This window comes from Hetaerina americana, unplaced genomic scaffold (genome assembly GCF_022747635.1).
Source record: "Hetaerina americana unplaced genomic scaffold, ioHetAmer1.1.p SCAF_9, whole genome shotgun sequence".
Classification (NCBI taxonomy): domain Eukaryota; kingdom Metazoa; phylum Arthropoda; class Insecta; order Odonata; family Calopterygidae; genus Hetaerina; species Hetaerina americana.
In genome coordinates this window covers 2,812,612-2,884,700 of record NW_027287538.1, presented here as the reverse complement: position 1 = coordinate 2,884,700, position 72,089 = coordinate 2,812,612, and the positions used below count along the sequence as shown (strand labels likewise).

Below are 72,089 nucleotides of genomic sequence, written 5' to 3'. Positions count from 1 at the left end.
GGTCAGTGTCCAAGTACTGTACGTTTAAAGTCTAGTAGTAATTTTGGAGGATCTATTTTTGTCCCACAATTGTTTATTCTCAGGGGATGATGTGTTCACGCCTGCCCTCTTCACCCTAGAGTGTAGCATTCTCTGCTTTCGAAGGGCTTTTCTAACGTCTTTATTTTACCACCTGTGGTCGCGATTTGCTTTAACGTATTTTATAGGGATGAAATCTATGATGCCTTTTTACATAATATTGACTAATTCTGTCTAAGTTTCTTCAACGGTGGCATGACTTAGGCGGGTTTTGAACTCGGGTAGTGAAGAGTTTAATTGATTGGCAAAAGTTTCAAAGTCTGGTTTATGGTAACTATAAATTTTTCTTTTTGGTTTAACAATCGTTTTTATTTTTATGTCCAAGTGGATATTAACTGCTTTATGGCCACTAAAGCCCTCGTCAGTTGATACACTAATAATACGTTGAGGCGTATTTGTAAGAAATAGGTCCAATATCTTCTTTCACGGGTGGGCAAGCGTACTGCTTGATGGAGGGAGTTTCTTTGAACCAATTTTATTAAGGAATTGCAAGATTCACGGTCGCGGGTCCCAGATTTAACGCTATTGCTGTCCCAATCGATACCAAGGAGGTTAAAGTCGCCACCAATTATGTTGATGCTGTCATTCTTTTTACGTGTAAAATTGTAAATTTGATCGCTGAGGGTATGAAGTGTTTTCAAATCTGAGTCTTGAAGTCTATAGAAAGAGCCTAAATTTATGTTGGGTTGATTGGTTCGTAGTAGGGTGCACTAAAGACTTTCTATGTTATTATTTTCAAATAAAACTTGCCTGCTTTCAAAATGACTTTTAACCGCCACGAAAACCCTTCCTCCGGGTATCTCTATCATGTCGGTAAACTTTGAAATCTATTGGGAAAATTCCTTGGTCCTTTATGTCATTACACAGCCAACTCTCTATGCTTAATACTATATCATCGGAATGAGTTTGGATTATGTGTTCGAGATCCGCTGATTTGTTTTTTAGGCTTCTGCAATTTATAACAAGTATAGTTAAATTATTTTCATTTTGAATAACGTCCTTATTTGTGACTGACTGTAATTTAGGACGCCTTTGTGGGGAAGTGCGTGTCACATGTCTTTCTAAATCAATACCAGTGTTGTCGGTGATTTTTATATTTTTATTAATCATATCATACGCACTAGCCCCAGATGTTACCGACCCACTAAATGACCTGCCCTCTATCCTAAAAAAGGCCTACAGTGGTCGAGTATCCTATCCGCTACCTTACTCGCCGCTTCCGCCGTGTAATGGACCCCAGATCGGTTAAGGGGAGTCCTACATGATCGGAGGGTTGGCCTCAGATCGACGAAGGAGGCTCCTATGTCCTAGCAGAATCTCCCAAGTCTTTGGTTTATGCCTGCACTACTTGTGATTGGTGGGCCCCTGCGGCAGAGGGAACTCTCGGAAGCCCTCATTGAGTGTGAGTGCTTGAGACTGGCAAAGGTCAATGCTGTATAGTATATCCAAACTAGAGATTACGTGATTTATTTGCATTTATTTCATTTCATTACGTGTGACCGGCGGGCAGCTGACGCAGAGATAATTCTCTCGTTAGCCCCTGACTGCTGAGTGTTTGTCAATGCTCTCTAGTAAACCTTAGCCAGACATACTTTGGTTCTTTCCGTTTGCATTATCTATTATTACAATTGTTTTTAGTATTTTTATTATATTTATTTTATTACGAGGGTCATCCGGAAAGTAGTACCCGTTCGTGCCGCATGAAGTGCTGACGACGCGAGTAGCCGCTGGACGAGGTCAGATAGCTTCAGTGGCTTGTCTGCCTTCTCTGAGCCAAGTTGCGTGACGCTAGCATTGCCTGTGTTGTTTCTGTGATTGTTTACAATGTTTAAAAAAATTGAGAACGCCGCCAGTTGTGAAGTGAGGGCAGTGATTAAATTCCTCAATGCAAGAAACGTTCGCCCATGTGATATTCATCGCCAATTAAAGGAGGTGTATGGAGACAATGTAATGGACGAGTCGTCTGTTCGGCGGTGGTGTCGCAACTTCAACATGGGGAGGGGGAACACACACGACGATGAGCGTTCGGAGAGACCGTCTGTCATTACAGACCAACTGGTGAGCTCAGTTGACGAATTCGTGAGGAACGATCGGCGCGTCACAATTGATGACATCTGTGAGCATTTTCCCAATGTTTCTCAAACAATTGTTCATGAAATTGTTAAACACCATCTGCATTATGCAAAAATTTGTGCAAGATGGGTCCCTCGCGTATCTCAATGAGCTGGCGGCGAAGGACTATGCAGCAGGAATACAGAAACTTGTCACACGTTATGACAAATGCCTTAATTTGCTTGGAGATTATGTTGAGAAGTAGTTTAAAGTATCCTCTTTCAAATAAAATTTTTTATGTTTGTTAATATTTACTTTTGTGTCTTTATTTCACGAACGGGTACTACTTTCCGGATGACCCTCGTATTATTTTTAATTTCAGTTATTTTTTATAATTTTTATTGATTTACTGCATATATCTTCTCTAATTTCCCTCACCCATCCGTTGCCCATCTATAAGAGTACGGCTGGGGTTGACCTTTCCCATTATATTCATACGGCCGTAGCTACCGTTCGCTTTATACACTTCAACCTGCTCTTCGAACTCTCTGCACATAATTCTCTTTCGAAAATAATTATCTACCTCAGTACTTGTCTCCATTTACAGTATGCACATTGACAACACCAGGGGGAGTAATATCTACTTAATACCTTAACTTACTGCAAATATTTTCATGTAACAGCCTGTAGACTCTGGAAAACTATACCTAAGGGCAATAAGAATTGCCAGTCACTCACTAAATTTAAAAAATACACTAAAATGTGGAGAAGTGTTCCCGCATGGCGGGCATAAATCTACTCCTATGCAGACATACTTACTCGTATATCATCTCAATTCCTCTTTCCCTGCACACCATTTCTGACCATCAACCCCACCTTGCTTCAAAACTCCATATCTTATTTTACTTTATCATGTATGTCTGTATGTTCATATGCCTTTATTGTACTGTACTATATTGTATTGCATATGTATTACAATATGGTATTGTACTGTACCGCAAACTGTTATACATGTATTCATTAGTTTCACCATTTTGCAGGGTCTGCACAGGTTTCTCACACTTCCGCCCTCTTCTTCTTCTTCGTGGTGCGTGCTGCCCTGCGTGGGTTTTCACTTGGGTCTTCATGCCTGAACTCCCTTTAAGGTTTGCCCAACACAATCACATATTGTGCTTATTTCTTCTTCTATTATTATTCATGTATATGTACATTCTTTTCTTTTGTATCGCTTTATATTTCGTGTTATTATTACTATTGTTGTTATGTACTTGACGAAGGGTTAAATGGAAGAAGGGTCCTTATGTTCTCAATTCCGCCCGAATAAAGGCACTAATCCATCTATCTAGTTACGGACATGTTCAGTAGGGTGAGATTCTAATCGAAATACCCAATTAAATGCTGAAACTAAGCATTTTTTCAGCGGGTGTTTGTTATGGGAGCATTTTAAGAAAACCTAAGTTCCGGGACCCCGGTGATTGACACTATTTTTGGAACTAGAGGTCAAATGAAAACCAACGGATTGCAATATTTCACAAACAATTTTGCCCTATGGATTCATCGTATTTTTTTACAATCAAATCTTGATATTTTACAACGATCGATTAATGCACAATGATAGCCCTCTGTTTTCTTTAAATTTTGCAGAAACTACTGTTTTGGATTACTGGACCTTGAATCACAAAACCGTAAAGTAATAAATTAGTCTGAGAAATTAGAATTTTGAAATGAAAACTCTCTTTAATGTCCTGTCTTCTTTATCAGCCTAAGTCGTGGCGTACACCAAACGAAAAAAAGCAGAGCAGACAGGCATGCGCTCCGCCCCTTGGTCAGCTAAGGAAACTCGGTCTCGTAAGTATAATTGTCATTCGGTCGTCATGCCTGAGGAAATTCGATGCTTTCTTGTGCTGGGCATCCACAGTGAACAAGATTACAAATGACGTCACGCTGCACAAGATTCCGTCAGGTTAGTGAGTTACTTCTTATGAACAAACAAACCCAGGAGATTGAATTTAAACCGCTGTGTGCAACGGAAAATGTCTGTGATTTCTAATGCGCTAAAACTGCTGTTAAAACTTGTTTGAAATCATTATTTGCCTGTAATTCCTTAATATTGATCATCCTTCATGCTCTCCGAATTTTTCCGCCTGTTAGAGCGAATTTTGGTAGCTTCGACTTTTTTCTTAGAAGAACACATGCAGAATCTGGCACCTGAGGAATGTCATCGGAGGGTCGTTAAAAATTTGAAATAAAATGAATTTAACGATATCCATATTAAATGAGTTTGTCATATTCTACAGACTTCATTCGGTGGAATATTACAAATTTAGACTTAAAGTCTGTGGAAAATTACAAACTCATTTAATATGGACATCAAACAATCCGACGAAGTGAAGTCTGAAAGTGTAAAGAATTTTAAAGATGTTCGCCAGTTTAAGACTCAATCACTTAATTGAAAGGTTTTCGTGGTTGGCCGGAAAAAAGGGTTGAAGCAAGCATTGGTTAGAATGTAGTTTCTATTCAAAAAACTATCCGCGCCTTTCTAAAGTTCTCCCTTTTCCTTCCATGAATAAAATGTTTAATTAATGCTCATTAATTATAATAAAACAAATTAAGATCTTGTTCATGGAATCATTTGAGGCATGATATTAGTCGTTAATGATAGACATTTATCTGCTATATGTACAAAAATATTGCAATCGCAATTACGATTATGTAAGCCCAAATAGTATCTGACATCGATTACGCACTTCAAATAACAGTGACGAAAAATACTTATCCATACCATCGTAATAATAAATAACCATGGTATAGTATATATAGTATACACTGGTTTTATTTTTTTCGCGACATTTTTACGGCGATTACGACGGACTCAATAAGTGAGCTCAATGAGACTTGATTTGGAGAACAGTAGTAGCAGTGGTAGTGATTGGGGGAAGGAGACGACCGACAGTTGAGGTCATTTGCGCCATTTGAGATGGATGGGAAAGGAAGAAGGAAGGGTGGAGAGAGAAACCCGGCGTCGGCATTAGCCTACTCTCTAACAAAAAGCACCAAGTTAACGCCCCATCCGACGGACGGCGTACTCACTCGCGCACCCCTAAAGTAGGGATCGGGGATACAACTGAAAAACATCTGCCGTCTCCTGGATTCAAACCTGGCTCCTCTGCGTGTGAAGCCACCGCACCATCTCGGTCCATTCATTGGTCCATCCTTTTGGTCTAAATTTTTCTTGACTCTAAGTTTGTTGCTCTTCCCATTAACCTTGAAGGTTTTTTGAGTCTTTTTTATTGTTCACCTTGATTTCATTTTGTCAAATATTACCTTGCATACATAAACTGTACTATTCATTTTTATATTTTATCACTTTATCTTGGGGTAAATGGGCTTGTTTACGTACGAATGGCATCAGCCTACTCTAAACGAAAAGAGCGGCATTAGCTTGTACAAGGCCTGTTCAAAGAAAGATTAGACCGTTTGAATGAATACTTGATCTTATTACCTTTGATCATGCATATTTAATTCAAAATAGAGCCCTTGGCTGCCACAATATAATGCTCCCAATTTATTTTACGGCTTTCAAATGCCGTCAGGAAGGCATCTTTCGGGATATGCAGTACGATTTTGTTGGATGTCTTCAATGGTTTCAAATCGACGTCCTTCCAAGGCGGATTTCAACTCAGGAATTAGGAAAAAGTCCGCTGCAGCTCATCATCGGAGAATAGAAAGTAAATTATAAAGGGATACGGGCGAAATGCAGCTTGCATTCAGAGAGGGTAGAAACAAAGGAGCACGATATATCATTGGGTGTTATTAATGAGGGGCAAGAAAATATAAGAGAAAAGCGTGTATGTTGGGTTAAGCCATCTGAGACAGTCAGCAGGAGTGTTCTGTCGAGGAGAAAATACTGGAAGACTGTAGGGATATAAAAATGATAAAAGAATTGTTCACAAAACAGAAAGCGGTAGCGGGATTAGGAATTTGATGAGACGGATGATATTGAGGAAGGGGCAGCAGCAGACGAGGAAACCGTCACCGACTCTCTTCATTCCCACTCGTCTTCATTCGCTCGTATGCTAAAGAACTTACTGGAAGCCTCGAGAAAAGAAAGAAGTGAGAGGAGAAAGAATGAAGGCAAACAATCCGGCAGTTCGGGCGAAGAGGACATAGAACAGGGCATGATTGAGAGTATTTGAAGTATTGGGAATGAGTACAAGAGGAAAGACAGAATCGTTGAAATTAGAAATGAAGCAGTCATAGCAGAATGGAAACTGCTGAGCAAGCAAAATCATGTCAGTATTTGGAGAGGTAACGAGGAATGGAAGCTGCGCCTGGGCGACAAGAAATAGGGTTGGGAAGCTTTTGAAAAAGTGAAGGGATCACGCCAATAGAACTGAGAAAATAGTTAAATTATTTAAATTGAAAAATGTTAATTTAGTGTAAAGTGATAGAATAATAATTTGATGCTTAAAAATTATTTGTCAAATGATTTGTTTGGCAATGTGTTGATTTACAGCAGCGAAACGCACGGATAAAAAGAGAGATGGAAAGTAATTGAAACATTTTAAAAATATGGTTGCGGAATGTTAAAGGTAAAGTGGACTAACAAACTGAGAAATGAGGAAGTATGGTAAGATTAGGAGAGAGAACATTGCAGAGAGAAATCAAAAGGAGAATACCATCTCGGTTACGCTAAATTAATTGCTGAGAAGAACCACCGATATTGAAGGAAATAGCGCATGGGGAAGAAGAAGGATTGGAATGATTGATCGGATGAGAAACGGCACAATTTAGAGTCAAAGGGCAAAAGATTGTCAAGACCCGATTGCGATGCGACGGAATCTTTCGGGAGGCATTCAATGCGGGCGCGTCAGTTGTAGAAGTACTATAGTACCCTCCTGTCTATTTCCCCTGAACTACTGAACAGGATGAAAGTAATTACTGCAATTAAATTTGAGGAATATAAACGTACACATTGAAAACAAAATACATTTCAATCATAAAGCCACATATTTGACGGATGATAAAGTAAAACAGGACGTGAAAAAAGCATGGATGATTAATATGGAGGAGCGATGTTTCCACATGAACAACATCCGGGATCCGAAGCCGGAATCTTTCCCTTGCCGGACAGAAACAAATTGAAATTAAATCGAAAAACACAAGGCTCCCTTAAGTCGCTTTGCTGCTCGGACACGCTTTAAGGATGGATATTCGACGGAAGAAAATTAAAGGAGAAAGGTGGGATGAAATCATTTGCTCCCACGATCGGACAAACAAAACACCCTCTACACCAAGTGAAAGATGGCCACTCGCACTAACCATTCAAATGTTACAGGGTGATTTAAAATAATTTTGGTTTCCCCCTTTCCCCATATCAACAATATAAGTCAGTCGTTCCACAATTCCTTAGAAATGAGTAGAGACGGCTTTCTTAATATCGGAAAAGGTTTGCTTTTTGCCAAGCCTAATCTCGCATCAGACTGCTGAAGTTTCTTCGGCAAAATCCATTACGTGGTTTCATTTCCATCGTCGATTGAAGCAACAAATTTTTGTTCATTGACAAGAATGAGTTTCTAGCGGTGATTAAATTCTGCCATTTCAAAGGCCAGACACCAAAAGAGATGAGAGCCGGGTAGCATGAAGTTCAAGGCACATCTGCTCCTCTGTTTGGGACCCTTTACGATTGGGTAGATGAGTTTAAACGTAGCCGTGCATCCACCAATGATGAACATCGTTCGGAACGTCCATTGGAAGCGCCTTCCTCTGAAATGATTGACGACGTCAACGCTGTGGTTTTGAGTGATCGCCGAATCGAAATTCGCGAAATAGTCGAGGCCGCAGGCATATCCCAAGGTACAGTGTTTTCAATGTTGCAGGACAAATTGGGCGTGGAATAAACCTCGGCAAGATGAGTGCCGCTCCCAGTGAAGAATAAACGCCATCGTGTGATCGGAGGCTGGTTTGGCGCCACTCCATCGAAATCCTGATTACGTTGTGCATCGATTCATAACTGTGGGCGTAAATGGGTACATTACAGGGACAAAGAAACAGCGGGTTTCTAAAGGCGATCCGTCTCCGAAGCAGGCGAAGACGGTGAAATCGGCCGACAAGATAATGGCCACGGTTTCTAGGGATTCAAGGGGAATCATCTTCGTCGATTACTAGCGATAAGGCAAACGATAGCAATGGAGAGTATTATGCGTCGTTGTCGCACCGGTTGAGCGAAGAAATCAAGACAAGACGTCCTCATTTGGCATAGGAAAAATCCTCTCCCATCAAGAAAATTCACGGGTTCACACCTGCAGAGTTTCGATGGCGAAAATTTAGGAATTAAAGTTCCATTTATCACAACATCCACTGTAGTATTCACCAGATTTGGCACTCGGTGCCTTTTTTAAACTTCCTTACATGAAAAAATGACTCCAAGGAAAACGGCTTACGTCGGATAACGAGGTCGTCTTCGCCTCCGCAGATTTAGTCTATTTCGAAAAAACCCGAAATCCTGTTTTGATGGATTAAAAAAAAGACGGATCAACGCTGGGAAGTGTATCAACAGAAAGGAGTACCAATTGTAGGATAAAAAATTACTCAAAACAATTGGTCTCCCTATTTTTTCCCCCAAGGACTTTTTGAATGTATCACGCCATACATCGATTTCTAATGACGGGGATCCCGGGTTCTTATGTTTTATATATATATATATATATATATATATATATTTCATTTCGCAGTTGAAATTTACAAAGAGAAAATGGGATCAAAGCCTTATATATATATATATATATATATATATATATATATATATATATATATATATATATATATATATATATATATATATATATAAGGCTTTGATCCCATTTTCTCTTTGTAAATTTCAACTGCGAAATGAAATTCCTTTGAAACTGAATGCTGCCAACAACTGTACGTATCACCTCTTTATATCCGAAAGCCAAGAAGTTGATCTGCTAGCTACAACGGGAATTCCGGGTTGTTGTTGCTTTTCATATAGTTCATATGATCTTATCTTGACATCTTTCAAAAGCGCGGAATTAAAACCATTAAAACTTGTTATGAATATCCGAGAAACCTGCCTCTGATTATTCCTCAGGAAAGCATATATTACGATGGCAGGCTGAAAACTAATGTCCACATGCTGGTAGACCACAAAAAAATGACCTTCAGAAGCACTCCTGGTGGCATGTGGAAGTAACATTCCCCATCCACTCGCATGCGCAGGTTTGAGGTGGTTACATTCATCCAGTGTATTTTGAGAAGCAGACTTATGGACACGCGTTCTAGTGCTACAGGTATGTCAACGCGAGTTTAACAGCGTGACTTGAAAAGTGACTCCTACTTAGACCTATCAACGGCATCGACAACGGCCGATTTACACTGGACCTATCAACGGCATCGTCACCATGTTTATGGTGACGATGCCGTTGATAGGTCCAGTGTAAATCGATGGGTAGCAAAAGTTCGTGGTTGCGAGCCTTGAAAAGTCATATAATTGTTGATGATACACGCAGCGGACGTCCGATCACTGCCACAGAAGATAAACATCGCAAATTCGTCCAAGATTTGATCCAAAATGACTGGCGAAATACTCAAAAGCTTGTCGCAAATTATATTGGTCGAGTTCGTCATGTTAAAGGCAGCAGCCTGGCGCCAACAGCCTCGCAACATGACAGCGCTCGTCCACACGCCTCGCGCGCCACTGGAGAGGCTCTGCGGAACCTGAAATTCGAACCGATTCCACACCCTCCTTATTCCCTCGATCTTGCGACTAGCGATTTATATTTTTGAGAGACACCTCGACGGTGTTCATTACACCTCGGGCGATGAGGTGATGGCAGCTGTCAAGTCCTGGATTCGAGAAAAGTCGGAAGTTTTTCATTGATGGAATGAAAAACCTTGTTACACGTTGGGAATAATGTGTTAGCCTAACGGTGACTATGTATAAAAATAAATATATGGTTTTGAAACTTAAGAATTTTACTTTAATGTACTCTTTGCCCGATCATGCCATGTTTTTGTTATTGTTCTACAAGCATGAGTGCATTACCTTTCAGCCTACCCTCGAATATGGTTAGCCTAATGTGTGGCACAAGTTAAACTGATTTGTCCAGTATTGTGCCAGTGGAAATCTTTACAAGTCGACTACAACAGAAGATGGTTTAAAACAGGAGAAACGATCAATTTCAAAGGAAGATGGAAATAAACATTAACACCGAGGCTGCCATTGCGATGGGAAATCCTCGAATATCATTAGGAACACTATCAAGAATTTAAATTGAATGCCACCCACGCTTGGCAACAGAAAAACCGCAAACGAGGCGCGTTCGTGCGCGGTGGAGGCCGCTCCTATTGACGATGCCGTGATACTATATCCAGTCCGGAGGATTGAGACCTAAATGCAATTCAAAAGTAGTGCGAGATATGCGAGGTAAAATTAAATTTGAATAAATGTTTCCATTTAAATTTTTGGAGGAAAGGTATTTCACCCGAAAACACTTACAGTGTACAGGGAACCAAAAAAACACGCGAAGAATCGGTAGAATACTTGGGTGTAACGATAACTAAGGATGTTCTGTCGTGAGGAAAAACATTCGTGTAATTCGCGGAATAGCCAATAAGAACTTGGGAATTCCAATGAAAGGGTCATGGAACTTGGTAATTTCGCGTTAGTCAGGCCCCACCTCGAGTATGCTGCAAGGGTATGGGATTCTCGTTAAATAGCCTTAATTTTGGAACTAGAGCGAGTGCAACGAAGAGCAGCTAGGTTTGCAAAAATTTGTTATGAACAAGGTAGAAGTGTCACGACACTATATGTTATGAATAACTGATTGAAGCACTTTTCCACTGGGTAATTTTTTTTATGACCGGGTTTCGATGCATGACGTCATCATCAGGTCGGACCGGACCTGATGATGTAATACATCGAAACCCGGTCGTAAAATAAAAAAATGTTATCAAGTGGACAAGTGCTTCAATAAGTTATTCATTGTTCGACTTCCACCACATCACGCCTGAAGCTACTCAATTTATACTATACGTTACATTTTTCTATGTCCCGCATGTTATTCTTTTTATTTAATAGGTCCATCTTTTTAATAGTTCCACAGCATAATTTGAATATTGCTGCAGGCAAGTACTTTCTTTCGAGTGATAAAAATTTATCTAGTGCATGATCGAACTAATATTTGTGTATAGATGGCGTGATTTGGTCTTCGCGTGTGGCTTTATTCTATTTAGCGTGAGGTGACAGCGGCGGGTTGAGGGGTACATGTACGTACGTAGATATTCCAACGGCCGATGCTCGCGAGCAGAAGTTAAAACGGAAAGTTAACATGTCATACGGCAACGTGATACGGAAATAAATAGGATTAACATACGCAGATAAGGAAAAGACAACACTTCCAACTACTAACAAAACAAACTGACATTTGATAAGCCCCTCTTCACCTCCACACGTGTAATTTTCCTCCATTCCATCACATCCCATTCCTCGCTAGCCAAACTTTCTCCCCTCTATTACAGTCCAACAACCCATTGCCTATCAAAATAATCTGCATCCATCTTTTCCGTCACCTATATTCATTCAAATAGTCCCGTGGACCAGAAAAATAAAAACCGTTAAGTATCGTAATGTGATAGACATTAAAAGCAAAGAAAAACTGAGAAACATTTTAATCGGATAGCCTCGAACTTCCAATTAAACCAGCCGATACTATCAAATCCGATTCGACGTTGCATTAATAGGGGTCTCTCATAGGTGGTAAATTAGAAGGTTAACGTTTGAAGGCCTTCATTGTTTGCACTATCGGTGCAATCCATTGCGTGTGGGTTGGTGGATAGTGCATCTTTTGAATACCTACCAATTTTCAGCGGACTCCAAAACCGGGTCGATGACAAGGACTCACTGTACGAGTTACACATGCTGAACAATGAAGAACAGGATACAATATTTGCAAATATGATAACTGTGAATCAAACGTCATCGAACACGTTCAAATTTCTAAAAAAATCAAGTTTTTGATCCCCAAGGAAAGTTTAATGCGTACGATGGCTTTGGCTGATGCTATGGAGATGGTTAAACAATGAATTCTGAGAACTCGCAATACTTGAATGAATTACCGATCTGTTCCAAAATTAAGTCCTATCATACGCATTTCATATGAAAGACATGCTTTTGATATTCTTGGATGCAAAAAAGCGGAACTAATTTTAACCCAATCCAATTTGAAATAAAGCAAATATTTTGCATATTTGTATTTTCTAAGCCTTCCATAACCACAAAATGTCATTTTCCTTGATTATGTAGTTAACTTGCTCCCGGACCTCACCTGTATTATCAGCCTTTTCTCACTCATTACTTACATCGTGTTTCTTGCAGTGGCACCGGGCAATGATAGGTTTAGAGAACATGGTTTTGGAAGTGTAAAGAAAAAATCTTGGTCCACGGCTTGTCCATCGTCAATGCCATTCCCCATTACCGTCAGAGGACCTAGATGCACTCTTGGCCCTTTACGAATTACTGAAAATGATATGGCTTGGTGGATTTTAGTGGGAATCAATTGTTTTGTTCAAAATTCCTTTTCAAATTATTAAATTTTTCCACAAAAGTAAAGCATAAGACTAAAATCTGAGAAATTCACTACTAGCCCTAATATACAATATAATATGTCAAAGGCGATACTAAATTCAAATGCACTAACATTTATAAAATGATTGGTTTGAATGCATCTACCGTCAGACCACTCGCGTCTGAATTCATTCGCAGTCTCCCGCTCATAGGAGGAACCACCGAACGGAGAAGCACAAGATTATCAGGTGCAAGAACTTGGGAGAAAAAAACAGCCTAAGCATGGAATTCAGAATGAACAAATCCAGTAAGAAAATGAATACCCATTAGGGGTTCACAACCCACGTACCTCCGCAGTACACATGGTTTATATAAAGTGTCATCGGTGGCAATTTTCTCCTGGCGTGCATTGCCTCAAGCGCTGAAGTCTAGTCTGTTACTCTGTGTGCGCATAATTGGCATTGATAAGAGAGAAAGTGGTCACACCAATATCACTGAAAACTCGGCAATGCGTAAGATCCGCGCCAAAATCGTCCGGAGGGTCTTGACGGACGACCATTAGCAGAGTCGATTGTCTACTTGCGAATACCTTCCGCAACGCGTTAAAGACGATGCAGATTTTTTGGATAGTCCCGACTTGGCACCAGCAGACTATTTCCTAAAACAGTGAAATCCTCCCTTCCTCAACGGACACCACCACCATGGGACCGTAAGTGCCGTCATCAAATAAGCTTGCACGCGTACCCTTAAGGAGCTTCCAAGTCGAGAACAAGCAGCTCTAGCAAACGTCGAGCTTTAATGTACGAACTTCGAAGAATTTAGAGGCGTATCAGCAATATTTGAAATCATCTTTCCGAAAATTTTCCCGATACTTTTTATACAAACCATGTAACTGCCGAGGACAGACCATTTACTGTTAAGTACGATGCGTTAAGCAACAAACCACTTTCATTGAAGCACTTAAAATAGTGGCTTGAGACTACGTTGTTTACCTAGTGCGGGACCCTCGCCTAATCTCACAACAAATCGAAAATTCATCCTCGAGGAAATGACAGACCTTTTATAAGAGGCACCCCCACGCAACCTGTCGGGTCCACCTGCTCGGAGTGCTGAAAATTTTTACATTTTCTCAAATTCATCGATTTAGACAGCTATTGTTCCAGGTTTAACGAGTAACTAATCACAGGGCTGCGTGATTGCACCAGCTATATATGCCTCGCATTAACTGCAATGATTGCTCATCCGAAAAGAAATTCCCAAGTCTTCCCTCCCACTCAAGTCGAAATTTCCACCGGAACATATGTGGAAGCCACCAAATAGTTTTTTCGACGGGCACCTCCGGGAAACACGCTAAATATCGGACAACCAGTGAAAATCTCATACCTATTGGCGATGATTACGAAACGAACATTTCAACGCCAATCGTACTAACGCATTACAGTGACGACTGGTAGATTGCCAAATGACACACACATTTATTTCTTGAGTTTTTTATTGGGGGCCCTGAAGGGGGACAGTACATTTTTTTCAATTATCATGCAAATTATGGAATTCAGCAGTCACTAAAATCAGTACAGTAGTACAAAAACGTATAACCCAGCAAACTGATCTCAAAAAAGTTGTTTTGCAAAAGTTTTACAATTGGCACACGATATCTCTTAATCAGCCCAGCATACGCCGACACAACAGCAGGGCCTTTTGATATTTTACACATGCATAACTGACTCAAAAACGTCATTTCATCCTACCCCAAACCCATCAAATATATTGCTTTTATTGAAAAAATCCGGCAGACAGGTTCACATTCATAGATTCTTGTATCAACCGTCACAAATATTTCGAAAACTTGTTTAAATTTCGCATGGATACAATAATATCTCGCCTCAAAACACACCGTTAAACAAATCCTTCGCGGCGGCGGCCTTTCAATTTCTAGCGCCGATGAAAGGGAGAGGCTGCTTCAAACACCCTCTCCATTAATGCCAATAATAACTGACAGACGTGTAGAAAGATGGAAACGACGAAATTAGTTTTCTTCGAAGATATATACGATGGATGGGCAAGGTTTTCAAATACCAAGAGTCACAAAAAGGCATCGCCTCTGGCACCGACAACGAAGGCGGAATTTTTGTAAGCGATCGACACTTCCCAAGGAAATAGCAACAGCAAAATCTTCAATCGAACAAATATTACTCTCCAAACATATATATTATACATTAGGAACGCACATACAAACCACAGATATATGTTTTTATGTATCTTCATATATTTACTTCGCCACGTGACTAAAATAATATAAAAAAAATCAAAAATAAAGATAATTCGAAATTTGGAAACTGCATTTTTTAGTAGATTTATATTCCCCCACATCTCACACGGGAGCCTGATATATGGAATTTGAGGCTGTGCGGATGCCAAAACCCAAAAAACGTACACCACAAACTTTATACAAAAAATTTTACTACATTTTTTTGTTTTAAATTTCGTGGTTTGCAAGCAAATTTTGTATTCCTCTTTTTTTCAATATATATATATATATATATAAGGCTCACGCAAATGAGTCGCGATTTATCATAATTAAACAGAAATTTGCCAGAATCCACCAGCGGTTAACATAGCACTTTTTTTTATGAGCAGTGTTGGAAAACTTTTCCTCTCCATAATAATAATAATAATATATCTTAAATGGCATTACTTTTTCACTCTGTATTTAGAAGGATTCCTGCAAAATCTTTACATTTACATATAAAAAAACGACACCATTCATCACAGTGCATGCTAAAGGAAAGGGGACAAGGGGCATAGAGGAGCAATAGGAGCCTTTTTGCAATGTCATGGGGTCGGGGAGAGAGATGTCGGGAGCGAGAGAGATAGACACAGACAAAGGAGAAATGGCAGCCAAAAGTATCTTGGATTGTAGGAACACAAGCATCAATTCCCTCCTTTAAATCCAAAAACGAGCCATCCCCTCAAAAAACTCTCAAATAACTATACATCACAACAATTCAAGTAAACAGGATTAAATTAGCTACGGATCCATCACATTCCTACAACCCTAGGGAAAGAATAATTACCACTGCCACATTTTTCCAGATATTCATGGGAATTCTGTCTCAAAAAATATACAAATGACCCCAGGAAGAGCACACTGGAGGAAATGCATTAAAACAAGGTGGTTTTGGGAGGGTCAAAGGTCGACAGATCTTACGAAATGAGATGGTCAGCTAAGAAAATTGAATCGACCCATACAGACACAAATGCATGGCCGTCCGGTTGACAAAAAATCCCAACCCCGGCAAAGGGAGGCGCCTTCATCTTCCGTCGACGCTGACCTTCTGCTAGGTGCTCTGGAAGTTCTGCAAAAGCATTATCTCATGGTCCAAAGATCTTGAATTTATTCTCTGCACAATTTGAAGTTTAGAACATAAAACCATGAATGTTTCTCTTTACTTAATAAACAATACATTCAATTCAGCCACCAAGAGCCACTGTGAGAGCCATCAAAACTCAAAAAAACTGTCTCTTAACAATTTCCAGGCATTTCGGCACTCATTTCCACCATCCACTGGTCGTTAGAAATTAACAGCAAACAAGGATATTTCCAGCAGACTCCATCTCACTAAATGGGCACTCTCTCCACCACAAACGCACACGGATGGTCTTTAAGCACGACAAGGCAGAAGGACTAGAAAAACTTTTCATTCTGAAGGATCACAGGACAGGCGGAGCGGCACAATATCACTCTCTTCATCAACAGAGGCCACACTCCCTCGATGGATCGTCATTTCTCCAAATCCACTTTGCTGAGACCCAGCTGCATTCCTTCTCCATCAATGACCTCCCGCAACACACACGCACCTCTACGGCCCCTAAATATATCCTCTACCTGCCGTTACTTGCAGACGGCTCCCATCAAGCCCAGCATCATCTTCACCGCCACGGCCAGAGCACTTTGGAGGAAGAAAGAGGGGGTGGAAAGCATTAAACGAGGGGGGAGGAGGGGGAGGAAGGGGAGGAGATAATGGAGCAGGCATTTTTTTGTTTTCAAAAAGGATTTCACATGGGAACAAAAAAAAATAGATTTCACTGGACGAGTTTTACTCCTCTAACTGAACAATTAGCCGGAACCATAACGCACACACATTTAACTGTTCGCTGTATTGGAAAAAAAATCTCTCTCCCATTTTTTCTGCTTTTTTGAAGTTTTACTCCGAAGTTCTGATGCTTTTTTCATTCCACTCATAACCTGGATTCTGCTTGTGTTACCAGGTAAACAGCCCTAAATCACTACCTGGAACAAAAAACACCACCGTGAGCCAAAACACAGAAGAAGACAAAAAAAGGCATTGAAGAGAATGAACAATGTGACCTCATCGATTTACCAGCAATTATTAATTCGCTAAGATTTCTTGAGAACCCAAAGCAAATGACACTATCTCTCTCAGTGGGCAGCCCCACGTGTTACATGCGATAATCCCACAATCTGCAAACGATTTGCACCTTCACTTTTGGTTTGCACTCAAAAACATTCAGCTGCACGTGTATATACCTTAGAGATGAACAATACTGGATACTTACAACACTCTCTTTTTCATTACTCTAAAAGGAAGCTTAGGGACTGCACGAGGAACACCAAAACTGATGCCCAAGCACAAAGTAGGACACACTTGCCTACTATTAAGTGGGTTTTTCACAAATAAAAGTTTATGTCAGACATATTTCTACACAGCAGCTAGGAATACTTTCCAAATTAAATAACCGTTGTAGTCAACACTACTCCAACTATGCCACATAAATGTTAAGGGCCCACCACTCTCAAGGCAACGCCTTGCATTGCACTGGCTGGACAAGTTTCCCAGAGAATAACCAGGCCATCGGAATGGGAATAAATAGGCTTCATACTTCTACATTCCACTTGTGTGCATTTACCCCACCTGGGGCTTAGATTCCTTGAACCATCTTCAGGAGTACCAAGTGACTCAAGGAGGCGAAACTTGGTCTTATTGAAGAATTTAGTGGAAATTAAAGAGTTTTCTTTTAATTTCCTTTTCAAATTATTAAATGTTTCCACAAAAGTAAACCCTATGAATGAAAATCTGAGACATTCACTACTTGCCATTTAAGCCCATCTACACAACGTAATACATCTGGGGTAATACAAAAACATCAAATCCAACGCACAACGTTTAAGATGCATCCATGGCTTAACTACTCATTTAATCACCATTATTTAAATAATCTCTACTACTGCAGTCCAAAGAAAGGTGTCCAACTAATCAAGAGCAAGAAAAACTTCAAAAAGAAAGGAACTGTTCAACTTCAACACTGTGAGTTAACATCAGAATGAATACTTCATTCATATGCTCGGGACCAACTGCTTTAATTAAAGTGTTTAAGATGTTTTCATTTTCAGGAAACCCCATTGAGAAAATGCATCACAGTCAAACAAAATAACCCCTCAATTGGAATGAGCCAGGACTCTCCACCAGCATTGGCAATATTGCAATCATTATGCCAAAATAAAACACCTTACTAGGGCCTTAAATGCATTGAGGGGGGGGGGAGGGGCAATGAGTCATCACCCTCACTGAACTTACCTCTAAAACCCACAAGAAACTAAGTACTCCCCTAGCTTTTCCACTACAGATGCAGCCTGCTGTGGCTGGATGGGGTCCTCATAGAGAGAAACCACAACAGCTGGAAAAGATTCAAAAGAGCATTAATCACACACACTATTCCTAAATCCCTCACATCGGCAAAACTACTACAAATATGACTATCTTTTAAAAATATCAAATGGACTACACACATACCACCAAATATCACAATTAAAGTAATTAACTATATTAATGCCATAAAAAACTCTTGGAATACTAGAGAATATACACTTAGAAAAGTTTTTTAAAGGGAAAATTTCGTCGAGAACACATTGTAAGTTTAAGATAAAATGTATTTAGTGAAATGCCAGCCATTTCTCTCAAAGGAAAAACGCTGCATTCTCAGGCGTCACTCAGAACAGACACTGAAATAATTAATAATGGCTGACAGTACTTAAAATTATTTATGCAGATTTGGAATTCAGCCAAACAAAACTTTTAAAATAGCTTCACAATCTATTCAGAAATCACAACATATGGTGATTTCACCTCAGTCACGCTCAAGCAAGTCAACACACAAGTGCACTTTAACCAAGCATCTGTGTAATGGTAAACTGACATACATACTGACTTGATACAGCACAACATTAATTACTTAAAGTTCACTTAGATCTAATACTTGCATTGAAAGATATCAAATTTCAAACACTTCATTTTAATGTTTAATGCATTCCAATCGGGCACTTAGTAAGAAAAAAAACGACCACGTACGTCGCAACTCAGCTACCTCATTCCACCACAGTGAAACTCACCTTGTTGTGTTTTCATGCAATGGACTCCAACCTTCCCAAGCTTGGCTCGCACCACTCGATCCGTGCCAGAGAGGTAAATGTATCTAGTGCCCGACAACGTCACGCCAGAGGATGTCAGAAGATCCTGCTTCTCAAAGCCTTGAACTAGCTTCGTCAACTCTTCCTTTCCCAACTGCAAAGCCAAACGTGAGCCACAGTTTAATCCCCCACCCCAACAGACGAATAGAAACAGTGATCAATCATTCAGAATCAATGCTGCCATTCTACGTACATGGCGCTCTGCATGGCATTCAATCCAAGTACCTCTGAACTAAGTACTTTTACATCATTGCCATACAAACAGTGAACTTCAGATTACTTACATCACCAATCGGCATACTTACCATCAAGAATGTCATTTCTACTTGATTAATAGGCAATAGCGTGTACACAACTTAAAGTTTCAAGCCATGGTAATTAAAGGTTTAATTTTCTCCTGCAAGTCAATTCCCCAAGTACCTCTCACTGACTAGTCGTGCAGCTCAAGAACAAAATCCCATTTCAGGTCACCAACAATATTAAGTTGCGTCTACTACATTAACCACTGCCACCAACAAAATTATAATCGAAATACGGCAAGGATCACTCTAAGCGGAAACATGCTCGGATGCAAGCAAAACAACTAACGTTTCTCTCCGAAACTTGGATGGTCATCATGAGATATAACGAGATGAAAGTTTAATGTGAATAGGCATCCACCGTCATTGAATCAAAAGCCTTTTGGTCCAAGAGATGGCCAGATGAGTTTGACGTGGAAAAGCAACAATTAAACAAGAGAAATCCATCTGGAGTTTCTTAAGGCTACTGAGCAAACAATTATTTCCATTACAAAATCATAACATCTAAGTTCACCAGCGCATTAACTTACCAATGTATTTGCAATTTTTCCATATGTGTATATGCTACATTTAACACTAATTCCAGATGCTGATCAAATTAATTTGTGAGCCCTGTGGCCAACCTCATTCACTTGCTACTTGTGTGTGGATATAATGCAAAAAGTCATAATTAATCAGCGAAAAACAACATGCAAAAGTTTCACTCAAAGAGAAATATTGGGCAAAATAAATTGTGGCAAAATTTACTTAAAACACTTAAAACCTTTGTTCGTTGATTCTCTTCTCTCTTGGAACAAGCCACGGTAGTGCTAATCTACATCCTAATCAAGCAAGTTCCATTCAAGAGGGACAGGATAATTGGCTAAGTTGGTTACATCCATATTTTACTGCGAAAAGGCTTGGCCGCTCAAGGTGAGGAACGCTTGTTTTTGCACGCATGTCATCCTAGCACCACAGAGCACTCCCACCAGTGGAAGACATTCTTCTATGGCCTTGAACTTGACCCCACTTTGCAATGGACAACCAATTTACTCTACTGATCAAATATTTCCAAATAAATTATTAACTTGATACAATTTAGTTGCGAGGGGTGCTTTTACACAAAAAGCACATTAAACATTCACCAGAGACAAAAACTTTCTAAATTGCTAGCTGAATACACATTTCATTTGCCTCAATCATATCAGAGGTTATGATTGCATGTGACAGTTTTAAGTTTCCATTTAAGTAACCATAGTCATTAATCATATTAACTATCTGAAGACATCACAGCCAAAAAGAGAAATGACAAATCACAAAATGCAATGAAGCACCACATGAGACCAAGTCAAGTGTACAATTGGAGATGCGAGAAAAATATTTAAAAATGATTGAAATGCAATGGCATACTAACTAGTTTCTAGAACACCCACTAATTTCATGCAAAGTAAAAATAATCCTCGCACAAAGTCCCCAAACATGAAAATCCCAATTCCAGAAGCATGCAAAGCTTCAAGGAGCTTTGCATGCCTTTAGGTTACGTTTTTGCTTATTTGCGAGTGGTGGATGGAGAATTTTGGCTGTGAGAATATAAATAACTTTCCCCTAGGTGAACACGCCTTTCCCCACGCCAATGGGAATTCCTCTGGCAAATAATGCTCAACTGAAATGATGCACCACAATGATATTTTTGCAATAAAATATATTAAGCATTGCCAACTTCAACTTCGCAATCATCTACTCTGGAAGTTTAAGTATTTTAACTCAGCTGAGGTCATTCATGTACAATCCATTTATTACTAAAAATATATTCTAACAATAAGATGTCCCACCACAACTATTCAACTTATAATTTCTTCTACACATCCTGCTAAATAACCTCTCGGGCCAATGAACATTTCTTATACACTTTAATATTTTTTTAATTTAAACAGACATGCTAAAGGAAGGAAAAATTAACGTTGATGAATTAGTTGGTAATGAATGAGGTACCACAGGATAGCATATCCATCCATTCCCCCGGCGCAATCACCTCATTGCAATTTGGGCAAAATTTCAAGCACAAGCAAGGAGCGGAAATCATAGAAATGAATCGGAGTGATAATCCCTTCCAACAGTCCCCATAGTGAAATATAAAACAAATTTAAGATCAATGCAAACGTCGAATACATGCATCTAAATGGAAAATGACGTGAGGCATCGCTGATTCACCTATTTTCCTGCTAACGGCGAGTTCCGAAAAGCCGCGAAATCGGGATTGCATTGCGAAGCGGACCGTTGCGAGCTTACACGAGAACACGTGAGCTCATGATATTTAAAAAAAAAACGACCTTCAGATAGAAAAAAGGGGAAAAGTAACAATAGGTGGCGGTGGGAAAGGTTAAAACATGGGAAATTGGACGAAGAACGCACACGTTTAACTTCAGGAGACATGCTCCGGCAAAATGAAAAGGAGCGCTAGGGCCGGGGGAGGACACGAAGATGTGGCGGGAAGAGGTTGGTTACACTTGAACAACGGCATTACGTCACACAGCCGCTAACAGACACCACGTGCAGTGTGGTTCCCTTCGCCGGGCGACATCCCTCTCGCTGCCCCGCCCAAACCCCCTCCTCCGCCCCGGCCGGCGCATGGAATGGCCAGAGCAGCATCGCTTCCTAATAAGAACACGGATCCAGAGAGCATGGGGTAAGAAAACCGGGAGTCACTGGTTCGGGATAATATGCAAGGAGGGGGGACTGAGTGAAGCGGCTACACGGCCATTTGGGAGGAACTTCTCACAAACAATTCTTAAAATCAATATTTATCCCTTTCTCGAGTTATGCGTAATTTTGGCGACTCACAATTTTCGATTTCCGTGCCCCTTGGGCTCCGACCCGCCAATCAAAAACGATGGAATTATCATTCGGAAACATTTTTGCCAGGAATTAATGGAAGACGAAAGCGTATTCAACAATTCGTTTTGAATCAAACACTATTCGGCTAGCAGGCACGAAAACGTTGGAGACAAAGTAGCAACTGGCCCCGAAACTGATTTGACCAAGTTTGGCGGACGATAACTGTCATTTACAAATACTATGTCGGGCAAATTTCGTGGGAGAATGTTACCATTAAATGTTTGTGACAATCTCATAATATGAAGGCTCACTCGCTGACCATTAAGATCTCTATTCACTGCAGTCATCGTTCATCAGTCAATGATCATACGAGTGTATATATAGTTCAATCCTCACTTAGCAATAGTAAATCGCAACACTGCTCAATGCGGATAACTGCTTTGAGACTGAATATAAAGGGACCCGCTCACCTCGTCGAGTCAACGATGGAAATGCTTTCAATGGCTGTAGCTGGTAGCCATTTATACGAGCTCGTAGCTCTAAAGTGAGAGAAAAATAACTACCAGCTGGTATTTTCTAAACTCGAATCAAGAGATTAGATAATGGTACAAAGATACAGTAGGCGTAATTACTAAGGGAGGCGACCAACACCAAATGGAGTTAATTAGCGCGTGCAAGAAACGGATATCCTATGGATCAACCTTCCTCGATAATTGGAAGAACTGCGGGAAATGCCACGACGGTTACTTAACGGAATCAACCGCCACGGGTACAGACATTCAGGAACTTCTGTCAAAATCAGTGAATAAAGGCACTCGGCCGGACACCGTTGGATGGGGGTCGTTCCTGAACTTTTTCGGAAAACTTTTCAACCAACCATCACAGTTTTGAGGCGACCTTCACCGAGTTGCTATCCCTCGAACAATGCTAATTTGCAAAGTATTTCTATTGCGTACGAGAACAAAGTTATGCCATAATACACCATTCATCTGCATAAGGAAATTGACCAAAATCCATGAGAGCCAATCATGGAATTAAGAATTACTATAGTGCACGGGGAAGTCGACATGGCCGATGGATAACATTTAAAACCAATCACGTCACAAATAATAGTTATATCCTAAGTTTAAAAATGTATAAATTAAGCCGTATTGCAATCACTAACAAATCATACCAAACTAGAGAACGAATTTCAACGTTCGCAGAATGATACTGGTAAAATTATTACAAGTTTTCTTATTCCAGGTGTTACATTATAAAAATTGATTAAATGAATGCTATTTTGTGTGCCTTAAGTAATGGCAAAGGATCAAACACGTTCCATACACGGGACCTTCATCATCAGACACGAATACCCCCCATGAATTGCCCTACGAAGCCTACAAGCGGCTGATAACCAAGAGCGATGATTAAACAGTAACTAGATGGCAAAACTTAACACGCTTCCTAATACATAGTCATCACAGTCTAAAATACCTACTTTGTCATCTTTGTCAGCGGCATTTATTAATGTCAACTTAGTAAAAGATGTAACTAAGGAAAACTTGAAAATATATACTAAATACTTCTGGAAAACTAAATGAACTGAGCAAGGTTGTTACTTCGGAGGCTGAGTGATGGTACCAAATTTATGGTGCGCGAATCGCCTAGGTATCAAATAAATGACATGCAAGGTAGCACTTCAACTTCAGATGCCAAACACGTGGACAAGCTAACAATAAATTAGGATTCATTAGAAGAGTACTCTGTAAATGTGAAAGATAAATGCCATCTTTCGCTGTTTAGGCCTCATTTATAATATCCTGCTAGTATAAATGGGATCCTCACGAAGTTGGATTGATTGCCGAAATGATTCGCCATCAGCGTAGAGGAGATATACTTTATGTTATTAGATTTATGATGTCAAATTCTCCACGAACGATAGGGGATCACAATAACCCTGTTCGACCGCAGTAGGGTTTTTCTCCGGTTAAATTATTCTGGTGTGTATTCGCCCCCTGCCACACACCCTAGCGGCGGTTTACAGGACATATAAACAAATAACTGATTTGCTAAATGACTTCAAAGATTCCCACAAATTTTAATACCGCTCCTGTAGAATATATCCTCCATGTCAACCCTAGTCGTGACCCCCTCGACCACCTATGATACAAATGGTACAGAGGCGGCAACTAACACAACAAACGTTGCAAAACTTCAACTTTACACATCCTCACATGCCCAGGTACATTAAAATTCACATATACTAAGGATATTGGTTCTCAAGCAAATCTGTAAGCATGCAATTTAATTACGCAATGAAATTTATAACCTCTCCTATTAATTCATACGATATTTCCCGGGTAAAACATTAACAAATGGAACAACGGAACTGGGCAATCGCGATTGTTTAAGGCTTGAACCTAGGCAGTGAATATTTATTGCGCTTTACATGCCATTAAATCGACCCGACCAGTTACGGAAACTTCAGTAAGGAACCATGCTGATTAGAAAGTTATTAAAGATCACGCCATTTTATTCAAGCTGATTAAATCCCTAACCTTATGAATCATCGTGAAATGAAAATTACATTGCACCTGGATAAAAGGTTGGAATGAGGATGATGGGTTTGGCTCAGTGGACATAATCGAAAAGGCGAGAGGAAAAAAGAACATTTTGACGTGGAGACCAATTGATTCTATTGAGTGACTGGCATTTCATACACGGCAATGCCATTTAACATTCGACATTGACTTTCAGTGCATCATTCTGAAGAATCTACTGCTTAACTGAGATCCGAAGGATGGTGCCTATAAGCCGGTTGACTGAAAGATATCCCATTTAATGCCATATCCACAGGTAGAACAGCATACAGCGCAGTCCCTTCGGCAGGCCGAAGTGACCTCCGAGAACGCCAATCTAGGCCAAGTCACCGACCGGCGGAAAACCACTCCTCACTCGACAGCGACCTCTTTCGGGGTGCACGCCCCGCCGCTGGCTAGTGAACAAAAATCGCCTGCCAGGGCAACATCCTGACACTTCACACTGATGAACTTCTGCCTTCGCACAAGACGAAGAATCCCCCTTCTCATGTTGAAGGGGGCCCGACTAACTAAACACCCAGGAAAATGACAGGACGGTTGAAACCGAGACGTACTTAAAATGGTGGTCATTAAATAATATTCATGGGAAACGCAACGAAAGCTATAAGGAGTTATGTCCCTGGCCCTATGATCTTGATTGAGTATCCGCTCGAATTTTTCACACATCCCCCGAAATGGAGGCCGCCGAAGACGATCATGCCTCCCGGCTCACACTCCACAAAAACTCTAACAAAAAACCAACTGGAAAAAAAGATTTACACCTCAGGCAGCTGTAATACCTTTACATATCATATGATAAGGGCTGAAAATGGCGGTGAATTAAGAAGACGCAAAATTATAATAACGTCAAATTACACCATAATATTAACCACATATGTGATTAACATGTCCTGTGCATAAACTAAATAAACCCAGAACAATACCAGCTAAGATTCATTTGAGACTCCTCAGCCGCTGCATTATTTGAAAAAATCTTGAATGGCCTCGACATGTGCCAACTGAATTTTGTAACCCAAACGAAAGTTAGCGGGGTGGATAGTAGGTAGTACAATTGGATAACGACAGTGAAATAAATTGCAATCTTGCCTCTGTCATAAACAACAAGAAAAATCAACGCTATTCAGTAAGTATATTCCGGAATATTTTTCCACAGAAATCAAACTTAATTTAAGTCCCATAATTGTACTTCAAGATGCACTACCCGTCCGACATATGGAAAACGCTGATCCATCCTTAAAATTATCCAGAAATGCTAAAATAAATTCTGCATTTAAGACAACTATAATCAGGGGTATGCAATAACATTTTAATGTGCCCAAAGCCAAGACGAACACGATTCAAGGGGCTTTCTCTGCGATATTCAATGCTAAAAATTAATACGAAGGGATATCTTCTTTAAGTACGACCACACGAATCACATTTCTATAATACAACAATTAAACATAAAATAACATTTATCAAATTGGTAGCAGACTCTTTCCGGTAAGTAAACCACAAAAAATTTGAAAATAATTCGCCTAATAATGCTGCAATAGTTTCCAAAATTTATCATGAATGACGCGTGCATGTAACACAAGAAGAGTACAAAACCGGCTCGTCTTGTGAATACCACCTTATAATTTTAATGCCACTGGTACGAACTTCATACATCTAAGATTAAGAAAGCGTTAAATCGTGAAACGACGAGAAAATAACGCAATACCCGTACATTTACATTAAGACATATAGGAAACTCGCCAAAATGAAGCTAACTCAGTGCAATAATTTACTGGTCTCGTGCATCCCCAGTTTCCCCGCGGAATATTCTGAACTCGGGATTACAACCTCAATAAAAAACAGCCTTTTTGAAAACTGCAATTGATATCAAACAACGAGGTCACTAAGAGACACTTGTCCAGTGCAGATTTTCAACCAACATTTCCTGCCAACGAAGTGATTCATCGGAGACCACGTCGTTTCAACGACGCCATTTTGCTACCCACAACCGGGTAGAACAATCGCGACCGTTATTATAACTCGGTGAAAAATAGCCCAGGTATAAGAAAATTAGGCAAGAATGACCCTTAACTAGCATTGTATTTCGTGGAAAACCTTAACAATATTCTGGAAATAGCACTACGAAATATGAGATCAGCCCAGTTACAGACCTGCCCACACCCTTTTCCTTATCTTGAACGGATATGAGCACACGAAAAATTTCATTAACCTGCTTCATGACCGTACGTTGCCTAGTGCACAAGATAACGATATTCCCACATTCACCGACCAGAAAACACAAAAGTGCAATTTTAGGATAATAAGAAACACATATAACTGGAAATGTCAGATTCCAAGTGTCAATCCACATCAATAGTCCGTGAGCTGCAAGCATGGTGGTCACTAACACTTCTCGATGTTTGTACTTACTTCAAATCCTTCCGATTTCGCCCAAACATTTCCATCTAATCCAACAATTGCGGCTTTAGTCACACATTTAGAGGCCAGCAATTGCTTATCGACGTAATCCTGCCAACTCATGGTGTTCCTCAAACAGTGAAGCCTTCCGACACACAAAGCAAGTGACACCTACTTCAGCCGGCTACTACTGATGGCCGAAAGAACTAGTGCGCCCTCCGCCGGTGAAAATTCCAAACGGAATATTCCTACGCCGGAGTATTGCTCTGTCATGAAAACGTTCTTCGAATAATACTCCAGTCATTGTTACGGAATTAATTATCTCAAACTCAAATACCAGATACAGAATTATTTATATATAAATATAGTAATTTATAGATAAAACTTGACTTCTACAGTTATTATTCGAACCGCGAGTTTCAAACGAAATTGACCGCCGTCGATGAGTAACACTTCGGCTATTTCAAGTTTTCATTCGCCAATTATCAAGCTTTCTCAATTTTCTCATTTTTAATTTAGTAAATCCTTTCCCGCGGGAATGGTACATTCCAGTTTGGAAATGCAAGTTAATTCATCACAAATTTTCACTTTCAGGAGCTTAGAGAAGGAAAGGAATGCTAAAAAAATGACCTTTCACATAATAGGTCATGCCATTTACTGGTGGAAATAAAATTACATAGGTTCCATCGATTTTGAAACAATATTCAATTTCAATACAAATTCTGAAGGAAAGATAACAGTTTAAGAGGTTTCCAAAATCAATAAATGTAAATTTGTCTTTATTCCAACATCTTCCTCACGGTGTCCAGGCGATCTCCCTGAAAATACAGAACACACATTTACTAACGGTTGGACATACCTCCTCCTCAGCAGCAAATAATATATTTCAATAAAGGTGGTTCTTCAATAACCAAAAACAATTTTTCCATATAGTTTAACACTTTATTTCAGGTCGTCAGAAGGGCCAATTTGTAAGGGATATACAAAATTCATGGGGTAAAATAAAACGCCTGCGGCATCGTTTCTGATTGAAATAGCCCCTCCACAATCCAACACTACTTTTGCATGCACGACGAAACATTCGAATAATCAAGGGGCTACCATATGGTTCACAGCATGAAAAGTAAAAGGGCCAATATATAACAGTGGTTTCCCACCTAGACAATAATTCTAATTTCCAATAGCAGTTGTATTTGAGTGATTTTCTATCTACATAAAGGCAACAAATTATGGACATTGCGGAAGTCGACTGTGGGCAAAAGGTACTCGAGCCTGAAGCAGCAGCCGAAGATTCCAGCTTTTTGCAGTCCAGACAAGAGAAATATGAATGAAAGACAAGTCCACCTTGAGTAGGCAAACTAAGAAAAGCCACAAGAATTGAAAAATCATTAAATTACATCCCCCGTCAACGTTTTATCATACACCTATTAAGCTATAACATAATTTTATGATACACAAAAATAATCAAATTATTGAAAACCTCTCCAAAAACATAACCCTTTACAGACAATACAACTACACACAATTCTCATTTGAATAATAATTATAATAATTAGTTAAAGACTTATTTACTTTGATACACTAAATGACCAACATCAAAAAGACTGTAATGGGTCCTTTTGAAAATAGCTTAGTCAAGGGAAATAAGCCCACATGTACCAGTCACACGTGACAATATGTAATAATAAAAGGGATCGGGGACAATGAGGGAATGGGATCGGGTTAATATAAAGAAAGGAAGAGAGTGACAACCAGCACTGTCTCTGCGTTAACCCCGGGCACACAGGGGCATCAGTACAAAGTCTTCAAAACACCACCGCTTCCAGATAAAAAAAATGGGTGAACTGCAGTTTATCCCCACTCTCCACACCCCGCGCTCGCAGCAGAGAGAATCTTACCAAGACTCTCCGTACACCCTGATCAAGAGAAAGAAGCACTGGGAGAGGGAACAACACAAGTCCACAAAAAAATTCTGTCCTAAACCCCCTTCCCACCAAACTGTGGCTAGCACAGGACAAGTGGGCGCTCTCGCACGAACTAAGACCTCGATACTCACACCATTCAAAGAGCTCGAGGCAACACAGACAGCACTAAAAGAAGCCACTTTCTCTTCTCTCCGACCCTTTTAGATGAGATCAGCCACATTCATGGGCATCTCCTCTATGCGGGTATTGTAGAACGTTTCAATGTCCTTTAGGGCACGCTTATCATCTTCAGTGACGAAGTTGATGGCCACGCCCTTTCGTCCAAAACGACCTCCTCTTCCAATTCTGTAAGTGCCAAAGACAACATCATGATCAAATGATATCAAGATTATCTTCTAACATAAACCTAAGCTACATTCTCAGTCTTGTTCTCTATGCTAGTATTCTTTTACCCGACGCAAGCAGACTTCAACAGCACAATATCAAGAACTGCTACATTGCTGGCAGACACATCGAGTGATTAGAAATCATTGTCGCAGTAAATTGCAGACTTGGTTCTACAGGTGTATTTTTTTTCCCATACACACACACATTTTACCTTAACACTTAAATAGGCCCAAGCAACTGCGACAATTATGTTCATGATTTTACAACAACATCTTCTATCACACTTCAAAATTATAGATGACACTAACTTGTCAACCACTAAATTTAATTTCTTGAAAATCATTCTACACTTCATTCAGTAATTTCATATATTTCTAGTTTTTAATTATCTAGTAAATCAATAAAATTAACGAACCATTTCCATTAATTGACGACACACAAATACCACATCATTCACAATAAAATACTATAATAATTAGCAAAGTTCATTACAAAAATTAAAGTGCACACATCTTTCAAAAATTTTTAATTGATGAAATGACAGTAAGCCAATTAATGGATGTCCGACAGTCAATGAGCAAGAGAAAGAAAATTGTCGCCCAATCTGGCAATATCTTTAATTCTTAGTCTAAGACAAAAGGATGTGATTGAGGAGACAATTTGAAAAATGGAGAATACTCCTTGGTCAAAGCACCACTTCTAAGAACAAGCCCACACACTCACATTGGCAGCACCAAATTAATCCATAGCAGATAAGGCGTCGATAATATTATTAAGTTATGCAACAAGAGAAATAATGAATGGATGCATCAGTGCTTTGTGCTATCTAAACTCCACAAATTGCCGGCCAATTTTTGAGATAATATGAAAGTCATTTTATGTATTACAGTAACATCAGAATTACACCAACTGCAATACTTAGGCTTTGAAATAGCACATCACTCGTCAATTCTAGCCACGGTTAAATCAATCAACCAAGTAAAATCAGAAGTGAAGACTCAATACCATTTCCTGTCTATTGCCAACTTCAGCCTATAACACTGCACACACTGACCAAACATCACTAATATGCTGTTCTTTAATATCTCACTTAAATTTAACTAAATCTCACATATTACAACTGCATACAACACTAACTTCTAGTTTAAAGGCATTGAAATGCATCACTACTAGGGGGTCTACCAATGTTCCCAGTGGAATTTCCTAGTTAAACTAAGATATCGTGTTAATACCTAACCCAGCTCCACACATGGTAAATAATCCACACGCCTATTTACATGGCTTTTTTTGTCTTAACTAAAATGCTCTCTTTTGCCACTTCTATCAATTACACAGCACTCAATACCACAATGTCTCTTTATCTCTCCAACTTTCACTTAGAAATTGTTCCCTCCCCCCCTTCCATGGGATAAACTTTTACCTTATTTACATTCATTACACCATATTTTCCCTCCGTACCCATAATTTAAAATCTTTACATTGACAATTTGAAGCCATAGCTGTTCCACATTCCAAGTCTCTCCCTTCATTCCTAATCTTTACTTAAAATTACAACCATTGACTCAAAACCTCTCCAATAATGTTTTTATTTAAACATTTCTAATAATTCTAACATCGCACACATTTACCTGAAATATATTGCTCAAAATTTATTGCCTACTGGTTTATATCTTGGGCAAATTATTTCCTTAGGAGAGTCCTCTTCACCTGACTATTGAACAGTGCAATGTACTCAACGGCTTGGCCCCGAGGTGACCTCGCAATGCATCGGTGGTGCTGAACAAGATGCCCATCAATGAGAGCAGGCCACAGCACTGCAGTAGCAGCAAGCAAAAAGTACAACACACTCTCACCCTCAAGACTGTTTGAGAGGATGCATATTCGACAGTACCAATGTTGATGGTCACACACATGCTGCTATGACACACAACAGTGTTAGAAGGGAACAAAAATACAGGAATCTGCCACAGAAACTGGCACTTGGCCCTTGAGATCAGGGAATAGAACTATCCCCTGCCGTGTGTGCCGAGCCAGCCTCATCAACCAACGCATCACCTTTCCCATGGAAATGCACTCATCATCCTTCACTGTTTTTTTTACCCAATAAATATTATTTTAAATGCCAAATGCACATTTAATATGTGTGCAATCATTGAAATAACAAATGAAAAACCATCCTTAAGTATATCTCGTGGACATTATTTACAGCCAACACTCAAGAATGTGCACTCCTCGCGACTGCTTCGGCAGCTGCACACATCATTTACCCTTCGCACAAACATCTATCTATTACTCTAACACATCTTAAGATGCCCGGGACCATTTCAATTCTAATCACTATCATCTCAATATTTAAGAATTTGAGTATGACAGGACATTTTCCTATTGATTAGATTGGTTTTTATCAATTGAAACGATGACAGTACAATTTATCTATCAAATACCAAGAGGAATTATTTATCTAACATTTAACTACTCAGCTGCGTGGTGATAATTTGTGTGCTATTCAGTATAACCAAAAATAATGTCCAGGCCAAAAAATTAAAAATTTGTAACCATTACACCCCCTTAAATGCTGGCATACTATAATGACAAATAGAGACTTTTCAAATAATTACCAATAAGAAAAAAGGACTACTACTACTACTACTCCAACTACGAAAGCAGTATTCATGACAGGGAAATAATCTGATACCTTACTCAATAATAACATAACCAGTGACGATTTACATAAATATGATGAAATTAACACACATTATCTCAGGTAAACCAATTCCACCTCAGCAGAACTGGAAGGCTGCAGGGGATGTTATGTTTTGGTGAAAAATCTGACAATGGACGCTGTGAAAATGACTTCCGAGCATGTATGTTAAGATGCCATTCAACCTTGTATATAATGAAACCACACATATGATACTATTTAAGAATTACATAAGATACTATTCATGCTTTCCATTCATTAGGCTAGTGGCAGTAGTAAAACTTAGCGTTTCACCAAGTGAAATAATTTACTTGAAATGAAATCATGCTGATGTCTTTATTAACTGTTATTATAATATTATTATCTATAAGTTATTATATTATTATATATGAGTTATTATATTATTATCTATGAGTTATTATATTATTATCTATGAGTTATTATATTATTATCCACGAGTCTACTGCTCTGAATGGCTACAGAAGTCCAAAGGAGGCATTGACATTGGATGCAGAACATTATGATTGGTGACGGGACGTTGAGGGCTGTGATGGAGGGGGGAACATTGTGCTAGGGAGGTTGGTGGAGGGCGACGATTGACTTGCTGGGTCAAGTCGAAGTGTCTGCCCTACATTTTCAATCTAGGTAGTACATAGCATTAAAGAAGGGTTTACTGTAACCTCCTCTCTCTACACTTTCTCCATACCATTCAACACACCTTTCCTCGTTTGCCTGACATTCTCCCCTTCTGTTAGTCTTCAACATCCCACTGCCTTATCAATATGCCCTTCATCCATTCTTCCTGCCTCCTGACGAAGCCTCAAACATTCCCCTCTCCTCCCCCCCCCCCACACCTAGCACCGCCTCATTTGTTTCCCTTTCTGCCCACCTTTCCCATCCTCCTACACACCCACATTCATATACTCCCTTTGCTTCAATGACCATTCTGGTAAAAAGACACTGTCCACCTATGAGTTTTAACTATCCTTTTCAAATCATCCATGAAGCCCTCATAAAGTCCTTTCTCTTCCATGAACTTTTTTCTGTTGATACAATTAATCTCGAGAGCTTCCTTAATTTTCATCTAAACCACTCCCAAAATAAGTTAATTGTTCCACCTATTCTAGTTTATGCTAACTTGCTTTAATGTAGTTGAGCTCTTTTTCAAAAAGCTCACATCATTAGTTTTGTTTGAATTGACTCATCCCATACCTATCACACATTCTGTAATGCGCTCAGCATTGATTCTGGACTGGATCAGCAACAGAATCATACGTTAATCTAACATATTTTGAACTCTCCACCTCAAACCGGCTCTAAAATAAATACAAAAGAAAATGTTTACCGAGGAATAAGACTTCATTTGAAAAAAATGTTAAGAAATGGCTGGAACATTATAGGATACTAATATTTCAGAGGCAGAGAAAAAGTAGGCGATTGAGGCAAAATATACGTATGCAACAGTTCAACCAACTTAAGTGAAAACTGAATTTGTAAGAATGATAGATATCATATTGTAGACCAAAGATGCATTTAATTATTGACTTAGAAGAGGAAATCAACATTTATGAGAATGTCACGATTGGATTTAAATACACGAGGTAGGAAATCATAAAACAAAGCGAACTGATTAACATGATCACAAAGGTTTTAAGGCAATCAGCAAAAGGTACCAAGGCACAATCCATCACCATGTTTTAGTCTGCATATCCTCGAAGACTTCCCTGATAGAAGTAATAGCTTTCCTGAGGCATACATTGCATTGCATTCACAATTCGCTTCAATTCACCTTCTGAGAAATAGATAATACATATCCAGCTACCTAAACCTGCTGTTACACAACACGTTTCATTAGAATGGTGCGAGTTGGTTACAATGGCAGCAAATTTTTAAGCAACCAGTTTTCTTTGCCTAAAACAACGTAACCTTTGTTTTATTTCCATTTATTCTTATTTCATACCCACCTGCTGCTGCACCACGACAACATCCCATCCCACACACACCACCACCCCTCTCCTGCCTCCTGGCTGACACACAACGCACCAATGCCGCCCCATATTTCAAAATGGTATTTTTTTTAAAAGTATACCTTTAACATGCTTCAAAACATTTTATCATTTTTATGTCATTTTATTAAGATTGATGGCGGCACGGTCAGAAAAGCAGGGATACTCAGCAAAATGGATAATCCGAACATAAATATTAGAGTTTACACTTCTATTTATGACTTTCCATATCCCACTTTTCTTCAATTCATTTCCCATTCCTCAATTTCCCATTTTCTCTACAGCCAGCAGACACACTTTCACTTTCTTCCCATCCCAGTAATGCTTCTACATCCTCCATTTCCTAAAAAGTGTTTCTTTTGGTTTTCTTGGACATCACTTTACACTTGACACCATATGCTGATTGGATCTGCATCCGATCCCAAGAGACTATGAATTAAGCACATTGCCCCTGTAACTGTGGCCAACCATATTATAATTTACCCGATACCTTTTTGAAACCCCAGAAACCTTCCATTAACAATTAGTGTAGTGTAAAACTTGTGAGATAATAACCTTGTATTTATATCATCTAGAAAAATATCAAAAGTTTCAAATTAGCATTAAAAATTTAATAAGGAGTCAAATGACAAAGTAAAACTTCTCCCCTATTTTAAAATGAAAACAATCATGTAACATTACCATAATAATTGTAGCCAAGTACTGTTTAAATAATGGTTTTTTTTAGTGTACACACTGTAATAACAGAGAAAATTAAAACATATAATATCAATACTTGCTTTTTAGACTAGAACCCTTTCTTTGGGGTTGAATTAGGGAAAATACAAAAGAAGCATTCAATGTGCCATGCTGTTGTTGGTCTGACTCAAAGAAATTCAGGGAAAAGAAATTTTAGCCTAACTCAAACCATACTAGTATCTTGTAAAGAAGGAATCATGAAAGAGAAGAAGTAGTAGTAGTTTTGAGGGGAGGCGACCGACAGCTAAGGTCATTTGCGCCATAGGGGATGGATAGGAAAGGATGAAGAGTGGAGAGAAACCCGGCGTCGGCATTAGCCTACTCTTTACGAAAGGCGCCAAGGGGTCCGCAGCTTAACGTCCCATCCGACGGACGGCGTACTCACTCAAAGTGCCCTCCACAAAGCACCTCAAGTAGGGATCGAGATACCTCTGAAAAATATTCAACACCGCCGGGATTTGAACCCGGGCCCTCTGGGTAGGAAGCCAGTACGCTAGCCCCCGCACCATCTCGATCCCCGAAAGAGAAGAATTAAGAAGGATTTTTGTGAGTTTAGAAGTCTCCATTTATGCCTAGAATGAAAGATATAGTGAACACCGTAAAAATAATTAGGGAAACTATTGATTTTAGCCAACTTAAATAAAGCACATTCAAATTTTAGAAGGGAGGCTCCCAAAATTTTTGGATTACCAAATACTGTTCCAAGAGGTGCATTTCAGCAGGGGGCCAATGTCACTATTCATGCAAGTGCACAATTCACCTTAAAGCCACCAATCATTGAAATTAAATTTGAAATACTTCGCCTTTCCACATAAAAAACTTTTATTTACGACCTGGGTTGCATTATGGTATAACATCATCAGGGACCTTGAATTTCCACCAAGTTATGCCAGAAACTGTTTTATTTATACTAATCATTCAACCAAATGAAACCGAAACCTAAGTTTTCACTTCCCAATTTGACAATTAAGAGAATTAATGCTTAGAGACTACGTTACCCCAAAGCAATTATAGTGAGTTCCTTGGAATCAAAATTTGAAGATTACAATGAAAGTGACACCATTAACTATTTCCAGTTGGTTTAAGAGTTAGCTGATAGGATACAAAAGCTGATTTCACACTTTTCAGAGCAACTCGGTCATTTTGTTAAAATTCTGAATGTACCATTAGATACATCAATAGTTTCAATTGCCTTTCGCCAACAACTACTCACTTAGAAATCCAAAATAAGGCCCAGTGCTACCGAATAAATCATGACACAAACACCATCAACTGACACTATGGGCAAAATACTAGAGAGATATCAGAAGAGAAAAACTGTGCAACACTTTTGTTGCATTTGGTGACCCGACAAAATGTACGCAGTCGGTGAATTCCTTTTTGAAACATTTGTGCACATAAAAAGTCATCATTTTGGTGATGGTTGTGCTACCCAGTTCAACAATTAGTCCAGTTTTTTCACCTGTGCCGGAATGAGGAAAATTTCCACCTGAAAAGTACACCTCATTTCCTGCAAATGGCCATGACCAATCAGAACATGATAGAATCGTGAAAATTGTTCAGCATTAAGAGACTCCAGACTCGACATTTAGAGACTTGGTCAACATTAGAGCAGCAAAGTTTTCAAAGTAAGCATTCCAAAATAAAAGCATACATTGAAACTTCAATTGCGTGCGAACGCATCCTGGTCGGCCTCAGATGTCTCACATTACACACACTTACAGTACTTGGAAACTAGCAGCATTACTGTGGATGACAAAGCTGTCTCTAACATTTAACTTAAAAACGAACAGCATTCACACATGATGATTCTCACCCAACGTTCTCAATAGCTCGTAAGTATAATAACTTTCAGTTTGGAATAGTGCCCGTCTATGGTGGTGGGAGACCTATCTACCCAGTTTCTCATGGACCATGGCTATCATTTTACCAGTGAAATCAAGATAATTGCTGTCAAGTATCAAAATCTGATATGCTTTCCATCGTTGATGCCCACAGGCCACGTATGGAACAACATGCCCCTTTCCCAACTGAATACAAGACTATAATAGAGGAAAATATGACAAAGTAGTCTAGTGGTCTGGTAAAAAAATTTGAAACCAACACCACTGAAATATTTTCATTGATTACAAATTATTTCTTGGCAAGTAGTTAACGATAGTCCAGCATATTTCTTAAGATATATTTTCCATTTGATATATTATCATCCAATTTATTTCTCGACTAATGTTAAAAATTATAAGAAATACAATGCTTAACACATTTTCTTCATATAAAACACAAAGAATAAATTTAAAAAATAAACAACACTTCAAATTTCAAGCTCTCAATATGTTTCAATGCTACACTGCAACAGGAATTGTATTTTTTGAAAAAATTAATGGTCAGGCAGCCATTTCTAAAAAAACTGGATGTCAATAATTTTCTGCGAAAGCCATCACTTTCATTTCCAAGAATGAAAGGACATATGCTTGGGGTTACGAGGACATCACCAATTCAAGCGCTGCCTGTATTGTGATTAAGCCCATAAATGATTTCATTGAGAGACAGTACTATGATTTAGGGTCGCCGTAGCCCAGAGGCTGTCCGGTTGGACTACTGACCAGAGGGCCAGGTTCAATTCCAGGGCATCCAGAGAAACCATAAACGGCATTACAAAATGCACTGCCCCCCCCCCCTGATGCATGATTTCACATGCCATCACACTTGGTACAAGGTAAACTCTGCCATCATCTACAACCTGACCTTCGGGCTGATTACTATCTTTATGGTTTATTACGGCTTACTACAGCTCAAACAGTTATCAGATAAGCTGAATCAAATTTAAGAACCTGTATAATAACAATTTACCAACTCAATTTACCAATACAAACCCATGGGATACCACATACTTAACTTAAAGGTTGTCGGCAGTGCACCATTCAACTGAACTACTGCCAGAAAATTCCTTGTTTACTTTTGCCCACTTCATAAATGTTTCAAGAGGAACAAATGTCAAGAATGAAAAGTGAGGAAGAGCATTCATCTTTCTTCATCAAAACCATGATTATATTTCATGCGAATAAAAAATGCGTTGACACAAATAAATCATTAACGCTATTTACAATATTTTCAGCCATAAACTTTAAGAGAAAAAATCCAATATATTTAGAGAACCCTATACATGGTTTCATTTCCTTGCTATGTGCATCACTAAGAGGCATGATTTAAGTGAAATGTCACATTCTAAAATGAACCTCATGTGCATCAACCTTCATAAAAAACCTCACTGACTTACACTCACTCCCTCAGCCTGCGTGCTGTGAAATGAGCACACCATACAACTTACCAGCTAGCTGCTTCATTTATGCATCGCAATAACACTTCACTAAGGGGGACTATATTCATCTCACACAATAGTGCATTATGAAGACTAAACGTGACTTTGGCCCTAACATGCTGAAGCACCGAAAATGCAAAACCTGGTGACCAACAACAGAGGTTATTTCCAACGCCTTGACCGTGAAGTTATAACATTGATATGCTACAGAATAATTAATAGGTATTGGATCTTTCACATCAAGAGTACATTGAAACAAAATTATTTCATTTCTTCAACCAATTTTGAAGTTGAGAGACAACTGTTTGCACACAATCAAACCAGATTCAGATAATGTTCAGTTTTCCTAAATTACTTGAGAACGTAAATATTACATTTGCTTGAAAATGGATAGGCAAGGCAAAAATGTACATTTACAAGGTTAAATAAAAATCCACTTCCCCTGATAATTACTTTCCCATGTTTTATACTTTTTCCTGGGGTCCCTAACTAAGTACAAATACAGGAATTAACTGTATTTTCAAAAGCATTGGCCACTCATGAAAATTGGCATGATCCACCTTCATGCCCTCAAACGAAAGCCTTCTCTCCACATTTCTGAATATTCATCATTGGTTGTGTCTCCCATTCAACTAAATTTAACAAGGTACCAATGATAATATGAGAGGCTTTAAAATAACATTGATAGGAGTAATATAACATGCTTTTCTGCTTTAACAGGGAAGTTATTGCCTTAAAATTGTCAATTCATTCAAATTAATACCTAATTAATAAAATAATATGACTCACTGGCCTTCACAACCTTATCAATCCATTCCAAAACAAGACTAACTACATTTAAGGATGTCACTGCGAAGGGTAACATTACAATTCACCTCAATTATTGTCAAGACCATATAAGACACCAACTCGGGTGGCTTATAGGATCTTCGAGCACTGTAGAAATTTCTTAGGCAAATGAGTAGGTTAGGTAGCGGAGTAAATTTAAATATAAATTTCCCTGGTAACGATATTATAAAGTGTAGGTCAATTAGTGGGCCTCACAATACTAGGCTGCCTAAAGATATTTCTCGAGGTACGTTCAGTGCTAATGAGACAAAAGAAAGAATCACTTATCAGAATATGAACCGATCGTGTATTAAGACACATAAACTTATAAATAAATACAGACTTATAAATAGCATCACCAAAAGCAGACCGCAACGAACACTAAGAAGGTTCTAGACGAAGAAATAATTTCCCTAGTAGTAGTTAACTGCCAAAGTTTAAAAAATAAGATACCGGAATTTCACCACCTCATTCATAGCACAGAGTCATATCATTATAGGAACTGAAAGTTGGTTAACAGATGATATCGCAGACAGCGAAATATTTCCCAAGTCCTTCACAGTTTATAGAAACGACGGACAGAATAGAGCCGGAGGAGGAGTGTTTATCGCGGTTAAAAACTCTACCATCAGTAGAGCTGAGTTATTTCCTGATAGCTGTATAGAAAGTGTCTGGTGCTCAGTAAAAATACCCAGTGCGAAAAGAATATATGTCTGGGCGTATTATAGACCACCCCATGCTTGCGTTAACTCAATACTAGATCTAGAAAGGCAGATAAAAAGCTTTACATCCCACAACAATGAGCATATACTAATTATCAGTGGTGATTTTAATGTTCCCATAGTAGATTGGGATTCGTACAGTTCTATAAATGGAGGTAAATACAAGGATTTATGCGAGACCCTCCTATTGACGTTCACCTCAAATTCCCTACATCAATTAGTTACTTCACCAACAAGGGGAAAGATTAAATTGAGTAGCTTCAGGCGTGATGTGGTGGAAGTCGAACATAATGAATAACTGATCGTAGCACTTTTCCACTTGATAAAAATATTTTTATCAAGTGGAAAAGTGCTACGATCAGTTATTCAAGGGGAAAGATCTTGTTCTATTCACTACTAATATACCCGAAAGGGTCTTAAATGTAGGAGTTATTGATGGAATCAGTGATCAATTAAATTGAGTAGCTTCAGGCGTGATGTGGTGGAAGTCGAACATAATGAATAACTGATCGTAGCACTTTTCCACTTGATAAAAATATTTTTATCAAGTGGAAAAGTGCTACGATCAGTTATTCAAGGGGAAAGATCTTGTTCTATTCACTACTAATATACCCGAAAGGGTCTTAAATGTAGGAGTTATTGATGGAATCAGTGATCACAGGGCTGTAAACGCTAAATTTTCCCTAAGCGTAGAAAAAGTTAACAAATCTAAGAGAAAAATTTATTTATTCAATAAAACTGACTATGATGGCTTAAAATTTGAGCTAAACTGTTCCTTTCTTAGATTTGACGAATTAAGCAAAACAAGGAGAGTCGAGGATACCTGGAATAATTTTACTGCGGTAACACGTTCGGCAATACAGAGATTCATGCCTAGTAAGTATATAAGAGAGAATAAGGAACACCGTTGGTACAACTCTGAAGTACGGAAATCACTAAGACGGCAAAGGGCGTGCCATGCCAGAATAATAAACGCGGTTAAAGATTCCTCCCCTGATAAAATCAAGGAAACCTCAGAAAATTACAAAGCATCTATGTCCACTGCCAAAAAGGCCTTCCGGAAGGCGGTAGCAGAATTCAAAAGGAAAAAATTAGGTGAACATTTAAACGATAACCCAAAGATGTTTTGGTCCTACGTCAGGAAAGTGCAGGGAAAAAAGTCCACCGTAAACTCATTGAACAACGAAAAAGGTGATAAAGTAACAAGTACTTTAGGCAAAGCCAACGTATTAAAGTAATTATTCCACAGTATTGTCAACAAATGCTCCCAGAATATACCAGAGAGCCTTCCGAAAACATTTCTACAACCAATGCATGCAATCCACTTTTCCACCCGCAGTATATAGTTACTTCTTAAAAATATCGACCCCAACAAATCTCCGGGACCTGATGAGATACCGGCTCGCGTGTATAAAGAACTGTTGTCTGAAATTGCCCCTTATTTTGATATAATATTTAAGAAATCATTAGCAGAAGAAAGCTTGCCAAATGGCTGGAGGATAGTTTCTCTGACACCCATATTTAAAAATGGAGACCAGGAGGACCCCAGGAATTGTAGGCCAATATCGCCCACCTCCATCTCCTGTAAGATTCTTGAGCACATCATTGTTAGTTCCATAATGAGGTACCTCGATAGCCAAGATTTATTGATTAATAACCAACACGGGCTCCGTAAAGGTAGATCCTGCGAAACTCAACTCGCACTCTTTGTTCATGATATAATGCATTCCAGTGAAAGTAATATTCCAGTTGATGCGATATTTCTAGATTTTAAAGAAGCTTTTGATTAAGTCCCTCATTGCAAGTTACTCGCGAAGTGAAACTTATGGAATACACGGGAGTGTAATATGCTGGATTAAACTATTTTTAAAAAATCTTGTTCAAACAGTCGTTCTGGACGGTGTATCATCCGATACTGTTAAGGTCATGTCGGGTGTACCACAGGTAAGTGTCATAGGCCCACTCTTGTTTTTTATTTACATAAATGACCTCAGCACCGTGGTTAATAGCAGTGTCCGTCTTTTTGCTGGCGATGCGGTGATTTATGGGGACATTCGAAGTCGCGATGACAGTCACGTTAGCTAACAACCTAAGTGCAATCCAGACTTGGTGCAATACATGGCAATTGGAATTATATTTGAAAAATGCGTAGTAATACATTTTTGGGAAGAGTAACACCCCCCCCCCCCATTTAGTTACAAAGTGAAACAACAGAAATCGCGAGGGTAGATCCCTTTAAATACTTGGGTGCAACAATTACTCACGATCTGTCCCAGGGAAAGCACATACGGGAAATATGCTGTCCCGCTAATAAAAAATTTGGATTTGTAAAAAGAGTGCTGGGTAGTTGCGACGGAAAAAGTGAAGGAACGATGTTTTCTTGTCCTAGTCAGGCCCTACCTAGAGTATACTGCCAGTATATGGGATCCTCAAGAGATAAATTTTTATTTCAGAATTGGATCGATTTCAACGGAGGGGGGTTAGATTAGTCAAAAATTGTTATGACCAACGCAGTAGCGTAACTACTTTGCTAGAAAATTTAGGCTGGGATTCCCTTAAACAGCAGCGTTTACAATATAGATTAAACTTTTTAATAAAATTTAAAGATGGGTCCTTTTCCGATGGCATCAAGAACATAATACGAACCCCAACGTATTACGGGCGGAGGGATCACAAAAATAAGATTAGAGAGATAGCCTGCAAGACAGACAGATTTAAATGGGCATTTTTTCCGAGAACAACCAGAGACCAGAATGCTTAAAATCGAAATCCCCCACTAGTCGGCTCGACATAATGAGTATTAACCTACAAGGTAGCGACTGCGCAGGGTTACACGATTATTTTTTGCAGGTTCCCCCCACCTTTCCCCATCCATTTGAAAAACCCTAACCCCCTGCCACACACCTTTTTGGTGGCTCGCAGGGTATTGAAGTAGATGAACTTTTGCACACTCATACAATCACATTAATTCAACTAATACATTCTTTACAAATGTACCAACTTGCCCTAATGAGTTGCTACCATATGAAATCAATAAAATGAAATTAATTGGATCCTTCCCAAACCATTATAATTACAATATCACATACAAATGCTCCCAGACATGCTGCGTGAAAGGATTTTAATATTCAATGAATAACTAGTCATAAGAGAAAAACTATTATGATTACTTCGTTGTTAAAGAAAAGCAACAAACAATAAATGACATGAATTGACCAGCTCTTCTTATGCCTGAATTTAAAAAACTCCCATTACAACAATGTATGCATTTTCTAGCAATGGCAATGCAAGCTATTACTTATTTATTATCATAAATAAACTATTGCTATCATTTTATGCTAAGACATACAATTTAAGAGAAGGACATTCATGTAAAATTCACGGCAGTTACACTACCAAGTTTCTAGCATGTGAGACATCAATACTTGTATGCATGAAAAAACTTCTTCAGCACATAACCATAAACCTACCTTTTTCTCCCATACATACATGCAAATATTATTAATACATACTAATCAAGACCCAATGCCTCACACTAACCAAGGATCAGTAATTACTTAATTTCAAGTGTTGTCAGTGGAGCCTTTTGTGACTCAACCATTGCGCCAACACAATATTGCATTCTGAGACTTACTGAAAGCGGGAAATATAAAACCCAATTATTTCAAAGACAGAGGCTAACTTCTTACATGATTCACTTTTAATTTAACTGTCATTGAAACACCCTGATGTCGCCGGAGACATGCAACCAGCCATCATAGATTCCTGCACATTATTGAACCACTGAATGTGTGAATTCAACATAATAATCAACATTAGTGGCATTCAGCTCAGGTAACAACATGGGTTATCATTGGGCTCGAATATATAAGCCAACCAATGGGCAATATCACTAATAGCAACTATTTACATTAGACATCAAATAATGCCACCGTTAATCACCAATTTTGTCAAGAACTTCAATTGAATTGTATTATGCTAAATAAAACTTCCTAATGCTGAGCACAGCCAAACTGAATGACTAAATATCAGTGTAATCCTTTAAATAGGCCTAATTCTTTAACTAAATAAACTCGTGTTTAACAGTGTCTAAGGTCTTAACAGAGTCACTTCAGTGTCCCCAAGTCTCCTAATTGAGAGTGGCTCCTGCAATTCCATTCTAGAATGGCCAAGGACCATTCAGTAGCTTAATTGGGGAAAATTAGAGAGCCCAGCCTCGGCAAGTGTATTGTTCAGCATGGACAAAACATACCCCATGCAATTTCTACACGAATTAAAATACTCAGCATATCAAATTCAATGAATGGTATTGAAGATGACTAGCCTAATTTTGAACTAGGTACACGCGGCAGGACAAAACAATTGCCAGCAGACAGCCGCCAAGGCAACCATCAAATTGCTAGTCATCATCCTTGACACGCTCAACTGATGTACATATCCTATCTTCTGGCCATACGCCTCGTACAGATAATAGAAACAGCATTCCTCAAATATTTATTGACGACCACAGTTTCAACAGGGCAGTCATCAGGTGCAAAAAGATGCTGATTCTTATTTCTGCACACCCCCCATGATGCCACACTAGTGGTCGACACTAAATATAAACGGATGAATTGCTGTGTTCCTGCAATCTCTCCCATGAAGAGAGGCCACTGGATGACAGCCAAATCAATGTGATAATTAACATACCACTCTCGAGGGTTTTTTTGTTTAGCAAATATGGTATTATGAAATGTGCATTTTACTGCCAGATAATTTCCATGTGACGAATTAGCGATAGTGAAGCCCACATAGTTTAGTCATAAAAATCGCCCTTTTAATGATTCAGCATTCTGTTGAATAGGTTAATACAAATATTTCGTTCTTAGTTTGAGACCAACCCCACAGTCTCTGCATGCACATTCCTGTGTTTATGTGGCTAAATTGTTTTTCTAGGGGTTTGTAAGAGGAGTATCTTGTTGTTGCCAAATGCAAATTTAACTAAATAAAACAGTTTCTGGCATCACTCGGTGGAAATTCTTCATATTGAACTCAAAATTAAACCACTTGGCTTTTCGACATAAAGCCAAGTGGTTTAATTTTAAGCCAATACAAATTTAACTGTCAAAGGGAAAATCATCTGCTATACCCCTTAGATATGAGTTTTCCTCATTTGGCTCTGAAATAAGATCAGTACATCAAAAACATTGGCGTCGAACCAGTTGGGAGCATTGCTCATTATTGAGTTTATCAGTCACAATACTTGTGAAAACGATTGGCGGACATAAGTCAAAGACATCCACAGATTTGGGAAATTAAAATGACATGGGAAGTTCAATTAATTTTCAAAAATGCAGCTAAATGCTTAAATTAATATTATCATATTCCAATAATGAAAATGCAACATATTATGCACTTAAAGTTGCCTATGCATGACCAGAATGTTAATAAAAAACACTTGCAAATTAATATTTTCACAATAAATCTAATTTCTGGGGGGTCAAAGCCTCTATACGGGCAACATAGTACAAGGATAGGTACCCATATGTGCTCTACTCCTCCATTCATCTAGATTATTTAAAAAAAATGTAATACGATTAATAATGGTGTTGCAATGGATAAGTATGATCAGCCATGGATAAGATAACCCAAAGAGTTTGATTCAACGTAACATGGGCCATCCAACTCCTTTTAAAAATACACCTGTGCCAGCATGCGTTCATTACTTTAGGCTTTCAGCAGTCTCTGCATTGTGATTGGTAGTCACACACTATGCCATTTATTACTCTGGATCATTAATTAAAATAAGGTTGGGCCCACATTATACTTTGGAATTGAGCACGAAAACGGCTTGTCTAACATACAATTACGTACGAGACTAAATCATATTTAACACACTTTGGGCCTTTTAGATTCTTTGATTATATGCCATTACCACACACATCTGATTTCATGAAAACAGGGCTTTTATGTTAGCTAGAAAGCAATTTAGCTTCTAAGTAAATGCAGCAGGACTATTAATGTAACCATGGCACAATAGCAAATAATTTAAGGCTAAGTTGGCTAATATATAATTCATGTAGCTGTCAAAGGTGAAAACATGAACCAACCTATGAATGTAATTTTCCCGATTAGATGGAAGGTCATAATTGATGACTAGGGAAACCTGCTGCACATCAATACCCCTAGCCAGAAGATCAGTGGTGATCAGCACTCTGCTGGACCCGGATCGGAATTGCCTCATAATTAGATCGCGCTCCCGCTGTTCCATATCACCATGCTATTAGAGAAATTTAAAGTGGTCATTAATTACACGTCCTCACAGCTTAATAATAAATTACAGACTACATTGACGCACTACAGTTATAATTTCAAAGTAACCAAAACAGACCATGAGGGAGAATCACCAAGCGCATCAGCTAAAGTGGGAATTTGAGGAAATCAGAGTCTCGATAATACTTTGCTCTCAACACCACTCACCCATGCATGTCTTTGCCATCATGATGCTTGCCGGCAATCACTTGGCATAATGGCAATGTGAACTTTGAACTTCCATCTCCATTGGATTATTTGAGTAGTCAAAATCCTATTAACTTCATTTTATCTTCAATTGATTTGTTGCGATACATGTTACCAGTTGTAATAATAACAGCATGGTATCATTTATCAACTTTAAAGCGCAAACACAATTCCTTCATTATTTAGTACCTAAGTACACTGTAGTTGAAATCATAAAAAATTGTCACTTATAAAAACTCCAAAACCTTATAATCATAAATAATAATAAAAACTTCAGAATTAATTATTAATAGAAAAGCCTTTTAAAAATTTTGGGGCAGCAAGTCAGCAGAAATTCATCCAAAATACATTTTAATAAAAAAAATGAATAGAGAAATTATTATAAATTAAATAACCAATGAAAAGATAGCAGTAATACACCAATATAAATAAATTCCAAATTGGCATTACGAAAAAAGCTAGAAGGGTTGTACAATTGATAAGTTTACCACACAGCCCTTCATGTAAGCTGGTAGGTTCTGCCATTTCTTCCTTGGGAAATGCTGCTATGGTCAAGAGTGTACAACATGAATTACCTAATCAAAGAAATGAAAATAAAGGTTGCTAAGCCTAACCTAAAATAAGCCAATTATTTTAATAAACACCAGGAAATCTCAAATACACAGACAGAGAATAAATACATCTCTCAGCATAACACAATTACTCAGCCCAATGACTATTACTCAATCCATTACCTTTCTCATAAAGCAAAACACACTAAGTGAACACCATATGCCCACATAAATCAATGTAAAATACAATACAGCAATCCATGCCAAAATAAGTTAGCTACCATAGCTATTCAAAGAATGTTATAGTATACTATTTAAAAATCATCTCTTCCATCACAGAACGAACCAACCCAGCATTAAAATTTGATTTTTAAACAAAATAGAATTGAAAAAATTGAGCAATACTTCACACCTTCTTGCTTCATTTGACGAGCAAGCAAGTGCTATCATTAAATAAATTTGTAGTAGACATAGCCATTACATTTTCAGGTTGATGCTTCTCAATGTGCCATGCAACAGTTTACCACTACTTCCACATCACATTCAACCTGCTCTTTTGGACTTGACAATACCTGAAGGCTCGTGGAGTTCAAACCCCTGATAATCACGCATGGATTTAACTTTCACATTGTTGCTTGAATTGGCACAAAATAGCAGTATTAGACTACCTTCCATTGGCTTCTGGCCATACCATGCATTCTCCTCTGTTGCCGTATAGGTTTGCCTCAGAATCTTCCAGAAGAGATTCAACACTAAGAATGATTTGTCAAAAAAACCTGTTGTGGCAGGTGACCCTTAGAATCTACGCCCTTCACCGATCAAGTTCCCTGCTGCCTTCGTGCTGTAGCTTGCCACTTCACCCTGCCTCACCATGCTGTGGCGTCCACTTTCCTCTTAAACTTCTCCATCACCCACAGCTTCCCTCAAATACTTTTCCTCCTCCATTGACGATGCTGGATCTACCAATGAGGCCGGCGAAAGTCACTTTCCCCTTTTCACAAATGATTTCCTTGTTCTGAGAGCCACATTGCAATTGCTGTTCGCTTATTCAAATGAGAAGCAACCTTACGACATCGTTGATAATACACAACCCTTGCATAGATATTCGTAACCATTTAAACTCTCTTTAGTCATGCCCGTGTTCTTGAAGAAAAGGCATATTATTGATGTCGACCAATTGTTCATCTATTTGAACAGTTTGGAAAAATGCGTGCTCATTGTCATTGACATCTGTCATGTCAAGGTTGTAAAAATGACCTCAGTAGTCAGTCCAGAGTTCATGCATTTTTTGCACTTCAACGTGTTTGTGTCCAAGTCACCTTCATTCCTCTTGGTGACAACTTATGAGCGATATGAATAGTCTCCCTCACTCAATGTATTTATTATGTAGCTAACTCCCAGTGTGTATCCATTGCACAAATCCTTTATTGTCTGACTGAGGTTACAAGTTTAAGTAGCTTACATTTCCACCAATAGAGGCCACCATATTCAAATTCTTTACTTAAACCATTCGTATTGCAATGCTATCCCATAATTTTTAGGAATATATGCATTAAAAAGTTAAAAAAAAAAAATGTATCCACCACTTAACAATGCAAATGACAAACTGTAAATGTAATCATGTAAATATGGGATTCCACATACATTGGAAAAATAGAAATTTGTAAGGGACCTAATAAAAAATGGTTGCTAACAGCAGGAAAACTTAAAATTCCAATAATGCAAATATGGGATTGCACAGAATGAACACAATGTATTTGTCCACTGTCCTTTATTTCGGTACTACTACTTTCAACGCTTAGGCGTCATCACCCGGCACATATTAGCCAAGTTGCAGTCCATTTGTATTACCTTCATGTGGGGAAAGGGAATCCTGGAAGCCTATTCTGGAAGCACCTCTTTCCTTCATGGAAAGAATTAACTACCCCCCCTCAACCACCAATTTCCTTTCCCGACCCTGACCACCCCCTCTTCTCCTTCCCACCAAGCCCCTTCCCCTGTGTTCTTCATTCCATGAACTTCCACAAAGTTGAGCCAGACACTATCGAATGGGATTCCACTGCTGATTTAGTTTTTCTTGGTTTACCCTCTCTGCTTGCATTAAACCTTTCAGACTTTGTTTGACAGTTTCCTACCAAAACTTCACTCAGGGTATTCTACCTACTTAAAAGCAGGATTATGCTGTTCCATTAGAATTATTTAATTCTAAGTATTGCTAGAACTTCACTTCCACACCAAACTTCAAACTGACTAAAAAGAATGCCTTCCTTCCCCAGCCACACATTCTCAGTTGTGATATATGTACAGACGTGATAAACACCCTGCATAATTAATAAATGCTTATGTTTTAGACCCATGATAGACTCCTCAAAAATTTATCTGAGCTCAGAAGGTAGTGCTCATAGGTCTCATACAATATTGTATGTACAGCAAAAACTCAGTTTCTCAAAAACTGATAACTAAACTCAGCACTCAGCATTATTGGTCGTAATTTACTATCCCATTGACAGGCTAATTTCCAATTACTTTCCAGGATATTTCAACCGTCAATGTAGGCACTTAGCAACCTACATACACAATTATCAACAGGCACACAATACCATAATTCATCATACTTCACAGCAATAGAAGAAAAATCAACCATGTTGTTATTGAGACAGAAAAAGATCTGGGGTCAATCTCCCATGACTACACCAGTACGATAACATGAACTAGGCAGTGGCCAGGGGTTACGTATCACTTCTAGGCATGTAATCTATAAATGCAGAACATTTTAGTCTTTATATTTCTTAACTAAAATTTTCAACTCCTGAATATTCAAAATATTTCTTACGAGACATATAGAGCAATTGCACGGACTTAAGGAATTGCATTTAGCTTTTCTTGCAATCAAAACCCTGCATAGAGATTGGGGATATGTTAATGTAAAATACATCACATCGGTCCAAGAGGTTTTCTTCTGGAGTTGTTCACATATGAGTGGACACAATGATAAATCCTTTATTAATGGAAACAGCTAACAACTTCCTCGTATCATTTTATGTGAGTTGTTGAATACTCCTTAGAAAGTCAAAGGGGTGGCACTCTCTGCGAAAAAGGCTTGCTTTCAGTGAGCCTCATCACTCACTCGACAGCTGTTCATGTGTCAACTGTATCCATTACATGGATTTATTTTCACAGGGGATTTAAGTAAAACACCGTGCATATTTATGAGCAGAAAAAATTTTTGTGCAGTGATTAAATACTTCTATTTAAAAGGTTAAACAACAATAGAGATCAAAGCAGAGTTGCAAAATGTTCACGGCACACCTACTCCAGCATTTGACTGTTTACATTTTGGTAAATGATTTTAAACGCAGCCATACACCCAAATATGGACAACAAATGACATACAGTGGAAGTGACTTGGTCCAAAATGATTGGCAAATTCCATTTCAGTGATTGACAAATCAAATATTACAAAATATTTCAGGGTGCTTTAGCAAGAAAAGATAGGTGTGAAAAAATCTCAACAAGATTGATTCTGGGTTCGACCTGAGTGGAGAATAAACACAATTCTGTGGTTGATTCGGAAGCTGGTTCCGTGCTTTTCCATCGCCATCTGGAACAATTATTGTTTCGATATGTAACGAGAGGATGAAACACGGATACAATAATTCAATCTAGAAACAAAGGAACAGTCATGACAATGGGTTTCTAGAGGCAATCCTGCTCTAAGGAAGCCTAAGGCTGTGAAAACGGACGACAAGGTGATGGCTATGGTGCTCTGGCGTGCACATCTACATCGATTACTTTGCTAAGAGGACAAGTGAAGATTAATATCAGCACCAGTCTATCACTGAATCATGCACAGCTATTCAATGTTTTGAAGAGGGGATGTGATGGAAATAAGAACCAGAAAAGGGAAGCTTAGTGGATAGAAACATGGACAAAGAAGGTCCGAGAGGTACACGTTAGTTATATATCAGCAATACACAGGAGGACATATCCTTTGGTTAAAACAGTAACAGATAAACCAAAATACATCACACAGCTTTTCGATTGCTTACTCATTTGTGTATCATTCACCTCTTCATTAAATCAGTTTCAAGCATCAGGGCTATGCTATCTTAATTAGAGTCAAAACACTGCTTCAATCATTAGAGTTGATTATTGCTCATTGCAAAAGCAAACTAATACAGCAAATTTGTAACATTCTAGGTAGCATGTTGAAACTGACGATTGAATATCCCTGTTATTACACATTAACTGTGAAGAAATATCAGCTATTAGAGGTGAATAGATTTGTAAGAACAGTGAATCAGATTATTCAGACACCAATATGCATCATGAACCTTGGAATCACAGTGACAATCATTTTCTAGTTTTATTTAATTAAAGAGAGCATGACAATCATCGTTGTCTCTATCTGTTCAAAACTATTCAAGTTGCGAAGTCAAAACATTCAGGCGAACTTACTGCCTACTCCCAATCATGTAGGGGAAGGGGGATGCTGTTGTAAGAAATTCAAATGCGACAAGCACTCGTAAAGGAGATTATTGGAGGCCATGGGATGGACGTCCAAGACTAGAGAACAATAAGGGATGGTAAAATTCTGAGTAAGCGGGATGGAAATAACGAGGCATTTTGGATGGAATTTAGGGAAGCATTTAATATGCCAAGCTAAAAAAAAGTCTTTGTAAAATGGAAGTGGATTTGTAATGTTATGGACCTTAAGTCATTAAACAATACTGTTCACATAGATTTAATTATCCTCTTCAGATAGAGTTCAGACTTAGCAATCTAACTATTCTTGCGTCTAATCCAAGTTAGGGTCTCTGTCATTCACCAACATACTAACTTTCTGATTACACCGAATTAGAATAGGATCTTGGAATTATTGAGGACAGAAAACTTAAGAATACAAAGCAAAAGATGGATAGAGGAAATTCATACGTTTCAGGTCTATGCAAGGTGAGATGGATGGATAATGGCGATTACTGGATTGATAGTAACAGAGTAATATACAGCAGAGAGGGTGAGAGCCAGCAACATATAGAATATTACTAGCAGAAGTGATAGTAGACCAAAAAACATGGTCAATGATCAAGTATACACACCACCAAGCAATCATTAAGAGGAGAAAAATGATTGGGTATAATATCAGTTAGAGCACAATCTTGAATGTTCCTGCAGGGAACCATTTGATAGAGACTGGAGCTTGGGATACGACGGTATGTTGAGGATGAGATGGTGATGAGCTGGGGAATGATGGTTTTGGTACAGGGAATGACCGCGGGAAAAAAGCAATTGAGTTATGCCGGAAACAGAGGTTAGTCACAACCAACACTAGCTTTTCACACCACAAACAGGGAGAGTGCATGTGGAAAATGCCGGGCGACACGGAAAGGTGTCAGTTAGATTATATTATGCTTAGGCATAGATGTACCTATGGAGTGTAGCATTCAAAAGCATTAACTGGAATGATAATGATGGGAGTATCAGCAGCTGTACAGAAAATCATGAATGAAGGAAAGGGAGATGGGTACTGTAGAGGAAAAATGGGAATACATACATACACAAAATATCCACATAAGAGCTGATAGCAATGTTTATTTGGACAGTGACACGATGGATTACAGAGTTAAGTAAAAGTTCCAGAGACCACATAAACGGAGATGAATAATAAATTGAAACGGGTAACAAATAGAGCAAAAGAAACATTGGAAAGTGAGAATGGAAAATCTGAGTTAAAAATTAGAGATAAGTCGAAGATAATACTAGTTGAGCAAGGAAAGATCTAGGTGTGATGGCAGTAATATATAGAAGAATGGAATGGTAAAGAACTTAGGCATAGAGAGAGAATATGACGTAGAGGAAGAGAGCTTAGGTCCAGGCATACTCCATTATGAGATAGTTAGGACATTAAGGGAGATGAAATCAAATGAGGCTGTAGGGGTACACAACAGTCCTACGGAACTACTGAAAGGTTTAGGAAAATGTGGGAGGAAGAGTCAATGTGGACTGATGGTAGCATATATGAGGTAGGAAGACTTTAGTGAGATCAGTATTAGTTCCTCTTCCAAAAAAGGGCAAGGCTACATCATGTGACGACTACAGGACAATTAGTTTGATTTCACACACATTAACAAAATGATGGAGATTAGGGCAAATGATTGTTTAGGGGATGATCAGTTAGGGTTCAGGAAGGGGGGAGGCAAACATGATGCCATTGCAGCAATGAGACCACTAACCTAGAGGAATAAAGAATACAATCAAGACTTAATTGCTTTTTTTATAGAAATAAACACCTTTGATAGAGCAAATTGGGAGAACTAATGAGTATATTGCAGAAAATAGGAATGAGGGACAGGAGGCTAATCTACAACCAGACCAGGTGGACGTGGAGGATGGAGAGTCCAGGTGGACAGACTTAGGAAAAGGAGAAAGGCAGGGTTGTCTATTACCACAGGTTCAACATATACATGGAGGAAATTGTCAAAGAGGTATGAGAAAAACTGGAGATCGCAATGAAATTTGACAGGTTGTGGAAAATTAATAAAATCAGTGAGGTTTGCTTATGAACAAGTTTTAGTATGTCAGTTAGCCAAGGGGTTTGCAAGCATTCCAGAGTAAATTGGAAATTCAGCATGATAGATATAAGGTAAATAAAAAAGTATCACAGTTTTACAGAAAGGGAAAGGCTAAGTTAACAGTTAAAATAGGAGGGCATTAACTAGAGCAGGTGGAATAGTTTACATACATGGAAGTGTTTTGGACCAAAATGATCCAAGTAGTAGGGACATAAGGAGAAAAATTGTTAAAGGCAATAAAGCTTTCACGAGGGGGAGGGCATTGATGACCCCCCCCCCCTTGTGAAACGTTGGACGTTGAGTAAGGATGCTAAAAAAAGGCTAATCAATACTTTTTCAAGGAGGGTCATCAATTATGACCAAGCAAACTACAGGAAAATAACACTCGTAGAAATGGCATAAGATATCAAAAATAAATGGAGCAAATTTCCAATCTGCAGGCTCAGGCTAGTCTAGGATAGCATTTGTTAGGATATCAAGCAGGTTTTAGTTAGTACAACTATACACAAGGACAAAAAATATAAGGTTAAGCACAATGCTTCGGAATTCTAACACATTCAAATATTAAAACCAATCCTAGCAGTAATCTAATGGCATCATCTTAAAATTAACACGAGTCACATTGGTGTCATTCTTTAAAGACAATAAATGAATAAATATGTATAAATTTAATCAATTACCATGGCGGAAACGGTGAAGTCCCTGTCCTGCATGCTTGTGGTCAGCCAGTCCACCTTTCGCCTTGTATTACAGAAGATGACTGCCTGCGTAATGCTGAGGGTGTCGTACAGGTCGCACAATGTTTCATACTTCCATTCTTCTCTCTCCACATTTACAAAGAACTGTTTAATACCTAAAGAAATTAAAATGAAACCATAGGATATCCAAATGAATAACTAAGAACCGATGGCAAAAATGGACAAAGATTATTAACAATTAAATTTGTTTCCACACAATGAAATTATGCATGTCCTAAAATATTTGATGCAATCTTGCTTCCAGGAGAGACCCGTGTCATTTCTCTTTGCCAAAATGACTTTATATCAAACAGCCAAAGTATACAAAAAAAACAATTCCTTCCCATCGTAACATACTGGGGTTTCATCAAAAACCTACTTTTCATGAAAGCTGCATCACATTCCCTCTTTTCTCATATCATTAATCCTATGACACTGACCCTGCAGTGCATCGAGGAAACACCACAACAACTGACAACTAACTAATCTTGATCATTCATGAAATACCAAAAATGGAATGGGTCTTTTAAAATCTAAAACAAAAATTTACACTATCTTGTGTTTTTAGTATTGTATCATAAAGTGGCAGCCGATTGGTCAATGTTGTGCCATGAGCTAAAACTCACGGGGTCCATTGCCATGATTATTATTTATATGGTACAACAGGATCTTACGGCAGAACTAGAATACGTCTGTTTTGATAGTTTAACACAAATTACTCCTACGAACACAGCTGCAGAGCCATGGCCATGTGAAAAATGGTTTGAAGGAACTATTCCCAGCTGCTGAGATAATGTAATGAGTTAAATAATAGAATGCCTCTTCCAAAACTAGCTTTAATTCCTCCTAATGCTACAAATGTACTAGAAAATTATGAACAAAATAAAGAACTAGCACTAATGTACCTGAAAATATGAAACTTGGGATAACTTAACTACAGCTCCTAATGTATCGCTACCGTGGGAACCAGTGGACAACCCAAGGTCAAGAATATTTTGAACAAGGGACTGAAGAGCACCAAATGGACCCACAGGAGCTCAGCATTGACATTGGACCATTTAGGACATAAGTCCTACACATAACCAAACCGAAGGGGTAGTAGTAGTAGTTTTGAGGGGAGGCGACCGACAGCTAAGGTCATTTGCGCCATAGGGGATGGATAGGAAAGGATGAAGGGTGGAGAGAAACCCGGCGTCGGCATTAGCCTACTCTTTACGAAAGGCGCCAAGGGGTCCGCAGTTTAACGTCCCATCCGACGGACGGCGTACTCACTCAAAGTGCCCTCCACAAAGCACCTCAAGTAGGGATCGAGATACCTCTGAAAAATATTCAACACCGCCGGGATTTGAACCCGCGCCCTCATGGTGGGACCGACCAGTAAAGGCTGTATCCCCAACCTTCACTTTAATATATTAATCCTAATATACCTACTTGTATCACTAGAACTTATCACTTTATTCCTTTTATTGCGTAATCGCAATGCAGTTCATATCTTACAGGCCGACTGATAGGCTCCGTATACATTTTTGTCGACTGCTAAAATGCCATTTATCAATGAGTTTAACCTATAAAATACTTTTAAAAATTATCATCGAAGACTAGACTCGCATCAAACCTCAAATGCAATTTTCTTTCAGTAAAATACACCTTTGCACCGTGAATGGTACGATCGTAAATTCCTCTGCCTGCGTAGGTTTGAACAGCACTCAATTTTGATTAAATTGGAAAAATTACTCTCCTAATGTCAACTACCCAACAGTTGAAAATGGCATGTTTCTGGGCATGATAAATGCACATGCAATGAGGTCATTTACTCAGCTGCAAAAATAATTACAGTCGCCTATCTAAGAGCACAGCATTCACAAGCTATTGGAAAGATGAATTTACATATGATACGGATAGGTCCAAGTTGTACTCGCATACATGACAGTTAAGTAATGATAACTACAGATGAATAATAATGATGGAATCGATAGGAGACACTTATCCAGAAAAACCAAACAAAAGCTAATATATAAAAAGACTATAAGCAGAACGATAGGGTGTACTAATTTATTCTTGTACTCCATATATTTAAATGATAAGCACAGAATTAATTGCTATGACAACAACAGAGGCCTATTTATAACCAAAGCAAACTATACTTGTACAAGAATTTATTTTCAATTTAATGCAGTCTTCATGCAAACAATTTCACTGGAAGTACTAAGTGCATTTTCCATTTATTTATTATGATGCTTATCATTATTACATTAATTTATACAGAAATATAAATTATTATATCAGTATAATGTTATGGATTTTAATTGGAATTCAATTTAATCTCTAAATAGACTATCCCTAATACACATCGAAATAGTTCAGATAACTTGAATGGCTATCCTTTTCAATTTTCAACACATTTTCGGCTAGTGGCTCATCCTCTTTATATATATTTCCATTCGTCATATTGCTAATTTTGTACAGGTGGAATTACAATTTCCACAAGATCATAGAACTATCACAAAAGAATGGCAAAATGAATTTATAGAAATAATTAAAATGAAATTTGAAAACACACTATTTACTTTTAAGGGATACATTTGCATTTCTCAAAAACCCTATCTAGTACACAGAGCATATATTTTTAAAATGTTTGTATGGCAAAAATTAATAATAAAATTTTCATATTAACAAGCAATATTAAAGCAGATCCCTTCAATATAAAAACTAAGCTGAAACAACCTATCATTAACTGATGACCTCACACTTCAAGGAAAACCAACTAATTTTCTGATTTCTTTGCTTACGTTTTAGCCAAAACTACCATTTAACCAATTACTATCTACAACAATTTACACGATCTCAGTAGAATGACATTTCTACGAAGGAGACCAAACTAATCCTCGCCTTTCCCTTCGATTAGGTGGTAGAGGCTCCAAAGTCACAATCCCGCCCAAAAATAAAGACTGCTACCTAATAATGCACCCTTCAGCCCTCGCCATTAAAATCATCTAGCCCCTTTACAGTAAAAATAAAGCCATTCAAAAATTTACATTTACCACTTGACGCAAGATGTAGTTAGATTACGTATACGTACTATTGCATTTAAAAAAGTTCAACTACAAGAATCATACCTTCCAGGGTCAACTCTTCCTTCTTGACCAGAATTCTAACAGGATCCCTCATGAAACGCGTACTGACCTCGAGCACGTCAGTTGGCATTGTAGCAGACAATAGTATAACCTAAGGAAAAATCGAGACATTAGAATGGAACCCACCACTGGTCCAGCTGAAAAATACAAAAAAGGCATTTCATGACATACCTGCACATTTTGATTCAACTTCTGGAAGACGTCGTGGATTTGGTCTTTGAATCCACGAGACAGCATCTCGTCAGCTTCATCGAGGACAAATATCTTGATCGTGTTGGGCCGGAGGGCACGCCGAGTGATCATATCATACACTCGACCTGGAGTCCCAACCACTACATGCACACCCATCTCCAACTTACGCATGTCTTCACGAACATTCGTTCCTCCAATGCATGCATGACACTGGGCATGCATATAATCTCCAAGGGCCAAGACCACCTTTTGGATCTAAGAAAATAATCAAACAAATATTACTTTTTTCGTGGTCCGGATAAGAGCGGAAGACTAAATAATCCTTCAAATCAATAAAAAAACATTCCTTATTACATTACACTAGAAAAGTTAAATTTTCGAATGAATAATAATATCAACATATTCATTTCTCTAATTCAATCGCTTAAAATGTATGTAATACAATAACACATCTTAGTTGAAACGAAATGAACAAAACCTGAGAACATTATTTTTACAAAATATTCGAACCTGCATCGCCAACTCTCGTGTGGGTGCAAGAATTAGAGCTTGACACTCCCGGAGATTCGTATCCAACTGCTGTAGGATAGAAATGGAAAACGTCGCAGTCTTTCCCGTCCCTATAAATGAGAATTGACAAAGCGTTAGTTGAGGCTAACAAATATATAATTAAATGGAAGAAATATCTGAATCTTACCAGATTGCGCCTGGGCTATAACATCCATGCCCTTGACACAAGGCATAATAGCCCGCTGTTGTATTGCCGACGGTTTTTCGAAGCCATAAGCATATACACCTCTGAGAAGCTCCTCTTTCAAGTTCATTTCGTCAAATTTATCGACAACCTAGATTCACAATAATTGTTAGTCGTTCCCTCTCGCAAAATTATCTTTCAATCAAACTTGACATGTTTTCACTCACCTCCTCCCAATTGGACACAATGGTCCCGTCCGGGTCCATTCCGGGAGGGCTGTCATACTGGGGCTCCTTCTCACTTGGGTCATTTTTCTCCCCAAATTCTTCGTTTCTGTACAAAAAAATATTTCCACAATGAATTCAACTTTAGTTTTTGCTCGATTAGGTGGTACAGTTAGCCGTGCTCAAATGACCACATTAGCTATCTCAAATGATATATTGCTACACTAATTGGGACATGCATTTCACGTAGTTTATTTGACCAGATGAAGATATTCCCTTGGTTACAATAATACAGCATTAGGCCACACTGATAGGACATTGTTTACTGATACACCATTCCCTACCAGAGAAATATAAGTATCAAATTCGCAAATTGCCAATTATCGGTTACGGCATGGCCTCGTACACATTAGGGTTAGGAAGGTGAACCACATGGCGGACTGCTAGATGACAGAGCAACCTCGGCAAAATTCCCTCCCAAATAAACACTATTTTTCTCTACATAAAAACCACGAGAAAACCGGAAAACATTGAGTAATATAGCTTTACCAGATGCAAAAGACACCTTTCGTGACAAGAAGCAAGCTATCGCCATGTTGGCAAAAGGCAACCGACCCGGAAACCTTGACAATCACTCTATTACCCAAGGAGCCATTACCAAAGAGGCCTTGTGAACCTAATCAACAAATTACTTGAATATACACCTGCTTATAAATTTAATTCCGTCATTTAATGACATATATACAATAATTATATGTATAAAAATACCTTCGATCAGACGAATAGGACATGTTCCTCGCAGTCAGTACGATGGAAAGGACAAAATTTTATTGCGTCACAAGTAGTATCAATGCGCAACAGCGCGAATGAAGTTGGAATTTTCGACCAATTCAGGCACGTGATTAATTTCAGGATTTATTAGTAGAACTATCTATTTTTTCGATTAAATAATTACTGGAAGAGTAATTACCTCGAAAATTCACTCTTCAGCTTTATTAATAAACTACTTGCGTACGCGGATGAATACAGCCTCACTAAAGAACAGTGGAAACCACAATTCAACTTGTGATTGACAAATGAGTGTGTGTTTCCGAGAACTGACAAGCATTTTCGGCGGCGATTCAAATTTATTTAGGCGCTTGATTAGACGTGTAGCGAATGGAAAGGAAAACGAATATCGGGAATTGAATAATAAAAATTATTAACATTGAAAAATGTATTTTATTGAATTAATTTGAAACCCGATAACTCAAATCGTCGTAGATAATATAAATAATATGTCTTTGAATGATATAAATCGACATTTCTATTCAACAATGAAACCACCATAAAGAGTTTTTTTATTTTTAGAAAATACGTGAAAGCAAAGCTAATGAAACAAAAATAAATAAAAACTATTGTACAATATACATCAGTATGGTATAATAATGTTTCCATACATGGTTATAATTGAAAGGCAGTGGAATAATGGCTAAAAACATCGAATTCAGCTGTCAAAAGACACTACTTTATAAATTATTAAGGGGTTGATAGTTAAATAGCCAACAATAAGAAAGTATACCGTGAATTTCCATAGGATAATATGTAGGCTCCAACAACAGCAATCAACTTACCACAGATGAGGAATAGGATTTGTCCGAAAGGAGAGCAAATAATCAGAAATAGATTGAGTTTTACAGAGGACGGGGTGGATCGTTTTTGCGAGTAGTTGATTTTATTCATAATTTTTGGCACTATCATGATAGTTTTTCTCAATAACACAGTCTTTTGTGAGAAACTTAGCGTAATGGATGGGGCGTGAGAGCCAAGTGAATGGTGTTGAGCTATTGACAGGAGGGCCCGGCTTCGATCGCAGATGAAGCCTATTAGTCTTCTCAGCTTCACTCAAGGTGCATAATTTTTCGGTGCGTAAATTGTGGTCACAGATTAGAAGCAAGGAAACTGGAAATGCTAAGTAAAATGGCACCACATACCAATACAGTTACTGCAGAATTGCTACAATTGCATGTATTGATACAACTATATCTTCAGTGAAAAGATATTGAATGTCAATATAGAACACAAAAAGCACCTTACCTGACTGTTCTTTGCGATGAATTTTGAATTACGTTTGCCCCAAGAACTACATAAATTAATAGATAATCCTTACATTTATTTTATAAAATTCCATTTCATTCAAAGATAATTCATGAATACTTTTCTATTATAAATACGAAATTTTCCTGCGCTCACATTAATAACGAATTAAAAATTGAACTAACATTTCAAAACTGCCATATGTCACAAAGCCTTCAAACTTGCAACAATTCTCTGGGCTTTCCCTCAAATGTATTACACCATGATGGACTTTTAAACGTAAACGTACTACTGCCTTCTGGAATGAACTTTGTTGAGTAATGAGACAAGGAGAACAAATGTATACCAGTGATGCACAATCCACTGTCCATGACTGCTTACGCAGAATATATATGAATATGGGTAAGCTGTTCAGTTGCTCTGGGGGATGTCACTGGACACCCTCTACTTTACTCTAGCTGGGATCCAGATTTTCCTGTGATTAGTAGTGAGCGCAATGAAAGAATGTGGACTCTGATGCAGTAATTCATATTCCATAGGACTGAATCGCGGCAATGTGAGCTCTAATCAAACTCACAACTGCTACACTTTTTATGATGGTAGTTATCAACCAAAACTGCAATTTTTCACTAAGAGATCCAGCCAACATTGTATATTCATCAACTTATAATTCCATATCATACCCAAATATTCTTGATGTATTTCAGCATTAATTTCATAAACACAAAAAAATTTTTAGTCATAACACACCCGCAACATTTTAAATTAATTCAGAAAACATGAAGTCACATTTTCCTGAAAGAAGATGCCAGTTACTTTTATGAAATCAGTAGGACAGGGACGATGACAACACTACTGAGAATAGAGAAATTATTTTAAAATATATTATAGTGTTGAGGACAGGGAAAATAGAAAATACAAAGCTAGAGACAGAGAGAGAGTGAGGGAATATAGATACCTTAGGGGTGCACCAGGTGACATCGAAAGATAGCAGAGATTACTCGAGTGGTACTTATGAAGTAAGTAATTAACAGTGTAGAGGAAGAGAGCCAAAGAGGAGTGGCTCCCTACTCTAGGGTGGCAATAATGTTGAACAAAGAGGCAGAAAGAAGTGTTGTCAAAATAGATCAGAGCGGCAAGTAGAATATTATTAGTAGAAGTAAAAGCTGAACAAACAAACTTGTTAATGATGAGGGTAAAAAAGAAACTTTATACTTCCAAAATAAAGATTTAATATTTCACAACCATGGTTTTGCATCATCGAAACCAGGGATGTGAAATATTAAATCTTTATTGTGGAAGTGTAAAGTTTCTTTTTTATCCTCATCATGAAGGAATTCCACAAAGCTAAACCTGAAACTGTTATGTTTAAACGAACTTGTTCATTGCTCAGGTCTAAATGCTGCCAAGTAATCATGAGGAGGAAGAAGTCTACAGGGCATACTAGTAATAGTTTTAATTTGCCCAAGGATTGGTGCACAATAACAATTTAGTCATAAAAAATAGAAATTCAGAGAATTCATATACAGAGAAGATTAAAAAAATATACATAGGTCTTTTCATAGGTTTTATTTTACACATATGTCATATTTTATCATTAACAAATACAGACACAATACAATAATTTTTCTCAGACCTTTTTTTTGTCTTTTAAACTGCGTTATGTCTTTGTATTTGAGTGTTAATTTATTATATAGGTTTAGTCCCATTGACTTTGATCCTAGGCTTGCAGCTTTGGTTCGATTGTATTTGATATGCATGTTTGAGTGGGTTCTGGTATGGTGACTGTGGTGGTGGGATTTGCTTGGAAGTCTGACAGGTGTTGTTTCATGTGTGTTACTGTGAATAGGATGCATACATATGACGGGAAAGATGGAAGCTGCAGATCATGAGGATTGTCCAAACTGTTCCTGAGCTACAATAAAAGTAAGCTCCCCAGGAAAATGCTTTCAAAATTGTTTCAAAACAACTTATTTTCAATAAATGTACAACAAACAGCATGAAAACATTTGGCAAAAATCCTTCACTCTTGGTTTAACTCTATGATAAGGACCTCAATTTTGCTGATAGCATAAATTTCTTGGTTGTCCAGATTGAATCATTCCTAAAATAGTACTTATATATTGGCAACTTAAAATCTAAACTTTATAAAACTCTTTTTTGGCTGAGATATTTATGTTTTAGTACTAGCGTAAATATCCTAAAATGAATTTCTCATTCAGATGTGCAATCTTGATCATCATATAGCATTATATTCTGGAGTGGGTGGCTCAAACCATAGCCAAAAGATTTTCAAAGTCCAGAAACAGGCTGCAAGGTCCGTCTTAAACTTACCTTTCAGACACTCCAGCCGGCCTCATTTTCATGAGCTGTTAATTATGCCACTGGTTGCTCTCTATGTTCACAATCTAATCTTATTTGTTAAGGAAAACATGCATATATACGAACAAAACCTAAATATCATCATGATACACATACTAATCTTGACATAAATATTGAGGCAAGATCGTCTATTTGAGCAGTTATAGATCATACCACCAAGGAGCCAAACTTTTTAACCTGCTTCCTCTAGATTTAAAAGCACCTCTTTCAAATACTTTCAAGCGTAATTTTAAAGCAAACTTGCAATTTGTACTCGGGGGACAAATTTTGTGTATTATGTAAAGAAAAGTCTAAAATGTTGTTTTATAAATATCCCTGGTTAATGTAGATAGCCTTTTTTTCTCATGTGATGCATACTAATAAAATTGATGAGCATTTTTTTGTTTTACCATGAAACCTTGTGAGCCTGGAAGCTGCAAACTCCCTGGTTTTCCCAGGATGAGCAGTTTGCACATTTGCCAAGGATCAAACTCCAGCATTCATGTATATTCTTAAATACCTTGAAGGAAAATTCTCGAAAGACGTAGATATTGAACAGTTGGCGACTAAGGGTAATTACAATGCAACAATTTCAGATTCTAAAAATCATTCGCCTTGACCAGGATGTGAAACTGGATCCCTCAATGTCTGGCTGAGTGCTTTAGCCAGGTAAGCTATCGAGGCATCCTCTTGAACTCTTTCATTTCAGAGTTTAAGATAAGGCTTCCATAGCTTAACCGGCTAAAGCACTAGGCCAGAAATTGATGGATCTGGGTTCAAATCCTGGTCAAGGCGAATGATTTTTACACTCTGAAATTGTTGCATGGTGATGTACACTTAAGATAAAGAAAGACAATGTACCTCAATCTGAGCAGTGGAAGTGGGCTATGCTCTTTATCTTGGGAAAGTAGATGTAAAGAAACTCACCCAATATAATGGTGTACCAGGTAAAACTCTCCGAGAATTGAAAAAAGTTTATCCTGACCCCTTTACTTTCCCTAGTCAATCAATCTCTCTCTGATGGTTTGTATTCTGATGCTCTGAAGGTGTCCAAGCTTGTCCTAGTTTATAAACATAAAGGAGACAAGAACACCTCGAGTAATTAAAGGACAATATCAATGATCTTTCAGTTTGCAAAATTGTTTGAGTATGTTTTTTGTCATAGGCTTATCAATTATCTTGAAAGCAATAATTTTTTTATTAGGGCATTTGTTTGGATTTCGAAGAGAAAGATCAACAGAAAATGCTTTCTTCAATACAGTTCGTTGCATTATAAATGAAATAACCTTAAAAAATAAAGTAATGGGAACCTACTTTGACTTGAGCAAAGGTTTTGATATGGTAGATCACAAAATACTACTGACAAAATGTGGGGAGCTCAGCATAAGAGGAGTTGCTCTGAGTTGCCTAAAGACATAATTATCTAACTGAAATAGAAGGTTTCTTCTACAAATAATAACAATAATGGATTTATTTGCCCGGACACTTGGTGCATATTCACACACACACACCTAATACAGGACACGTCAGATATGAACGTCACAATTTAAAAAAATACAATGTATGTACATTTATATACATATCAATATACTACTTTATTTAAATATTTTTTTGTTGAGTCAGAACTGATGTGTTGTGACAATTCCAGAATAGAAAATATTATTTTTTAACAGTTTGAACACCTTTTTCTTGAAAACAGGAAATTTTGTTTCATAATAATTTCATGGGGAAGTTTATTGAATAACCTTAAGCTCATTGCTTTGGGCTCGTACAAATGTATTGAGTGTTCTGACAAATGGCTGGTGTAGATCATTTCAGGCCCTTGTGTAGTGACTATGGTAACCGTGGTTGGACCAGTACTGAGAAATATTTCCTTTTCCATGAAAGATGACATTAAATATACATATTTTGGGGTACTGGTAATAAACCAAGTCTTTTGAAGAGAGGTTTCCATGGTGCGTCACAGGGAGCATTGCTCATAATACGTATAATCCTCTTTTGGATTTTGAAGATTATGACCACATGGGGAGAGGAACCCCAGAAGGGGATACCTTAAGTGACACGAGAATAAAATTCACTGTAGTAAATGGATGGAAGGACCTCTAAATTTACAGAATGTGTCTAATACTTCTTACGAGGAAGAATGGGAATAGCTGATGTTGGCAAAGAATATGAGCAGACAATGTGACGTGTTCCATACTTGTTACAACTATGTCTAATAGGGACCAATAAACATTATTATTCATATTTGATGGCAAATAAGTTATCACTAGGTCAAGTAAAGTGGATGGCTGTGAATGCACTTGGGTGGGCTGATCATTCATTAACTTTAATCCAAAAGAATCTAGTAGATATCTCAGGTCATTGGAAGATGTATTATTTACCAGCATATTGATATTAAAGTCACGTGTAGCAAGGGAATAGTCATCATGTGTGGAGCATAATATATTTATTTGTCCACATTATACAGTATGGAGAATACATGACAGGTGCATAGGGCACGTCAATGGGATGCAGATCACATTATTCCCAAAAAAAATGCAAATACAGTTATGACAGGAAACTAACAGATGTGCACCTAGTGTTTTACATAAATATTCATTGGCACCATAATAACACTCATCAACCAGATATGCAAATGGAATCTTCTTGGATGGTGCAATTCTTCTTTCATTTTTTAAATAGTTGGGCACATTGCTAAACAATTTTGTGCACATTGATGCTGGTCCTTTGTAGTTATCGTAGACATATTTGTTGTTTTCACTTGTACACTGCCTGGGAGGAGACTACATCATTTGCATTTTACCATTTCCATACTCCATGTCATAACTGTTATACCAGTCATACGCTGGCTTTATTCCCAGTTCCCCAGAATCCAGTGAGCTGTTCAAAGAAGTACAGTGGAATCTCATCTAATGAACACCTCACGCAGCTATTAATTTGCATAAAGAGTAAAAATATTGGCCCCTAAAATGACTCAGGGGTGACTCTCCACATAATGAGTGTCAAGGAGAGGGGAATTCCTTGATCCATTGTACACCTGCTAATGCAGTTTGTCTCCTGCACTCATTCCACTAGCATCTTAGCATTGATAGTGATCATGCATTTTTCCCAAACTTGCATTCAAACATATTATTAGCGAGTAGCTTTGTTTTGCTGAACAAAAAGTATAGTATGGAAACAATACAAACAGGGAAGAGTTAGAATTTTGAGTCTTTTAGAGCAAGGTCTATAACTGCTTGGCCTTGGAACTTTTCCTAGGATTCTTACGTCCCATTTTTGAGGTCTAAAGATGAACGACATGAAAGGCCACCACACAACCACCATGAGCCCCAAGACGATGTCATATTTCAGTCCACTGCGAATAAATGCATAATAGATTGAGAGAGCAGTAGCTGTGTCACCCAGGGTCACAATGTTCCTCAGGAGGTAGCATTCTATGGACATTTCAGGGCATTGAAATGAACTTCACAGGTTAAAAACTCATGAATATGTGTCCCTAAAAATTTTGTTACAGTAGAGCCCTTAATAGGTGACCCATTTACCCTCAAAAGAGGGGAGGCTGTAATTTTTCCTTTTTGGGGACAAAATTGAATATATGCTGTTCTCTCATTGTTGATAAAAACAAATTGTCTTCACATAATTTACTCATAGAGTGAATGTTTTTCTGCAATATGTCATGATTTAGATTCTTGGAGAAGGTCAGGAGAGTTGTTTCATCTGCATACATATACATTGACTAAATAATGAGAGAGGTTCTTTACACAAAGAGGGATATGTGGGGGGCACAGTATACAGGGTCCGTGCAATAAGTATCATGACTGGTTCGTTATAGCCTCAACGGAGCGGTGGATGGAGGTCCGACCGGTCGGCTTGGTAGAGGAGTCCCCCACCACTCAGGCGCACGTTAGTTCAGTCGCCTATGGGCATGCGTTGAGGCAGGAGTGGATTATTGTGACGTGTGATTGTTTGTGGTGTCATCGCACCAGCATGGAGTGCTCCGTCGAGCAACACTACGCTGTGAAGTTTTGCGTTAACCTCGGGAAATCTGCATCGGAGACCCTTGAACTCAATCAACAGACTTATGGGGATGATGCCTTAAGACGCACAAGAGTTTTTGAGTGGCACAAAATGTTGGAGGAAAGCCGGGAGCTCGTTGAAGATGAGCACCGCGTCGGGCATCCGACGCGGTGCTCGAACCGATGCTCAGGTGGCCAAAGTGGGCTCAGGTCTTGGACTCTGAGATGCGTTTAACCATCGCCCTTATCAGTGAGGAGATCGGCCTTTCAATCAGAACCATCCACACCATTGTAACAGAGGATTTTGCGATGAGGAAAGTGTGTGCGAAGCTAGTGCCTAAAGTCTTGAGCGAGGAACAAAAACTGTCGCGGTGGAAATTTTGGACTGCGTCCAGGAAGATTTTCTCGACAACATTATTAGCTCCAAGTATAGCTCAAAAGGAGCTCAAAGGATATCGGTTTGACTCCATCGAGACGGTTCAAACGATAAAGGCTCTCAACAGTATTCTGGAAACCGACTTGCAGCGGGCTTTTGACGAGTAGCAGATGCACCGAACTAAGTGTATCAATTCAGGAGGAAAGTATTTAGAGGATTATTCAGTAATTGTAATGATAACTGCAATAAATTTTGATTTTTGAAACCAGTCTCAATACTAATTGTACGGACCCTGTAGATCTTTGGGGAACTCCTCTCTCGATCATAAAGGGATCCGAGTTTGTAAACAAATTCGATACAGCTGAATAAAATTTAACTACTTATGATCTTCCTATTAAAAAAGATTTTAGCCTTTGGTTGGCTATCCCAGAGATGCAATTTTTCTCAAGTTTTCTCAGTCATACTGTATGATCAACTGAGTCAAAAGCCTTTTTCAAGTGATTGAAAACATAAATTAAATTATTCTTTTTATCAAGTTCCAGTAGGATATCATGAATGAATTTATTTATGGCAGTGTCAGTTGATTTTTTTTATGAAACCAAATTAAGAACCAAAGAGGATATTGAATTAAGTGTAGAAGCACAGCAATCTAAAATACATTACTTGCCCAGGTACCTTCGAGAAAACAGGTAGGATAGAAATAGGTCTATAGTTATTCATGTTTTGTGGATCATCTCCTTTGCATATTGGGATGCTTTTGGCTGCCTTTAAAATAAAAAAGATACAGATTCATTGACTGAATGTCTAAGCAGACTTTGTGGAATGTTCTGCATTCTGAAGGGGGAGAGCGCTTGGGCAGATCTAAGGAAGGAGGCAGGGAACACAAATTTTGTCGGGAAAAATGACCGCAAATTCAAGGTAAAATGCCGGGCACAAAGAACGAATAAAAAAAAATTTCTTTTCTAGATAATTCAATTGCTGATTAGAACACCTTACCTGCAAAACTATTCGAGCCCTTTCCTAACAGAGTGAATACTTTTAAGAAAATATGTAAGGAATATATGCAATAATTTGATTGATGTGTGGCGTAAAATTGAGCATAACAGCTTAATTTTTTAATCTATCTTTTTTTTCTTGCTGATTAATTGATGTTAATGAGATGGTGATTTCCTTGCTTCATGAAAGAGATTTGTGTTTTGAAGTTTCCTTTAAGTGTACCATTGTTTTACTGACTGATTTATACCTTTGTGATCATTTGGGACTTGTGTGCCACATAACACTGTCTATCAGCACATGTGGGTTTTAATAAATAAATAATAAATGTGTAAGGACATCATTTAATAAAGGATTTTCAATTCCTTTTAATAGAGGGTCAAGATAATCATCATATGCAGCTGAGTAATTCTTACAAAACCTTTTTAATAACACTGTCAATTTCTTTGTCATCTACAGGATGAAGAAAGATTGCTCAAGCAAGGTGGGGTATACTCTGTAAGAGTGCATTACGTCTCAGTTGGCGACTTGTACTATTAAACAGTGTGGTTATGGAATTGAGAAAATTGTCTTTGAGTCAGTGGGCAATATATATAGGTTGGTTAAGAGAACATTATTATGAGAAACAGAATCTAAACTCAACATCTAAAATTATGAAGACTGAGTGGTCTTTTAAATAATAATACTTGATTCATTTTGATAAATGGTACAACCATATCAAATGTCATCAATGTAAATATTACCAAATATATAAACATAAGTTCTTAAATTTGATGAAGATTATCACAAAAGAATCCATCAAATGAATAAAGTGGGTGAGCAAGTAACCTGGTATATACCCTATTCTTGAAATTCAGGATACAGTCCTATTTCAATTGAGTAAGCAGACAGTTATACAGCTGAATGTTCACATTACGAAATGAGTGGTAAATTGAGGATGGTTTACAAGCAGTGTTCAGATTCGATTTACCCATTATGGTGTAGGCGAGTTTGGATATTAGATCATAATTGCTCAGTTTCTAGACTAGCCTTCACATGAATCAACCTTCAAATAATGAGGTTCTAAGCAGAGTTGCTAAAATTGTTAGGGGAATTAAAGTTGTGTATGTTGTAATTTGTTTTAGTCTTTGTAAGTGGCACAGATTCATTTGATTTCAGATTACTAACAACCTGTTTTAGAATAGCAGAAGCAGCCTTAATTTCTCCAGTTACCCATTTGCATTTTATTTTTTGGGGGAATGGAGTTTTCACAGGCCTCCAATACAAACATATATTGAAACAACGCAAGAATATGTCATGTAAGTTGTAGAGTTTACTATCAAAAATGTCATTTGCAAACATGCACTCCCAGAATTGCTCCTGCAGTAAGCTGGAAATACGATTGACCTGAAAAAGGAAAAATGCCAATCGTATTGAATCTCATTATGCAAAGGACTGGATTCTCCATTTAAATGGACCTTTGAATATAGAGATCCTATGGTCAGAGAAGAGTGTACCCACAGTTAGACTTTCAATTGGTGCAATGTTAGAGAAGATGTTATCTATGATTGTGGAGCAGGAACTAGTAACCATTGTAGGTTCGCTTATGGAAGAGGTCAAGTTAAAAGTCCAAAAAAAAAAGACTGTCCAATAAATGATTCTTATGAGCAGAGGACGAACCAAAGTCAACATTAAAATCATCGCAGATAATGGTAAGTCATTAGTATAAACACAGTCTTAGTAAAAACACGTCAAATCTTGAAAAAAGGTCCTTAAAGACAGCAATCACCATGAGGTGACCTGTATACACACTTAATAGAAACATTTATATCACCAAATGTCAAGTACAAACCACAAAAATCATAATCAATCTCCCTGCTCGGGTTTTCCCCACGTACTTTAAGGTGATTTTTATTAACAAAAATTAACACACCACCATTTTTGTGTTTCAATCCACAAAAAACTACCAAGTGGAAGCCCTCAATTAATTTCATTTGGGTTCAGCCAATGTTCAGAGATGCAAACAATATCAGGCTGGTGATCGAAAAAAATAGTTCAAGAACATTCATTTTAGAATATATACACTGGATGCTCAAATGTAAAATTTTTCAGACACTTTGATTGATACCTTTCCTGTTCACAGAATGTAGTCACATAATAATAATCTATACTCATCAAAGAGCAGTGCTTGCCTCCATAGATGTTGTCAGAAGAAAAACATAAATACAAAGAATTCATTACCGTGTTGAAGAGATGCCCATGTATCACAATGTCACTCTTGAGAAGTCCAGTTCAAATTATTCACTTAAAGAGTACAAGGGGTTTGAAATCAACCAATCCTCAATTATAGTTTTTGAACCTATTACAGGTAATAAATCAAAAGAGAGATGGTACTTTTTTCCACACTTTATTTTACAAGTCGACCGGTTTCGTCGCATAGGCGACATCATCAGGCTGATCATCATCATCACCACCTGATGATGTCGCCTATGCGACGAAACCGGTCGACTTGTAAAATAAAGTGTGGAAAAAAGTACCATCTCTCTTTTGATTTATTAGAATGGATTTCCACAAAGTGAAGCCTGAAACCATCGAGTTTAACTATTACAGCTAGTCAGCCTTGCAGTCTGGGGAAGTTTGTCGTGGAATTTTAAGGCAAGGTTACCCGATTGGTTGAAGATTTTGGAAAATCTGCATTGGGTAATGTCTAACACATTTCTTGACCTTGTATTATGGCTGTGTGTAATGCCTCTTAATACATAGTTATTTACATTATCTTTTACATGAATTGAGAACCGGTAAATTTACAAGTACGAGGGTCATCCGGAAAGTAGTACCCGTTCGTGCCGCATGAAGTGCTGACGACGCGAGTAGCCGCTGGACGAGGTCAGATAGCTTCAGTGGCTTGTCTGCCTTCTCTGAGCCAAGTTGCGTGACGCTAGCATTGCCTGTGTTGTTTCTGTGATTGTTTACAATGTTTAAAAAAATTGAGAACGCCGCCAGTTGTGAAGTGAGGGCAGTGATTAAATTCCTCAATGCAAGAAACGTTCGCCCATGTGATATTCATCGCCAATTAAAGGAGGTGTATGGAGACAATGTAATGGACGAGTCGTCTGTTCGGCGGTGGTGTCGCAACTTCAACATGGGGAGGGGGAACACACACGACGATGAGCGTTCGGGGAGACCGTCTGTCATTACAGACCAACTGGTGAGCTCAGTTGACGAATTCGTGAGGAACGATCGGCGCGTCACAATTGATGACATCTGTGAGCATTTTCCCAATGTTTCTCGAACAATTGTTCATGAAATTGTTAAACACCATCTGCATTATGCAAAAATTTGTGCAAGATGGGTCCCTCGCGTATCTCAATGAGCTGGCGGCGAAGGACTATGCAGCAGGAATACAGAAACTTGTCACACGTTATGACAAATGCCTTAATTTGCTTGGAGATTATGTTGAGAAGTAGTTTAAAGTATCCTCTTTCAAATAAAATTTTTTATGTTTGTTAATATTTACTTTTGTGTCTTTATTTCACGAACGGGTACTACTTTCCGGATGACCCTCGTATATGTTTAAGACCGTCATCACTCTTAGCCTGACAAATAGTGGGCGACAGTGATTGTGATGGCCAGAGCTGGTTATAATCCCAACTGCTTTCTTTTGCAACATAAGCAGAGCTTTGGTGTGCCTTGCGTGTGTCCCCAAAGCCTTAGGCCCCCATAACTTAAGTGACTCTGGAAATAGGCAAGTCTCAAATGTTCC

The 72,089-nt window shown here is 38.3% G+C and overlaps 2 protein-coding genes across 3 annotated transcripts; both read right to left on the bottom strand.

Annotated features, from left to right (window-relative positions):
* Positions 1–15,404: 15,404 nt before the first annotated feature.
* chic (profilin chic) lies at positions 15,405–27,507 on the bottom strand. The gene is made up of 4 exons (XM_071598141.1): positions 27,307–27,507; positions 19,128–19,299; positions 18,316–18,415; positions 15,405–17,009 (listed from the first exon to the last, which is right to left on the bottom strand). The coding sequence occupies exons 1-3, from the start codon at positions 27,415–27,417 to the stop codon at positions 18,318–18,320; spliced, it is 381 nt and encodes a 126-aa protein (XP_071454242.1). The 5' UTR covers positions 27,418–27,507; the 3' UTR covers positions 15,405–17,009; positions 18,316–18,317.
* Positions 27,508–27,932: 425 nt separating this feature from the next.
* On the bottom strand, positions 27,933–59,421 carry LOC139699098 (eukaryotic initiation factor 4A-I-like). 2 transcript variants are annotated; one of them, XR_011703051.1, is made up of 10 exons: positions 59,291–59,421; positions 58,526–58,631; positions 58,302–58,449; positions 58,115–58,224; positions 57,584–57,859; positions 57,395–57,503; positions 54,222–54,394; positions 46,010–46,179; positions 29,353–29,564; positions 27,933–28,112 (listed from the first exon to the last, which is right to left on the bottom strand). XR_011703051.1 is itself a non-coding variant. In XM_071598115.1 (9 exons), the coding sequence occupies exons 1-9, from the start codon at positions 59,311–59,313 to the stop codon at positions 29,420–29,422; spliced, it is 1,260 nt and encodes a 419-aa protein (XP_071454216.1). In that variant the 5' UTR covers positions 59,314–59,421; the 3' UTR covers positions 28,053–29,419. The 2 variants fall into 2 exon arrangements, 1 of the variants encoding a protein (XP_071454216.1); XM_071598115.1 differs by having other exon boundaries at positions 28,053–29,564.
* Between the last annotated feature and the right edge of the window lie 12,668 nt (positions 59,422–72,089).

Excerpts from the sequence above, each read along its gene's own strand:
- chic (XM_071598141.1), bottom strand. The coding sequence starts at position 27,417 with ATGAGTTGGCAGGATTACGTCGATAAGCAATTGCTGGCCTCTAAATGT. Across the intron at positions 19,300-27,306 it reads CGAAATCGGAAGGATTTGAA|TTGGGAAAGGAAGAGTTGAC; the intron begins GTAAGTACAAAC and ends TTGGCTTTGCAG. Across the intron at positions 18,416-19,127 it reads TTGCATGAAAACACAACAAG|CTGTTGTGGTTTCTCTCTAT; the intron begins GTGAGTTTCACT and ends AATCTTTTCCAG.
- LOC139699098 (XM_071598115.1), bottom strand. The coding sequence starts at position 59,313 with ATGTCCTATTCGTCTGATCGAAG. Across the intron at positions 58,632-59,290 it reads TCCTATTCGTCTGATCGAAG|AAACGAAGAATTTGGGGAGA; the intron begins GTATTTTTATAC and ends TTTTTTGTACAG. Across the intron at positions 46,180-54,221 it reads ACTTCACCGTTTCCGCCATG|CATGGTGATATGGAACAGCG; the intron begins GTAATTGATTAA and ends TTTCTCTAATAG.